General features: G+C 44.3%; 1 long non-coding RNA gene across 2 annotated transcripts; it reads right to left on the reverse strand.

The window, feature by feature from the left end:
- Positions 1 to 33,358: 33,358 nt before the first annotated feature.
- LOC135550104 (uncharacterized) lies at positions 33,359 to 40,017 on the reverse strand. 2 transcript variants are annotated; one of them, XR_010457072.1, is made up of 3 exons: positions 39,943 to 40,017; positions 36,894 to 37,081; positions 33,359 to 33,795 (listed from the first exon to the last, which is right to left on the reverse strand). It is a non-coding gene; the product is annotated as an uncharacterized LOC135550104 (long non-coding RNA). The 2 variants fall into 2 exon arrangements; XR_010457071.1 differs by lacking the exon at positions 39,943 to 40,017 and adding an exon at positions 39,805 to 39,917.
- Between the last annotated feature and the right edge of the window lie 32,072 nt (positions 40,018 to 72,089).

A 72,089-nucleotide genomic window follows, 5' to 3' on the forward strand; every position in this document is an offset into this window, starting at 1 on the left:
TTGTTATGTCTGTTCCTGTCCTTTCTCTTCACTCTCTCTCTCTGCTGGTCTTTTTAGGTTACCTTCTCTGTCTCTCATTTCCTCAGCTGTTCTACATCTGCCCTAACTAGCTCTTTCACTCTTCCCCACCTGTTCTCTCTTCCCCCTCTGATTAGGTCTCTATTTCTCTCTCTGTTCCTGCTACTTTCAGGGTCTGATTCTCGTTTGTGTTTTTTGATGCCAGAAGCAAGCTGTCGTCTCGTTTGCTTCCACCTTGTCCTGTCCTGTCGGAGTCTGCCTGGCAGGTGTATCCTGCACTATACTAACGTTCTTTTTGTTCCGCTGACAACGTTGGAAGAGGATTCATGCCATTCCTGTTTTTTCATTAAAGAACTCTGTTTTCTGTTAAAACCGCTTTTGGGTCTTCACTCAAGTTCATAACAGAAGAATCAGACCAAGAATGGACCCAGCGGCTCCGGACCCTTTTCACTCCGCCGTCGAGATCCAGGGAGCGATGCTAGGCAGACACGAGGAGGAATTGTCTGCTGCTCGACATGCCGTTGAGACCCTGGCCGTCCAAGTCTCCGACCTCACAAGACAGGTTCACCAACTCCACCTCGATCCACCGCCCACTTCCAGGGTTTCCGAGTTTCCGGAGCCCAGGATCAACAACCCGCCGTGTTACTCTGGGGAGCCCACTGAGTGCCGCTCATTCCTCACTCAGTGTGATGTGGTGTTCTCTCTCCAGCCCAACACTTACTCCAGGAGCGCAGCCCGCATCGCCTACGTCATTTCTCTCCTTACCGGACGGGCGCGTGAGTGGGGCACGGCAGTCTGGGAGGCGAGGGCTGAGTGTATTAACCAGTATCAAGACTTTAAGGAGGAGATGATACGGGTTTTTGACCGTTCTGTTTTTGGCGAGGAGGCTTCCAGGGCCCTGTCTTCCCTATGTCAGGGGAATCGATCCATAACGGATTATTCTATTGAGTTTCGCACTCTCGCTGCCTCTAGTGACTGGAACGAGCCGGCTTTGCTCGCTCGTTTTCTGGAGGGTCTCCTCGTCGAGGTTAAGGATGAGATCCTCTCCCGGGAGGTTCCTTCCAGTCTGGACTCCTTAATAGCTCTCGCTATTCGCATAGAGCGACGGTTTGATCTTCGTCGCCGAGCTCGTGGAAAGGAGCTCGCGTTCTCCGTTGCTCCCCTCTCCACATCATTGCCACCTGCCGCATCACTGCCACCCACCTCCGCCGGCTCGGATGCTGAGCCTATGCAGCTGGGGGTATCCGCATCTCGGCCAGGGAGAGGGAACGGAGAATCACCAATCGCCTTTGTCTCTACTGCGGCTCCGCTGGTCATTTTGTCACCTCATGTCCAGTAAAAGCCAGAGCTCATCAGTAAGAGGAGGGCTACTGGTGAGCGCAACTACTCAGGCCTCTCCTTCTGGATCACGCACTACCTTTCCGGTCCATCTCCGCTGGCCCGGTTCATCTGCTTCCTGCAGTGCCTTGATAGACTCTGGGGCGGAGGGCTGTTTTATGGACGAGACCTGGGCTCGGGAACATGACATTCCTCTCAGACAGTTAGGGGAGCCCACGGCCTTGTTCGCTTTAGATGGTAGTTCTCTCCCCAAGATTCAGCGTGAGACGCTGCCTTTAACCCTCACTGTCTCTGGTAATCATAGCGAAACCATTTCTTTTTTAATTTTTCGTTCACCTTTTACACCTGTTGTTTTGGGTCATCCCTGGCTAGTGCGCCATAACCCTTCTATTAATTGGTCTAGTAATACTATCCTATCCTGGAATGTTTCTTGTCATGTAACCTGTTTAATGTCTGCTATCCCTCCTGTTTCCTCTGTCTCTTCTTCACAGGAGGAGCCTGGCGATTTGACAGGGGTGCCGGAGGAGTATCACGATCTGCGCACGGTGTTCAGTCGTTCCAAGGCCACTTCTCTCCCTCCACACCGGTCGTATGACTGTAGTATTGATCTCCTTCCGGGAACTACTCCCCCGGGGTAGATTATACTCTCTGTCGGCTCCCGAACGTAAGGCTCTCGAGGATTATTTGTCGGTTTCGCTCGACGCCGGTACCATAGTCTCCTCCTCCTCTCCCGCCGGAGCGGGGTTTTTTTTTGTTCAGAAGAAGGACGGGTCCCTGCGCCCATGCGTGGATTATCGAGGGCTGAATGACATAACAGTTAAGAATCGTTATCCGCTTCCTCTTATGTCTTCAGCCTTCGAGATCCTGCAGGGAGCCAGGTTTTTCACCAAATTGGACCTTCGTAACGCCTACCATCTCGTGCGCATCAGGGAGGGGGACGAGTGGAAGACGGCGTTTAACACTCCGTTAGGGCACTTTGAATACCGGGTTCTTCCTTTCGGCCTCGTTAACGCTCCAGCTGTCTTTCAGGCACTAGTTAACGACGTCCTGAGAGACATGCTGAACATTTTGTTTTCGTTTACATGGACGATATCCTGATTTTTTTCTCCGTCTCTCTCGATTCATGTTCAGCACGTGCGACGCGTCCTCCAGCGCCTTTTGGAGAACTGTCTTTATGTGAAGGCTGAGAAGTGCATTTTTCATGCCGCCTCTGTCCCTTTTCTCGGTTCTGTTATTTCCGCTGAGGGCATTAAGATGGATCCCGCTAAGGTCCAGGCTGTCATTGATTGGCCCGTTCCTAAGTCACGCGTCGAGCTGCAGCGCTTTCTGGGCTTCGCTAATTTCTATCGTCGTTTCATCCATAATTTCGGTCAGGTGGCAGCTCCCCTCACAGCCCTTACTTCTGTTAAGACGTGCTTTAAGTGGTCCGTTTCCGCCCAGGGAGCTTTTGATCTTCTTAAGAATCGTTTTACATCCGCTCCTATTCTTGTTACACCTGACATCTCTAGACAGTTTGTTGTTGAGGTTGACGCGTCAGAGGTGGGCGTGGGAGCCATTCTCTCTCAGCGCTCTCTCTCTGACGGCAAGGTCCACCCTTGCGCGTTTTTCTCTCATCGCTTATCGCCGTCAGAACGTAACTATGATGTTGGTAATCGCGAACTGCTCGCCATCCTCTTAGCCCTAGGCGAATGGCGACAGTGGTTGGAGGGGGCACCGTTCCTTTTGTCGTTTGGACTGACCATAGGAACCTTGAGTACATCCGTTCAGCCAAACGACTTAATGCGCGTCAGGCTCGTTGGGCTCTGTTTTTCGCTCGTTTCGAGTTTGTTATTTCTTATCGTCCGGGCTCAAAAAACACCAAGCCTGATGCTTTATCTCGTCTCTTCAGTTCTTCTGAGGTCTCCACCGACCCCGAGGGGATTCTCCCTGACGGGCGTGTTGTCGGGTTGACTGTCTGGGGAATTGAGAGGCAGGTAAAGCAAGCACTCGCTCACACTCCGTCGCCGCGAGCTTGTCCTAGGAACCTTCTGTTCGTTCCCGTTCCTACTCGTCCGGCCGTTCTTCAGTGGGCCCACTCTGCCAAGTTAGCCGGCCACCCCGGCGTTCGGGGTACGCTCGCTTCCATTCGCCAGCGTTTCTGGTGGCCCACTCGGGAACGTGACGCGTCGATTTGTCGCCGCTTGCTCGGTCTGCGCGCAGACTAAATCTGGGAACTCTCCTCCTGCCGGCCGTCTCAGACCGCTTCCCATTCCCTCTCGACCGTGGTCTCACATCGCTTTAGATTTTATCACCGGACTGCCTTCATCAGCGGGGAAGACAGTTATTCTTACGGTTGTCGATAGATTCTCTAAGGCGGCTCATTTCATTCCTCTCGCTAAGCTCCCTTCTGCTAAGGAGACGGCTCAGATCATTATCGAGAATGTTTTCCGAATTCATGGCCTTCCGTCTGACGTCGTTTCCGACAGAGGCCCGCAGTTCACGTCTCAATTTTGGAGGGAGTTTTGCCGTTTGATTGGGGCTTCCGTCAGTCTCTCGTCCGGCTTTCATCCCCAGTCTAACGGTCAAGCCGAACGGGCCAATCAGACTGTTGGTCGCATTTTACGCAGTCTTTCTTTTCGTAACCCTGCGTCTTGGTCTGAACAGCTCCCCTGGGCAGAGTCGCCCACAACTCGCTTCCCTCGTCTGCTACCGGTCTATCCCCTTTTCAGTGTAGCCTCGGGTACCAGCCTCCGCTGTTCTCATCTCAGCTCGCCGAGTCCTGCGTCCCCTCCGCTCAGGCTTTTGTCCAGCGTTGCGAGCGCACCTGGAAGGGGGTCAGGTCGGCACTTTGCCGTAATAGGGCGCAGACTGTGAGGGCCGCTAATAAGCGTAGGACCAAGAGTCCTAGATATTGTTGCGGTCAGAGAGTATGGCTCTCCACTCAGAACCTTCCCCTTAAGACAGCTTCTCGCAAGTTGGCCCCGCGGTTCATTGGTCCGTTCCGTATTTCCCAGGTCATTAATCCTGTCGCAGTGCGACTTCTTCCCGCGCTATCTTCGTCGCGTTCACCCGGTCTTCCATGTCTCCTGTGTTAAGCCCGTTCTTCGCGCCCCCGCTCGTCCCCCCCCATCCTTGTCGAGGGCGCACCCATCTACAGGGTTCGTAAGATTTTGGACATGCGCCCTCGGGGCCGTGGTCATCAGTACCTAGTGGATTGGGAGGGGTACGGTCCTGAGGAGAGGAGTTGGGTTCCCTCTCGGGACGTGCTGGACCGTTCGCTGATCGATGATTTCCTCCGTTGCCGCCAGGTTTCCTCCTCGAGTGCGCCAGGAGGCGCTCGGTGAGTGGGGGGGGGTACTGTCATGTCTTGTTATGTCTGTTCCTGTCCTTTCTCTTCACTCTCTCTCTCTGCTGGTCTTTTTAGGTTACCTTCTCTGTCTCTCATTTCCTCAGCTGTTCTACATCTGCCCTAACTAGCTCTTTCACTCTTCCCCACCTGTTCTCTCTTCCCCCTCTGATTAGGTCTCTATTTCTCTCTCTGTTCCTGCTACTTTCAGGGTCTGATTCTCGTTTGTGTTTTTTGATGCCAGAAGCAAGCTGTCGTCTCGTTTGCTTCCACCTTGTCCTGTCCTGTCGGAGTCTGCCTGGCAGGTGTATCCTGCACTATACTAACGTTCTTTTTGTTCCGCTGACAACGTTGGAAGAGGATTCATGCCATTCCTGTTTTTTCATTAAAGAACTCTGTTTTCTGTTAAAACCGCTTTTGGGTCTTCACTCAAGTTCATAACATATATACACATATATACACATATATACACTACCGGACCAAAGTTTTATAACACCTACTCATTCAAGGTTCACATTTTTTTCTTTTTACTATTTTCTACATTGTAGAATAATAGTAGACATAACAACTATGAATTAATACAAATGAAGTAACCAAAAAAGGGTTACACAAATCAAAATATATCTTATATTTCAGATTCTTCAAATAGCCACCCTTTGCCTTGTCAGCTTTGCACACTCTTGGCATTCTCTTAACCAGCTTCACCTGGAATGCTTTTCCAACAGTCTTGAAGGAGTTTCCACATATGCTGAGGACTTGGCTGTTTTTCCTTCACTCTGCGGTCCGACTCATTACAAACAATCTCAATTTGGTTGAGGTCGGGGGATTGTTTAGGCCAGTTCATCTCCACTACTCTCCTATTTGGTCAAATAGCCCTTTCACAGCCTGGAGCTGTGTTGGGTCATTGTCCTGTTGAAAAACAAATGATAGTCCCACTAAACTCATGCCAGATGGGATGGCGTATCGCTGCAAAATGCTGGTAGCCATGCTGGTTAAGTGAGCCTTGAAATCTAAATAAATCACAGACAGTGTCACCAGCAAAGCACCCCTATCACCATAACACCTCCTCCATGCTTTATGGTGGGAAATAAACATGCGGAGATAATCCGTTCACCCACACCGCGTCTCACAAGAACACGGAGATGGAACCAAAAAAATCTCAATTTTGGACTCTAAGTATAAATTTCCACCGGTCTAATGTCCATTGCTCATGTTTCTTGACCCAAGCAAGTCTCTTCTTCTTATTGGTGTCATTTAGTAGTGGTTTCTTTGCAGCAATTTGACCACGAAGGCCTGAATCACACAGTATCCTCTGAACAGTTGATGTTAAGATGTGTCTGTAACTTGAACTCTGTGATGCATTTATTTGGGCTGGTAACTCGAATGAACTCATAGAGCTTGATGGGTTTTGCGACTGCACTTGAAGAAACGTTCAAATCTCTTGAAATTGTCCATATTGACTGACCTTGATGTCTTAAAGTAATGGACAATCATTCTCTTTGCTTATTTGAGCTGTTCTTGCCATCATATGGATTTGGTCTTTAACCAATTAGGGCTATCTTCTGTATACCCCCTACCTTGTCATAACACAACTGAGTGGCTCAAATGCATTAAGGAAAGAAATTCTGCTAATTAACTTTTAACAAAATGCATTCCAGGTGACTACCTCATGAAGCTGGTTGAGCAAATGCCAAGAGTGTGCAAAGCTGTCAAGGCAAAAGGTGGCTACTTTGAAGAATCGAAAAAATAACACATTTTTGGTTACTACATTATTCCATGTGTGTTATTTCATAGTTTTGATGTCTTCATTGTTATTCTACAATGTAGAAAATAGTAAAAATTAAGAAAAACCCCTTGAATGAGTAGGTGTTCTAAAACATTTGACCGGTAGTGTATCTATTAGCACATTTATTAAATTTTTAAAATTGAAATATCACAGGTCATTGTCCTGTTGGAAGGTCAACCCTGGCCCCAGTCTGAGGTCCTGAGTGCGCTGGAGCATGTTTTCATCAAAGATCTCTATGTACTTTGCTCTGTTCATCTTTCCCTCGATCCCAACTAGTCTCTCAGTCCCTGCAGCTGAAAGACATCCCCACAGCATGATGCTGCCACCACCATGCTTCACTGTAGGGATGGTGCCAGGTTTCCTCCAGATGTCACACTTGGCATTCAGGCCAAATAATTCAATCTTGGTTTCATCAGACCAGAGAATCTTGTTTCTCATGACAGTCTTTCAGGTGCCTTCCACTCTACTATAAAGACCTGATTGGTGGAGTGCTGAAGAGATGGTTGTCCTTCAGGAAAGTTTTCCAATCTCCACAGAGGAACTTTGAAGATATGTCAGAGTGACCATTGGGTTCTTGGTCCCTTTTCTGACCAAGGCCCTTCTCCCCTGATTGCCCAGTTTGGCTGGGCAGCCAGCTCTAGGAAGAGTCTTTGGTGGTTCCAAACATTTTCCATTTAAGAATGATGAGGCCACTGTGTTCTTGGGGACTTTCAATGCTGCATACATTTTTTGGTATCCTTCCCCAGATCTGTGTCTTGACACAATCCTGTCTCGGACTACGGACTAATCCTTCGAACTCATGGTTTAGTTTTTGCTCTGACATGCACCGACCTTATTTAGACAGGTATGTGCCCTTTGCATTTCTAGATCGCAAATCATTTCCAATCAATTGAATTGACCACAGGTGGACTCCAATAAAGTTGTAGAACATCTGAAGGATGATCGATGGAAACAGGATGCACCTGAGCTCAATTCTGAGTCTCATAGCAAAGGGTCTGAATACTTATTTAAATGTGATATTTCTGCAGTGTTGGAAAAAGTACCCAATTGTCATACTTGAGTAAAAGCAAAGATACATGAATAGAAAATGACTCAAGTAAAAGAGTCACCCAGTAAAATACTACTTCAGTAAAAGTCTAAAAGTATTTGGTTTTAAATGTATAAGTATCAAAAGTAAATGTAATTACAAAAATGTACGTAAGTATCAGAAGTAAAAGTATAAACCATAACTAATTACTTATGTTAAACAAACGGATAGCCAGGGGCACACTCCAACACTCATTTTCGAACTAATCATTTTTGTTTAGTGAGTCCGCCAGAACAGAGGCAGTGGAGATCACCAGGGATGTCCTCTTGATAAGTATGTAAATTGGACCATGTTCTGTCCTACTAAGCATTCAAAATGTAACAAGTACTTTTGGGTGTTAGGGAAAATGAGTAAAAAGTACCAAAAAATATTAAGTAAAATATTTGTAGTAAAGTACAGATACCCCCAAAAATGAATTAAGTAGTACTTTAAAGTATTTTACTTAAGTACTTTACACCACTGTATTTCTGTTTTTTACTGGTAATACATTTTGTGGGGTATTGTGTGTAGATTGATGAAGGGGGAAAAAATGGTTTAATCTATTTTAGAACAAGGCTGTATCATAACAAAACGTGGAAAAAGTCAAGGGGTCTGAATACTTCCAGAAGGCACTGTACATACACATATATATACTGTATATATACACTGAACAAAAATATAAATGCAACATGCAACAATTTCAATGATTTTACTGAGGTACAGTTCATATAAGGAAATCAGTTAATTGAAATAAATCCATTGGGTCCTAATCCATGGATTCACATGACAGGGCAGGAGCGTAGACACGGGAGCCAGGCCCAACCAATCAGAATTTGTTTTTCACCACAAAATGGTTGCATTACACCTGTCAAGTGGATGGATTATTTTGGCAAAGAAGAAATGCTCTCTAACCGGGATGTAAACATATGTATTAGAGCGAAATAAGCTTTTAGTGCACATGTCAAATTTCAGGGATCTTATATTTCAGCTCATGAAACATGGGACCAAGACTTTACATGTTGCGTTTATATTTTTTTTCAGTATATTTTGCTGTTTGGTATAAAAATATATATATATATCATCTTTTTCTTATCAAACATAAATTTGCCAGGGGAAGGGAAATTATCCTAATATCTAATGATATTGACCCCAGTTGAGACCACAGAAGTAAAACCTGTCATTGAATAAGCCTCAAGTTCTGGGGAAAGACGGCGGTTGATGTGTTTGTGGCATTTAGGGCCACCCGAGTCCCCACAGCATGGCCCATCACTCCTGGGTTGCATCCCAAATGGCACGCTACTCCTTATATAGTGCGTCATTTTTGACCAGAGCCCTATGGCCCCTAGTCAAAAGTAGTGCTCTACACAGGAATAAGGTACCATTTGAGACACAGCGCTGATGCAGTGAGATTACTCCGTTGGTCTGGCCTCCTCGTCCTGCCAAGGCCACGAGTCGGACACTAATCCCCCTTTGATGAGTCCAGCTTCAGAGGCAAAGCGCTGACATTTCCCACTAAGGCTGCCTCCCTTTCCTCCTGCCACGCACGGCCGCGCGGGGCGCCTGTGGGGGCTTCTTTCATTCCGACCTTGGCGAGACGAGGGACTGGACGCGGATGACTGGCGGATTAGTGAGCAGCTCACAGGGGACCATCATCCATCTGAGAACTCCTCATGGCCAAATGTTTTCCCACCGTCAGCCCTTTTCCAATTCCTCATCCAGTGACACAAGCAAAGCACTGTGTTGCTACAAAAGGTCCAAATCCTAATAATCTAGTTTATAGATTTACCTTGGTGGCTAGCATCAGCTCTAGCTGGTCCAGCTCATTCCATTTCCATTTGCATGTAATTCAATGCATTTTCCTTTTAGGTGGAAAACATGTTACTTTTACAAACTAAGTAGTCTAAATGTTGCCTTTTGCTTCTCTCCCCAGTATCTCGCAGCAGCAGAGACTTATGATCTGATTTCAGAAGTAATAAAAATCCAACAGCTGGCCTACTGGACGGCTATCGATTTCCCCCAGCAGAAACGGATCATGGATTCAGAGGAACATTTATGAACGCGCAGGGTGCAAGAAATTATACGATAGCCCCAGTAATTCCCTAAATCCACTATTGATCGGTGGGTACAGTGAGAACTGTTAAGCAGCTCAGGCCCGGTCGGCTTGGGTCAATGTTAGCTGCTCACACCAGGAGATTGGAGTCCACTGCAGGTATTTTCCTCCCAGCACGCAGTAGCTGCCTGTCGCTGAGAGGACAGTAGAGGAGAGGATTGACTGTGGAAGGTGCAATCAGCAGGTTTCATCATCCACCTGCAAGCATCTCAATCTGAGCATTATAGAGAGAGAGCCTGTCCATCCATCAACACCAAACTGGAGAAAGCTTTATCGAAAGGCCTCTATGAAGCAGATTCATTTATTTTCACACACTACCAGTCCCGTAGTGTGACTGTGTGAGTGGAGGGGGAAAACGGTGTATGTATCAGATTTACCATCGATGTTAAATCGGGCTCCGCGACTGAGTGCATCCGCAAAATGCCGACTTCCTGTAGTACCCCTAGGGATGTGTTAAAACACTGCAGCGCTGCATCGGCCTCGAAAGTAGCGCAAACACATGAGCAATGCTTTCAGACAGGCAGGCAGAGAGAAAGACAGAGAGACAAAGAAAGAGAGAGAGAGAATGAGAGTAGTAATGGGGGGAGGGGGGTCGATAGTTACATATCACGGTAACTCCAAGTATTGATTTTTTTTTTTTTTTAAGATTGTTTTACAGAGACTAAAACAAAGGGAGAATATACTATGGAATGGTTATGAGCTCTGTCTGTCATCACAAATCCTCCATAACCTTGTCAGGCAGTGTGCTTGCAACACTATCGAGCTCTGTAGAAAAACAACATCTAGCGCTCTGTTCCTGTGTCATACACCAAATACTCCCAAGAAAAGGACAGCTTCTGCTCTGCATGACTGATACTCTGCAATAGATCAACACTAACCAGACAAATACCAATGATTTAAAGCCTAATACATAGCAGCCATCTAATAACCTGAGCTAATGAACGGGTGAATAAGTGATTGATGATTGAATATTCAAATCAACAGTAGAGATTTTATTTGACACTTCAGGCCATACTAAGGTGTGGCACTGCCTCCATCTGGCACTTTAAGGAAGTACACACCTTTGAGTGGATTATACCTGTGATCTTACATTGACCTTTACTGAGCATACTTACTGTATTCATATGATACATAGTGGGTCTCGGGGGGTTGGGTTGTGAGCGTGAATAGACATTTCCGTTCTCTGCAAGTTAATGGTCAATAAAGTGTTCTTCTATTGATCTCAAAACATCACATTTACATGAGCAGCAATAGGGCATCAAGAACACAAAAACTAAACTAGAGGACAGAGGGTATGATTACAAGAGGGAGGTGGGAGGAGACAACAAAAAATATCACACATTTCTGGACACAGCGGAACAAATTGTCCATGCTGATCGATGCGCCATTTGCGTCATTGTGGGAAACTAAAACCTCTCGACTGTTTATTAGCTGAAATCAATTGGAGAAACTGCTCCTTCACGGGACATTCATTTACCAGCTTCTATTTATGAACCTGTAAGTCCTTTAAGTTAAGGGAGAACAACAAATATTACTAAAACTGGTGTTACAGATACACCAGTTGAACACAATTAAATTATTCTAAAGAGTTGATGCTGTATGTCTTCAGCGTGGGCTTTCCCTATCCGCTGCCTGCATTAGATAACAGTAGCTATGGTGCCCCGACAAGAAGCCACTATCTCCCACCTAAGAAAGTATAGGAGGCTCTTGCTTGCTACAGACACTATGCTGACCATTGATCTCCATAAGGAGCCACGGTCCTGAAGCTAACTGCAGGGGAGGGAGGTGGTTGTCACGGTTACCTGATGAAGCAGAGTGCCCGGCCATCTGCCACGTAAAGCCGAACACAGTGCCTCGCAGACGCCCGTTTGCTGTAATTACAGAAATTTCCATGCAGTCAGCAAGCCTACAGAGGTGTGTGTGTCTGTGTGTGTGGCATACACTTGTCCTGCTCCCTCAAGCCACCACTACACTGGGTCAGAGGTAGCCTCTCTGTGTTTTTGCTGACCAACCAACACGTCAGCGACAGGTGAACCAGCACATGCACACATCTGCATACACACGGTCAGCACACAGGGAAGAAAATACAGTGGCTTGCAAAAGTATTGACCCCCTTGGCATTTTTCCTATTTTGTTGCCTTACAACCTGGAATTAAAATGGATTTTTGAGGGGTTTGCATCATTTGATTTACACAACCTGCCTACCACTTTGAAGATGCAAAATATTTATTATTGTGAAACAAACAAGAAATAATACAACAAAAATGAAAACAATTACAGCTGCAAGTCTCTTGGGGTATGTCTATAACTTTGGCCAGTGGGATTTTTGCCCATTCTTCAAGGCAAAACTGCTCCAGCAAGTTGAATGTGTTCTGCTGGTGTACATTAATCCTTAGGTCATACCACAGATTCTCACAGATTCTTGGATTGAGGTCTGGGCTTTGACTAGGCCATTCCAAGACATTTAAATATTTCCCCTTAAACCACTCAAGTGTTGCTTTAGCAGTATATTTAGGGTAATTTTCCTGCTGGAAGGAGACCCTCCGCCCGAGTCTCAAATCTCTGAAAGACAAACAGGTTTCCCTGCATTTAGTGCTATCCATCATTCCTTCAATTCTGACCAGTTTCCCAATCCCAGCCGATGAAAACCACCCCCACAGCATGATGCTGCCACCACCATGCTTCACTGTGGGGATGGTGTTCTCAGGGTGATGAGAGGTGTTGGGTTTTCCTTGATGGCCAAAAATCTCAATTTTAGTCTCATCTAACCAGAGAACCTTCTTCCATATGTTTGTGGAGTCTCCCACATGCCTTTTGGCATTTTTCTTCTTTAAGCAATGGCAATCCACCCGTGTGGAATCTAACTAATTATGTGACTTCTGAAGGTAATTGGTTGCACCAGATTTTATTTAGGGGCTTCATAGCAAAGGGTGTGAATACATATGCATGCACCACTTTTCCGGTTTTACATTTTTTTGAAACAAGTAATTTTTTTCATTTCACTTCACCAATTTGGACTATGTTGTGTATGTCCATTACATGAAATCCAAATAAAAATCTATTTAAAATTGTAGGTTGTAATGCAACAAGACGCCAAGGGGGATGAATACTTTGCAAGGTACTGTACTTCTGTTGACCAAACTCTTCTTTGTTCATCATCCAAACCTCTCACATTTTGACTTGGTATTACTCTCAAGCACTAGTACACGTGGACACAAAACACCTGCAAACATGGTCCAAAATGTGGTTCAAACATGCCTGGTTCTCAGTCCATGCAGAAAGTCAACTTCCCAATGGAAAGGAGCTACTTAGTTTCTCTCTTTTCCTAAAGCATCAGCACATAGTGAGGCTGAGTGGACTGGACACTTAGAGACAAGGATCAGACTGGGCACATGCTCCGTCCCCATGGGAACCGTTACCAAGGGCAACACAGCAACAGCTTAGGCATGTCTGGGCATCACCAAAGGGCCTGACTGTGCAGAGCTTGGTTTGGGATATGTCTCAAGACGCTGTCATACTTTCCTTAAAAGAATGCAATTCAAAAATGCAATTCAAATATCTCAGCAATCCAATTAAAATTGAGGCCCTGCAGATATCTGCTGGTTTCTAACGAGCTCAAATTAAGATAGTTAGATGGTGCCACAGCCCTGCATATATCCCTGGATCGTCCCAAATGGCACCCTATTCCCTATATAGAGCACCCGATGGACCCTGGTCAATAGTGCCTTGGTCAATAGCGCACTATATAGGGAATAGGTGAGTGTGCCATTTGGGAAGCATTCCCTGACTGAGTGACTGACTACCAGTGAAAACATCCGCCTCTTTATTTTCCGCCTTGGGGCAGTGAGTATAGCTTCGGTTGGCCAATATTAATATTATTATCACTCTCTAATTTACTGTAATGAAACCACGAGCCGGCGTGGGCGGGATAAGCCTTTTTCAATTTGCACGTCAGACGCAGGCCTGCATATTAAGCACCTCATTTGCATAAATCATGTCACTCCACTTGTGGATTCCAATTAAATCCTTGATTAATTCCTTGGCTGACCCGTTAAATAGAATCCTTTAAGTGGTTCAACAGGGGGGCCTAACAGCATAAGTGTTGACAAATAAACACGCACACACACTTTCGTAAACTGACCATCTGCAATGTGATTCCTCATTGGGACTTGCAGCCACTCATTTTGAAATGTGAATGTCCCCTCATGACAGGACACTGCTGTCTGGAGTGCCAGTGAACAGGGTGGGGCTTGGGCATAGGCCCACCCACTTGGCAGCCAGGCCCACCCACGGGGAGATGCTAGGCTCAACCGATCAGAATGAGTTTTTCCACCACAAAAAGGCTTTATTACAGACAGTAATAAATTCATATTCCCCCCCAGACGATCCCGCAGGTGTGGAGGTCATGGGCTGGCGGGGTTACACGTGGTCTGCGGTTATAAGGCTGGTTGGATATACTGCCAAATTCTCTGAAATGACATTGGAGACAGCTTATGTTATAGAAATTAACATTCAATTATCTGGCAACAGCTCTGGTGGGTATTCCTGCAGTCAGCATGCCAATTGAACGCTCCCTCAAAAATTCAGACATCTGTGACACTGTGTTGTGTGACAAAACTGCACAAAGTGCACCTGTGTAATGATCATGCTGTTTAAATCAGCTTCTTGATATGCCACATCTGTCAGGTGGATGGATTATCTTGGCAAATGAGAAATGCTCACTGACAGGCATGTAAACAAATTTGTGCACAACACTTGAGAGAAATACGCTTTTTGTGAGTATGGAACATTTCTGGTATTTTTTATTCCAGCTCATGAAACCAACACTTTACATGTTGCATTTATATTTTTGTTCAGTGTAGTTATGAGGCCCATCAGTTCAGATACACATCAAAAGTGAAGAACTTTTTAAATGAGTATCCATAAAAAAATATATTTTCTAAATTAATTTCCTGTTTGTTATGTGTGTTATGGTTGGCATTTGGGACATGATTAGCATTCTTGGGGAGGAAACGCAGCAATACTAAAGAAGTAATTAAAATTGTATGAAAATGACACAGCGAGGCTTATATTACAGCTACACATTGAAAGAATTAGGCTAGTCAAAAATCAGACCATCAGAATCCCATCATGGCTCTGCTCCAGCCAAAGCATACCCTGCAGCCTGTGGTAAAGATGTTAACGCCACTAAGCAGACTGCCTCAATCATATAAGGCTTTCTAATGCTGGGGTAGCTAAGGACATAACCTCAGATGCACAGTGTTAACCAGCAGCCATTGATCTGACCCTCGGCCCTCACTACCTTCACACACACACACACACACACACACACGTTTCTCTGCTCCATTTGGCCAGGCAGCATCGGAGGGACTAGAAAGAGGAGACGCTTGGCCTTGTTGCAGGCGACTGCCCCGTTATTTACCATGGTTTTACAGGCGGCTGTTAAAGGAGAGTGAGAGGTCAGAGAGCCGCTGTTGTTATTTCTGCCCGGCAGGCGCTCAAGCTGTGCATGAAAACCTTTCCTCACTGCACAGCTGGTTACCCAGGTTGGAACCATAAGGCTCTGGTCAAAGGTAGTGCACTATATGGGAGACGGGGTGCCATTTGGTACGCAACCATAGTGGCTAGCAGGGTGTACTGTAAATACGACCCGGCCAAACACAGTAACTAAGGGAAAGGCCCTAACTCTCCTGCTCCGTGAACGTCAGCTCAGCTGTCCCCTGGACCAACTGACTGATGCAGGTCAGCCAAACTCTGGGAGTGACACTTGATTTATGTTACACAATGCACATGAATATAAAATGGGAGATGCATGCAAACTTGTCAAATCAGGAGATACGCACTGCGTCTGCGCTGACACATTCATGCGGTTTCCAGTCACCCTTCCCCATACTCGCTCAACGCAAACATTGGCCGACAATATAAACAAAATGCCCTGAAACACGTTACCATGTAATTCAACCCTGTTTCTTTCTCTCAGACTTACATCCCAATCTATTGGTCTCTTACATCAGAGAAAGATGCAATGAATGAGGTAGACAGACATGTCTGTGCTCCGTGCCGAAGACTGTAAGCTCAGCGTCCCACTGTACGCCACTCAACCTCCGGCCATGGCCGACTGACTAGCTGGCTTACTGACAGGGGGGCGTGTTACCGAGGGTGTCCCAAATGGCAATCTATCCCCTTTATAGTGCACTACTTTTGACCAAGGCCCGTAGGGAATAGGGAGCCATTTTTGGAACGCAGGACTGTCTTTGGCCCAACTGCTGAGCCGAGTCTTTCCTACAGTTACCCTCTCTCACTGACTGACCGACAGACAGAACGACGCGAGATTAATATATGCTGTTCTGGCCTGTGACAGGAGTGTCCCTTACATCACAGACTCACAGCCAGCCTCCCAAATGTTAACCTATTCCCAATCCCTATATAGTCCACTGCTTTTGACCAGAGACCAACCTACAAGGGCGAGGACTTTTACATGACACGCACCCAGGACGTCAAGGTCTTCTTCAAGGAGAACAATGGGCGCACGTTGCCCCTGGTCAAAAGTAGTGCATTAGATAGGGAATAGGTTGCCATTTGGAACACAGGAAACAGACTCACCAACCTGCTGCAGCATTACAGTGAAGCAGAGACAGGGGTGAGCTGGGCTGGGCAGGGCAGACACACGCAGGGGACAAGAAGGTCACAGGGAGACAGATGGCCAGTGCCACTGTTACATATTTGGATTTCAACCATTTGCATTATGATGCAACGGTGGCAATATGGAGAGAGGGACTTTGATGGCAGATGGAACCGTGGCTGTGCATTCTAGTACAGTGCAATGCCTATCCGCAGTCTAATTCCAGACATTTTTGAGAGATAAGTTGCGGACCATTACCATTTATTACCTCATTATTACTATATTGCCTCTGAGCAAGTCTACCTTAAAAACACGTTTTTTATTCAAATAAAAACGTATTCTTTACCACAATCCCCACCTGCAGCAATACTAAAATACTAAAATGTACTCACAGTTGAGGTGTCCTCTATCAGAGTTTTAGGCTGCCCGGTCTCATGGCCATTCTACAGTCCAGAGGCCATGAGACTCCTCTGTTCGTCTTTCGTCTTTGTCTGTATTGCACTGTGAGTTCAGTTACACTGACATTGTATCAGTGCTGCAGAGGGCACTTTCCCTCATGTTTCTCTCAGATATTGTCTAATTCCTTTTGGCTCTTAGTGGGTCATTGTGAATACTGTTGGATTCAGGCTTCTCTGAATCCCTAGACTCACTTCTGGTTGGGATTTCTACTTTCATTTGTATTATTGTTTTTTGGGGCATTTAACAGACACTTTTATCCAGAGAGACTTACAGGAGCAATTAGAGTTAAGTGCCTTGCTCAAGGTCACAGACAGATTTTCAACCTTCGTTGGCTCGCTCTTGACAGCTAGGCTACCTGCCGCCCATGATCTCTCTAGATGGCCTTCCCTGACATCTCCATACTTACATGTTAGGCCTGTGTTTGTTAGAAAGGACTAACATTTTCAGCAGGTCAAAAAGACCGCATTGAGAAGCTTAAAGGGTTCTCTGGCTGTCCCCATAGGAGAACTCTTTGAAGAACCATTTTTGGTTGCAGATAGAACCAATCTACAGATGGATTCTACCTGGAACCAAAAAGGGTTCTCCTTTTGGGAACAACCAAAGAACCCTTTTGGAACCCTTTCATTTCTAAGAGTGTAATTAATAAACATCCCTAAAACTCACAACAATCCAATCAAGCCTAGGAAAAAATGGAGTAAACTGTCTTGCACGAGGATCGAGTAACTCAAGACTAAGTGAGGAAGGATCACCTTGCGATGACATAAGTGAGGGATTAGCGATGCAGGGTTAGACTGAGATGTACTGAGCTATATGGAGGTACTGGTACTGGAATGGTAGTGTGCTGGGCAATGCTCTCCACGTGGGTATCTTTGAATGATATGTCCTCGGCCCAGTAGCTCTGTTGAATGAGAACGCTTATTTCGGCTGCTAACTGAGGAGAAGAAATACAGAGAAAGAAAATAGAGAGGGCGGGATGAGAGGAGGGTTAGAGAAATTGAGAGGGTGAGAGAGGGAGGGTGGGAGGAGAGGAGGGATAGTGAAATAGAGAGGGGAGAGAGGGCGGGATGAGAGAGAGAAATAGAAGGAGGGCAGAGAGGAGGAGGAGAGAGAGAGAGGGAGGAATATTTCCAGGCCTGCAAATTGTAAATGGGATTTATTAACCTTAGGCACCACATCCATTTCGGGCCCTGCATTCTCAACCAAACTCTGTATTTCTGTCCTTGTAGCCTATAGAGTGCACTACAACCTATTCCTGAAAATGCACACACTTTCACATACTGTAACTGTCCCTTGCTCATTGCCAGTCAATCAACCATGTGTCTCCTAACTATATACAAAAGTATGTGGATACCCCTTCAAATTAGTGGATTTGGCTATTTCAACCACACCTGTTTCTTTAAGGTGTATAAAATCGAGCGCACAGCCATGTAATCTCCTAAGACAAACATTGGCAGAAGAGTTTCCTTAATGAAGAGCTCAGTGACTTTCAACATGGCACCGTCATAGGATGCCATCTTTCCAACAAGTCAGGTTGTCAAATTTCTGTCCTGCTAAAGCTGACCCCGGTCAACTGTAAGTACTGTTATTGTAAAGTGCAAACATCTAGGAGCAACAACTGCTCCTAGAAGTGGTAGGAGACACAAGCTTACCGAACGGGACCGCTGAGTCCTGAAGCGCGTAGCACATAAAAATAGGCTGTCATCGGTTTCAACACTCACTACAGAGATCCAAACTGCCTCTGGAAGCAACGTCATCACAATAGCGGTTTGTCTGGAGCTTCATGAAATGGTTTTCCATGGCCGAGCAGCCACACACAAGCCTAAGATCACCATGCACAATGCCAAGCGTTGGCTGGAGTGGTGAAAAGCTCGCTGCCATTGGAGTCTGGATCAGTGGAATCACATTGTCTGGAGTGATGAATCACGCTTCACCATCTGGCAGTCAGATGGACGAATCAGGGTTTGGTGGATGACAGGAGAACGCTACAGTATCTGCCCCAATGCATAGTGCCAACTGTAAAGTTTGGTGGAAGAGGAATAATGATCTGGGGCTGTTTTTCATGGTTCAGGCTAGACCCCTTAGTTTCTAGTGAAGGGAAATCTTAACGCTACAGCATACAATGACATTCTAGATGATTCTGTGCTTCCAACTTTGTGGCAACAGTTTGTGGAAGGCCCTTTTCTGTTTCAGCATGACAATGCCCCTGTGCACAAAGCAAGGTCCATGCAGAAATGGTTTGTCAAGATCTGTGTGGAAGAACTTGACTGGCCTGCACAGAGCCCTGACCTCACTTTTGGCTGAATAGGAGCAAGTCCACCAAATCCCATATCAGATATTCTATGCACAGAACTTGTTAGTATAAGAGCCATTCTAAAGGGAGTGCTAAAAGTATCAGCCGATGCCTAAAGACGAAGAGTGTTTCCCACTTCCCATGCAGAGCATAAGTCCTTCCTTGCCCGCAATCCACTCCCACAGTTGTAATGGAATTGACCTGTCCGTTCCAATGTGTCACTAACTCAATCACTCACTCCCTGCTCTCTCTTCTTTAAAGCCTTGTTACGGCCTTCTAAGTCCAGTGATTACCATCATCACAGGTGTTACTCAACGCACACCTAATCCCTCTACCCTGGGGGCAAGGACTGTGTGTGTGTGTGTGTGTGTGGGGGGGGGGGGTGGCAGAAACGGTGACGGTGGCAGAAACGGGCCTCTATAGGCTAATCTTGATGAGGGGCGTGGGCTTTGGGACAGAGGCCGTGAGTGCAGATGTGGAATATTCCCGTTTGGTTGGAGGAGGACTCCCAAGAATACCCCAGTGTCAAGTTGTGCCAAAACAGTGGAGTGAATGAGAGGATTAAGTCAGCAGGGATGGCCTGGAATAGAGAGCAATCTGGATTAGTCAGGGATCTTTTCTCTCCCTCTCTCTCTCTACTGCTGGACACCTCTGACGGCAAACGTTACAGGTCCGATAGGAAAGTCAGAGACACTGACCTGTTCTTATTGCACTGTGATCAGTGGTCCGTTTTAGCTCAGTCGCTAGAGAACGGCGATTGCAACGCCAGGATAGTGGGTTCGATTACCGGGACCACCCGCAGTTAAAATGTATACACGCATGACCTTATGTCGTTTTGCAGATTCAGTCTTCCCAGCCTGGTGCAGGTCTACAATTTTGTTTCTGGTGTCCTTTGACAGCTATTTGGTCTTGGCCATAGTGGAGTTTGGAGTGTGACTGTTTGAGGTTGTGGACAGGTGTCCTTTATACTGATAACAAGTTCAAACAAGTGCCATTAATACAGGTAACGAGTGGAGGCCAGAGGAGCCTATTAAAAGAAGAAGTTACAGGTCTGTGAGAGCCAGAAATCTTGCATGTTTGTAGGTGACCAAATACTTATTTTCCACCATAATTTGCAAATAAATTCATAAAAAATCCTACAATGTGATTTTCTGGATTTTTTTTCTCATTGTCTGTCATAGTTGAAGTGTACCTATGATGAAAATTACAGGCCTCATCTTTTTAAGTGGGAGAACTTGCACAATTGATGGCTGACAAAATACTTTTTTGCCCCACTGTATAAGTATATATCAAGATGTGAACTACCTTGTGCAGAACAATCAGAGGAATCACTGACACTTTGGGATAGGGCTATGTTGAATAGCAATAGCTTTCCCTGCACTACAGCATCATATCTGTGATGTCAACAGTGCCAACACAGGCTGAGAGTCATTGTGCTTCCCTTTCATGAGACGGAACGTCTAGCATACCTTCACATACAACTCCTTCCTTTAAATAAGCACATCTATTCTTGCTTCAGAAGTAATAACTTAACTACCATTCTCTCTTTAGTAGTCTAATTGGTGCATTACATCGGAGCGCCATAGTATACAGTTAATTATAACCTGGGTGGTTTGAGCCCTGAATGCTGATTAGCTGAAAGCCTATACAACAGGTATGACAAAAAAATGACTTGTTTACTGCTCTAATTACGTTGGTAACCAGTTTATAATTACGCAATAAGGCACCTCTGGGGTTTGTGATATATGGCCCGTATACCACACCTCCTCTGGCCTTATTGCTTAATTATAAACTGGGTTGATTGAGCCCTGAATGATGATTGGCTGACAGCCATGGTATATCAGACTGTATACCACGGGCATGACTAAATATTTATCTGTACTGTTCTAATTACGTTGGTAGCCAGTTTATAATAGCAATAATTCACCTCAGGGGTTTGTGGTATATGGCCAATATACCACGGCTAAGAGCTGTGTACAGGCACTCCACATTGCATCGTCTGTAAGAACAGCCATTAGCCATGGTATATTGGCCATATACCACACCCCCTCTGGCCTTATTGCTTAAGTGGAATGGCAGTTTACCTAATTAATACCATCACTAAAACTGTAGAAGGAACAACAGAGCAGTCATTTAGCAATTGATAATGACATATTCAAAAAAATATATTTTTTTTTTGACAAACCTTTTTGCAGGACACAATCTACATAGACGAGGCAAGGTAGGCAGTCCTTTGTTCACGGCTTTGAAAATGAAAAGCATATCATCCTCTCTTTGAGTACATGAACAGAGCACCAAACACACTTCTTTTTCCCCCTTTGAATCTTTTGATGGTGGTACAGTAGGCTTATATTGACATTATCTACTGAGATAGTGTGTGTGTGTGTGTGTGTGTGTGTGTGTGTGTGTGTGTGTGTGTGTGTGTGTGTGTGTGTGTGTGTGTGTGTGTGTGTGTGTACATATGCATGTGTGTGTATGCGTGTGTACACGTCTCCCTCTCTCAATCTCTCTCTCGTGGTAATGAGTCAGCATACGCAGAAACTGCTGCACCTCGGAGGTGCCTAATGGGGCATGAATATATATTACAGACTCCTGGGGAATGGGAGGGAGGCGTTTGCACTTATTATGACAGAGCCTGTGGGTTACCATAACGATGTCGTGGCACGTGGTGAGGTAGTGTTCATCCCACTGGTAAAAAGTAGTGCAATATAAAAAATGCCATTTTGGATCTACCCTGGGTAGGCTCTACATTGCACACATGCAGGGCTTAAAAGTGTGTTAAGAAACCTGGGCTCCCTACTGTGCCAATGGTACAACGGTGTGTTTAATGATCATTAGTAGGTACTTTATATGCGGTGTGAAGGAAAGACGTCAAACAGCACATATCATGTATCCTATAGATGGGTTCAGGTTGTTGGAAGTTCAGAAACACATTTTTTCACGCAGTGCAAAAACAATGCATTCAACAATGCAGTTTGAGTGATTTTTTTCTTCACAATGCAATTACTTTGTTATGAACACAAATCTAAAAGACACGCATGTTGGGAGTACAATAAGAATTGTGTTTTTCATGAATTGTTGTAGGATTTGATTTAATATATTCCGCGTTCGACAGTTTTGGGTTACGTCTTTCAATTTCCTGTTTGTTTGGAAATCAGTGGTGCAGAGTCTGGCTCTTTTTCGCTTCCTCAAGATGTTATTGAGATCGAGTGCCAAATATCATCTAAACACCGGAAAATATTGATTCAAATAGTGCTTGATTATAATTATTTATGTGGCCCTTCCAAATGGAAACAGATTTTCCAGAGTGAAATACTTGAGTGGAGATGTCACCACTAAACACTGTCTGGAGCATCTGTTGCTGCAATCTGAACTGAGGTCATCTTTCCATATGTGTGGTTTGCTCTCCTTATGAGTTGAATGACCAGCATAGGCAATACGTTGATATTTTTAATAGGGTTTAAGTGTTGTGCGTAAGGTGCAATTACCACACAACGTTGGGTTTAAAGAGCAATCATGTGTACGCGCGCACACAGACATACACAATACACAGGCATACGCAATACACACACGGGGAATTCATTTTGGGGATAAGAGTAGAAAGGGAAGACTATTATTACTGTCCTGCCTTAGCGCGTTGTGTTGACAGCCTGTGGCTGAGACAATGTGTAACTAATGGGGTTTAATACAAGCAGGCTGGCCAGGACGAGGACACATTAAACTCCTATTCAAAAATGAGAGCGAGGAAAGGGGAATCAAAAAAGGAATGTAACGGTGCAAGTTTGAATGATGACCGTAGCCGTCACGGGCTGCATGAACAGGCCCCTTTACGAAGCCAAATAAGCAGCCAACGAGCCAAATGTGGGGTTAGTTAAACATGCGGGCCATTCATGTTCCCCTCAAAGGCAATTTGTCATGCTGAATATCACCAGTTTAATATGCAAAGAAAGCGCTCCTCCTTTCCATCCTCCCTTTCCTCCCTTCCATCCTCCCTTTCAATAAAGCGCTCCTCCCTTCCATCCTCCCTTTCAATAAAGCGCTCCTCCCTTCCATCCTCCCTTTCAATAAAGCGCTCCTCCCTTCCATCCTCCCTTTCAATAAAGCGCTTCTCCCTTCCATCCTCCCTTTCAATAAAGCGCTCCTCCCTTCCATCCTCCCTTTCAATAAAGCGCTCCTCCCTTCCATCCTCCCTTTCAATAAAGAGCTCCTCCCTTCCATCCTCCCTTTCAATAAAGCGCTCCTCCCTTCCATCCTCCCTTTCAATAAAGCTCTCCTCCCTTCCATCCCTCTATCATTGCACATTTTTTGACTAAAAAGCCACAACGCGATAATGGGTCTGTATCCCCAACTTGACTTTGTGAACATAATGTTCTACATATTTTCAAAGAAGAGGACTGGGCAGTACGGCTGGGCGATGGGCAGTACAAGAATTGCACCGCGAGGCCAAAACAAAGTAACTTGTGTCACCAAGATTCGGTACGTTAAGTCTCACTTAAACCGTACATGTGCTAGCTGAGCTCATCACAATTCATGAGAGCTCAGAGAACAAGCCCAACATTAAACAGAACCATACATAGCCACCCAAAGTATAAAAATACCATTCAGTGGAAACTTTACCCCCCCCCCGTACCATTTGAGAAACGACTATAGGTAAAATGTAGTGAGGGGAAGTGGGGAACAGGTGGCACCCCTGGATCTCCTGGATCTAGCCGCTCAGGTTAGACGGACAGAGGGGGATTAGGAGCGAGCCATGATCCCATCAAAGGAGGAACGTGTCACCAACGCCATGTCTTACCACTGAGCCACACACTCCAGTGAGCACTGATCCCGTTAACTGGCTCTCAGAGGCCAGGGCTCCTAAGGCGAGCTGACAGCAGGGCTATTTTAGGGTAAAAAAAAATCACTGATTTGGACAAGAGTCTGAGATGGCTTGGCCCTTGCTATCGTGCTCCATTCGAGCGAACGAAAAAACTAAAAGGAGCCCACTTTGCCACAGAGAGCAACCCCTTGCTCCACGATGCTTTGAGAAACAGATGAGGGATAAATGTGTTGTGACAGAAGCTAATAGAGTTTTACGGAGCTGTGTGTGTGTGTGTGTGTGTGTGTGTGTGTGTGTGTGTGTGTGTGTGTGTGTGTGTGTGTGTGTGTGTGTGTGTGTTGAGGGGAGGATGCAGAACATTGAACACACACACACACACACACAACTTGACTGTGCATATCTACAATGGATGAATTCCTCACATCTTTGAGCTAAACACATGTATCTCAATAGGATTGGGCCTACAGTCCCAACAATTCAACTGCATCCACTGGATGAGCAAATAGAGCAAAGGCGCTGCAGGTCCTTGAATTGATTTTGACGTTGAATCAACATGGAAAACTGATTGGATTTGCAAAAAGTCATCAATGTCAGGGCATTTTGGTTTTTTTCCCTCCACCCAACTTTTGACCTAAAATTTCCTTGTTGATTTCACATTGAATTCACATTAGTTGACAGCTCAACCAAAAGCAAACCTAAAATAGACGTTGAATTGACTGTCTGTGCACAGTGGGTTGTGTCCTTCCTGATAGAGTTCGATAGATAGAAGCCCTTCGACGTTATGTGATATGAGTTACAGCCTTTCATTTCATTACTGTAGTTAAGTGGTGTACATACTTAAACTGTGCTTCCTCTTCAAGAGAGGCTCATTAACTTATGGTCAATTATCACGAGGCAATTAAGAGTCTGAAACACAGAGTAGAAAGAGTATGAAGCTCAATTCTAAACATAAGACACTTCGTCATAGTGCCATCCAAGTAAAAACAATCAGTTCGATTTTGTAAGGGGTTTTGATTGATTAACCCGTGCTTCTGGATCCTGGCGGAGGATCGAGGCCGGCCCCAGCAATACCCGGAGAAAGGCTGGTGGGATCGGTGGCATGCGGGGATACTCTTAGAGCTTCAAAAGCATGTGTGGGAGGAGATATAACAAGGTAATTACCAGGGCATAGCCAATCAAAAATCAGATCAAATTGTATTTGTGAAACGCTTTTTTTTACAAGCCTTCAACCAACAACGCAGTTTTAAGAAAATAACAACAACAAAAGTAAGAGATAAAAGTAACAAATCATTAAAGAGCAGCAGTAAAATAACAATAGCCAGGCTTTATACAGGAAGTACCGGTACAGAGTCAATGTGCGGGGGCACCAGTGCCGAGGTAATTGAGGCAGAGAGTTAATCTGCGCTGTTGTGGGGACGGGTGCTAGGCAGGAGGGTTTGTTCAGTGTGTCAGTCTGCATTTCGCTCAAACGTCCACATTCTAACATAAACCAGAACGACGTGGGACAGAGGGAGGAAATATTTGACTTCAGTATTTGGGGAATGGGTAATGTATAAACAAATAATGAAGTCGAGGCGGGCAAAAAAAAAGTACATTTCATGGAAATTATTTATAGGGAAAGTGTGAGGAAAGCCACCATATCTACTTTTCATGAATATTAGGCTGTGTTTAGACAGGCAGTCTGATTCTGATACTTTTCCTCACAAATTGCTCAGTTCAGCTCCGAACTGATGTGAAAAGATCTGATGTGATTGGTTAAAATACCAATTAGTGGAAAAATGATCATAGTTGGGCTGCCTTTCCAAACGCAGCCTTAGCTATCGTTTCCGAACCATGATCACAATTCCCCAAAGCGGTAATAACGACTGCGTCCCAATTGACACCCAATTCTCTATTTAGTGCACTACTTTTGACCAGGGCCAAACGTCGAAACGAGCAGCGCAGTAATAGTGTCAAATGCAGTCAATGTAGCCACAAAAAAAAGGGGGAGCACGTGCATCCGAGAGTTGAAGGTACAGATCAGACACCTTCTGTCGTGAGGAGCACAGTTCAGCAGTCTCTCTCCATTCCAGGGAGACAGGCTCAAAAACACTCCCAGACTTCAGAGTGAATAGTGATAAAGAAATTGGTGTGCTATTATCATAGGATACTTAGCCAGGAGCTTTAACGACAGCAACCTGTGTTAAACACTATCACTGGTTTAGCTGGGGATTTATCCAGCTTAACCATACAGCAAGGTGACAGACCATCTGTTCTGGAGCTTTAGGTCGGCTGAATGGAAAAATCAGGGAATCCATAGACCCAAGGCATAGATTGAAGATTGAAAGCATCTGGCCAACAAATGACAAAATAAATTACCAACCAATTCACCCTCATCTGTAATAGTTTTATATTAAAGCAATGAGATTAAAGCAAAGAGTCCCATTTAATCAAAACCTACTCTAGCTGGCTAAAATCAAATAAATCTCATCTGCTAAACATTCATTTTGCTTACGCTACGGATTTTGTTCATTTTCAAACACACCCAGTTTACGTGGTGAGCAGTTTAATATAATTTGTAACCTCGCTTTCTGAATTAGCATGTATGTCATCTTCGTAATCAAATACACCAGACATAATTGCCGGTATAACAATTCCACTCCGTGTTTAAAAGCTTTCTCCCAAATGAGTCATCCTTAATGAAAACAGACCGCAAATTACCAATGTTCTGAATTATCACTCTCCATTATATGCTTATGAGAACAAACAAAAAACTTTTCTGAGAGAACAGATATATACACACACCAAAATGGAGCAAAATTATTTTTATTAAATTGCAGAATCAGCTCAACTCCTACGTGTGGTTTAAGATTTGTGCTTACTAGGGGACATTCTGCCTTCCAGCGCCGTTAATGAGTTTAAAAGGTCACTAGACTGTTATGACACCAATTATAGTAAAATTCCAAATAACCAAATACTCTAGCTTAGCAGAGCGTGGTGGCCAGCTAGCTTAGTATTCTGTGCGAGTTCAACAAAGAATGTGTGCTGTAATGACACAAAACATAAAGTCCAGAAGAACACAGTGAAGGACTCATAGTGCTGTTATTTTCCAGTTTTTAAACAAGTAATTGACTGACATCGGTTCAATTTCATTTTTTTTTCATTTCTGTGAGTGCAATGTTGTTATCTAGATATAAATCAGATCAAGCCGGAACTGAGCGATGTGGTAGGGAGTTGTAGTTTCCAACAGGCCAATATTACACATAATTACCATGTTTTCTGCGCTAAATTAACTACAATGACCATTATCCACTGAGTGCCTACTTGTACGGTCTGAGACAGAGAGAAACAGACAGAAGAATGCGTGATCAAATCAAATCACATGTGCCGAATACAACAGGTGTAGAGTGAAATTATTACTTAAAAGCCCTTAACCAACAATGAAGTTAATAAAAGTAACTGTTAATTAAAAAATAGATAAGAAAAAAAATGTAATTAACAAACAGTTATAATAGCAGCAGGAAAATAAAAGTAGCGAGGCTACATACACTACCGGTCAAAAGTTTTAGAACACCTACTCATTCAAGGGTTTTTCTTTATTTTTAGTATTTTCTACATTATAGAATAATATTGAAGACATCAAAACTATGAAATAACACATATGGAATCATTTAGTAAAAAAAAAAAAAAAAAAAAGGTGTTAAACAAATCAAAATATATTTGTATATTTGAGATTCTTCAAATAGTCACCCTTTGCCTTGATGACAGCTTTGCACACTCTTGGCATTTTCTCAACCAGTTTCATGAGGTAGACACCTGGAATGCACAGGTGTGCCTTGATTTGTGGAATATCTTTCGTTCTTAATGCGTTTGAGACAATCAGTTGTGTTGTGTTAAGGTAGGAGTGTCCATCATTACTTAAAAACATGAAAGTCGCAAAAGCCATCAAGTGCTATGATGAAACTAGCTCTCATGACGACCACCACAGGAATGGAAGACCCAGAGTTAGCTCTGCTGCAGAGGATAAGTTCATTAGAGTTACCAGCCTCAGAAATTGCAGTCCAAATAAATGCTTCAAGTAACAGACATCTCAACATCAACTGTTCAGAGGAGACTGTGTGAATCAGGCCTTCATGCTGCAAAGTAACCACTACTAAAGGACGCCAATAAGAAGAAGAGACTTGCTTTGGCCAAGAAACATGAGCAATGGATATTAGACCGGTGGAAATGTGTCCTTTGGTCTGTAGTCCAAACTGGAGATTTTCGGTTCCAACCGCCGTGTCTGTCAGACGCGGTGTGTGGGTGAACGGATGATCTCCCCATGCATATTTCCCACCTTAAAGCATGGAGGAGGAGGTGTTATTGTGTGGGGGTGCTTTGCTGGTGACACTGTCTTTGATTTATTTAGAATTCAAGGCACACTTAACCAGCATGGCTACCACAGCATTCTGCAGCGATACGCCATCCCATCTGGTTTGTGCTTAGAGGGCCTATCATTTGTTTTTCAAAAGGACAATGAACCAACACACCTTCAGGCTGTGTAAGGGCTATTTTACAAAGAAGCAGAGTGATGGAGTGCTGCATCAGATGAACTTTTTGAGGATCTGAGGACACATGCCAAATCTTTTCAGTCTCCTGAGGGAGAATATGCTTTGTTGTGCCCTCTTCACGACTATCTTGGTGTGTTTGGACCATGATAGTTTGTTGGTGATGTGGACACCAAGGAACTTGTCAGGAAGTCCAGGATCCAGTTGCAGAGGGAGGTGTTTAGTCCCAGGGTCCTTAGCTTCGTGATGAGCTTTGAGGGAATTATGGGGTTGAACACTGAGCTGTAGTCAATGAATCGCATTCTCACATAGGTATTCCTTTTGTCCAGGTGGGAATAGACAGCTGAGTGCAATAGAGATTGCATCATCTGTGGATCTGTTGGGCGGTATGCAAGTTGGAGTGGGTCTATGGTTTCTGGAATAATGGTTTTGATGTGAGCCATGACGAGCCTTTCAAAGCACTTCATGGCTACAGACGTGAGTGCTATGGGTCGGTAGTCAATTAGGAAGGTTACATTAGTGTTCATGGGCACAGGGACTATGGTGGTCTGCTTGAAACATGTTGGTATTACAGACTGTCAGGGACAGATTGAAAATGTCAGTGAAGACACTTGCCAGTTGGTCGGTGCATACAAGTCAAGGTAATCCATCTGGCCCCGCGGCCTTGTGAATGTTGACCTGTTTAAAGGTTTAACTCACATCGTCTAAGGAGAGCATGATCACACAGTCGCTAAGCTCTCATGCATGCTTTGTGTAGCTTGCCTCGAAGCGAGCATAGAAGTAATTTAGCTTGTCACTGGGCAGCTCGTGGCTGTACTTCCCCTTGCAGTCTGTAATAGTTTGCATCCGACGAGCGTCGGAGCTGGTGCAGTACGATTCAATTTTAGTCCTGTATTGACGCTTTGCCTGTTTGATGGTTCGTCTGAGGGCATAACGGGATTTCTTATAACCATCCGTCCGGGTTAGAGTCCTGCTCCTTGAAAGTAGCAGCTCTACCCTTTAGCTCAGTGCGGATGTTGCCTGTAATCCAAGGCTACTGGTTGGGGTGTGTACGTACGGTCACTGTGGGGATGATGTCATCGATGCACTTATTGATGAAGCCAATGACTGATGTGGTGTACTCCTCAATGCCATCGGAAGAAACCTAGCAAAACAGTGCTGTAGCTTAGCATCTGTGTCATCTGACCACTTCTTTATTGACCGAGTCACTGGTGCTTCCTGCTTTAGTTTTTGTTTGTAATCAGGAATCAAGAGGATAGAATTATGGTCAGATTTGCCAAATGGAAGGCGAGGGAGAGCTTTGTACGCGTCTCTGTGTGTGGAGTAAAGGTGGTCTAGAGTTTTTTTCTCTCCTGTGGTTGCATATTTAACATGCTGGTAGGTAAAACGGATTTAAGTTTCCATGTATTAAAGTCCCTGGCCACTAGGAGTGCCGTCTCTGGATGAGAGTTTTTCTGTTTGCTTATGGCCTTATACAGATCATTGACTGCAGACAGGTTTGTGGTGGTAAATAGACAGCTACGAAAAATATAGATGAAAACTCTCTTTGTAAATAGTGTGTCAACAGCGTATCATGAGATACTCTACCTCAGGCGAGCAAAACTTCCTTAATATTAGATTTAGTGCACCAGCTGTTGTTCACAAATATACACAGACTGCCACCCCTTGTCTTACCGGAGGCAGCTGTTCTATCTTGCTGATGCAGCGTAAAGCCTGCCAGCTGTATTTTATCCATGTTGTTGTTCAGCCACGACTCTGTGAAACATAAGATACAGTTTTTAATGTCCCGTTGGCAGGATATTTGTGATCATAGCTCATCTATTTTGTTATCCAATGATTGTACGTTGGCTAATAGGACTGATGGTAGAGGCAGATTACCCACTCGCCGTCGGATCCTTACGCCCAATTTTTCAGTTTTTGATTTGTTAAAAAAGTTTGAAATATCCAATAAATGTCGTTCCACTTCATGATTGTGTCCCACTTGTTCTTGATTCTTCACAAAAAAATACAGTTTTATATCTTTTTGTTTGAAGCCTGAAATGTGGCAAAAGGTCGCAAAGTTCAAGGGGGCCGAATACTTTCGCAAGGCACTGTAAATAAAGACATCAAATAGGCCTAAAACGAATGTAATATACACAACTGAAATATTTTATTAAAGTGATCAGCAGTAATGGGCAGTTACTACCATCATGGGACTTTTATTCAAAACATGTTGGTATTACAGACTGTCAGGGACAGGTTGAAAATGTCAGTGAAGACACTTGCCAGTGTTACAGCATTCAACCCACATAACGCAGTCACTTAATGTCTTAAATAAATAATCGAAACCGAAATCCGGGATTCTTTTTTTACAAATCAAAACTGAACCGATTTTATTTCTACACCTTGTATTTCCCTGTCACAGCTGTACATCTATCTAAAGCAGTGGTCACCAATACTTCCTGAGTCAAGATCACTATCGCAGTCAAAACCAAACCGAGATCTACACTCTTAGGGGGGGAGGGGAGGTGCCATCTAGAACCTTTAAGGGTTCTTTGGATGTCCCCAAAGGAGAACCCTTTGAATAATCCTTTTTGGTTCCTTTCTACAGAGGGTTCTACCTGAAACCAAAAATGGTTCTACCTAAAACCAAAAAGGGTTCTCTTATGGGGACAGCTGAAGAAGCCTTTTAGGACCCTTTTTTCTAAGAGTGTACCGCTCAGATTTTTTCATATTTTTTGTCATGTTTAAAAAACAAACTAATAAAACAGTTCTGTTGGAATGAGGCATAATAGTTTTATCACAGCTTATTGGCTATATGCCTGGCCTGCCAATATTGTTCTTCTCAGACCATATTATATTTCAAAACTTTGATAACAAAATAGATCAGTTGGTGTAGCAGTTCGTAGTTGTCTTGAACGCACTGAAATCTAAGATTTTGTTGTTTTGAACACAGCGTTAATCTCAGCGGAGGGAGGGAGGGAGAGAGCAGCAGGCGGTCTGCCTCGTTCCTTTCCTCCGGTGAGACTGACCGGAGAGAGGGGACACCGTCTTCCACCTGATGGTGAAACTCGACTGGCACCGCATCGGACTCAGACAGGGTCACCACTGTCTGCAATTTAGGCACCAATTCTGGCACAAATTCATGTTGTTCCTATGACCAGAGAAAGTGAAATACTCCCTCGATATTGAAATACACACGGAGAGTTACTAATAATAATAAAATCACAAGGCTATCGATACACTTGGCTACTCATACATCTCAGTGGCAGCGTGAGTGGAAGTAGAGAGAACCACATTTTATGTTTTGTAAGTGTTGAATAAGACTTGAACTCACTCATAAAAACAGCAGCTCTTGACTGTATTATTTGACTGTCTCTCTCTGGATATGGTTTTAAAAGATTAAATCTCACATAGGCTAGTATCAAACTTTGCTGTAGCCAGGGTCATGGAAGCTGTAGGTGGGCACGTGATTTGAGCTATCCGATTGGCCAGCGCAGTAGGCCCACTGGGAGGCAAGTTTGACTTTTCCGACAAATTAAATGGTTGAAAATGGGAACACTTTGCTTACCTAGTGCGCGGGTCTTCTGAATCAAGTGCACCTACCGCCAACAGCGCAACACAGAGAATTAAAAAAAGAGCACAAGCCTTTATGCCATTATCGTTGGCTTTTCTATAGAAATGTTTGATGATCGACTCGGAATGCCTTGAAGATCGACCCGTTGGGGACAACTGATCTCGAACTAAGACGTAGGATCTACATTCCACATCCATGTCCAGTAAGACTCACGACAGTCGAGCAAAGACCGTATTAAACTTGTACTAAACACGGTCGTAAACATAAACGGAGAGCAGAGGTATGCCATACAGCAGAGAGGCTGTTCAGAATCAGTACCCGATGTCCACACTCTATGATGAATCACTAATACACAGGAGTATAGTCTAGATGCAAGCCCAGTTTAACGGGGAACATAACATTAGTCCACTTCCACTGATGACATCTTGATGAATAAACTCTCCAAATAAAATTGATGATACCGCTGCAGCCGGTGTGAGAGGCACAGACCCCGGGGCGGCCCCAACTAAATTGCAGACAGTGGTGTCTCCACTTTATTTGACAGAAAAACGCACACACACTTTCTTCCTTTGTCTCCCTCACACACACACACAAATGTAAGAGAGCCAGGGTAATGACACAGATACAGTACCCTTAGGGCCACCCACCGAGAGGCAAGTGGCAAGTGTTGATGCTGCTATAGTATCTTGGCTCTCTCAAAGCACACTAGACGCCTCATTACTCCAAACACAGCAGCAACACAAACAACAATGGAGAGAGAGAAGAGCCTACAATATTACAAACCATAAAATACTGAATCTATATGGAGAAGTAATCAGAGAACTGCATCTTCATCTAGTGTTTCATTTCTTCACCATGACACCAGTCCTCACATGTCGTTGAATTTCAAATCAATGACTTGCCATAGCGAGACTTACTTCAGAATGTGCGTTTTTCTCTGTGTGCCGTGTTGTGTTTACTCTGGTGGTCTCCATAGGCCTGCTCTCCTGTCATCCAAGGCCAACTGTCTCTCTGTGATGATTGACGGAGGAGGTTTGAGGTTCCTGTCATGCCCTGATGCCTGACATCGTATATATGGAGGGAGGGGGAGTGGAGGCTGCTGTCATTCTGCATGATGATGAAGACCGTTGAGATTGGAGAGTGAATATGCTAAGCGGACTCATTCACAGAGTTGTCGTGTCTTGACTATCATTAATGTGTTTGACCGTTATTTTATAAAATAATTACATACCACGTTCAATTATTACACGATTCAATTTATCATATAACAATTAGTTATGTAGTAATCTGGGGCACCACAGGAAAAGTTATTTAACGACTTACTATCTCCCGACTAAACTCACAGTCAATTCATTAATTCTCATTACCTCATATCAGTCTCATTCTGAACGTTGTTGACTTTAAATCTGCCCAAACCCTAGCATAAATGACGAATCAGCGATATACAAATTGGCTTATTTATTTACTAACTAAATAATCACAGAATTACATAAACACACAAACAGGATAGTTTACACATTGATTACTACACAATGCAATGAAAAGTCCCTAGTGGACTAAAATGATATGACGGCTTGTTACACAAAATGGCAGATTCAAAAGAGCGGTAAAGGGAGAGAAAGAAATTACACTATCGTACAGACAGCTGATAACTATGCTAATAAAACGCAAATACTTTGCACATAAACGACCGCTCATTCAAAAGAATTGCAATGTACATATTTACGTGTGTATGTCTTTGCTGTCTCTCTGTTGAAAACACTCAATCCATCTACAGGGAGTAAAGTCTCTAGATGTGTAAGTCTCTGGTTGTCCACCAGAGATCACAATGTATTTTGTAGTAGTAGCTTCTTGGTTTCGGAGTGTCTGTGAAAACAGATCTTCCAGAGGAAATGTTCGTTAGAATGAGATCCCAAAACAACACATAGGCCCTAGATGCACAGGCTCAGTAGCTCAGTTGGTAGAGCATGACATTATTTTACTCGTGTTAGGCTGTCAACTAAAGAGCTGCGGGTCCCGACAGAGATCATTGTGGCACGGCGCGGTCTGCATTTTTCATGCTGCAGGTGGGAGCGGGAGGTCTGGCAGACGACTTTGGGATGAAAATATTTTTGTTGTCCCGCAGATTATTTGTAAACGGTAGTCTTACTGCTTTGTATGCTTTAGCCTAGGCCTACCTATCTATTGTATTAAAAGTTCCTCTTTGTCGCATTATTCACACTGCTTCAGCAACCTACCTCTCCTCTTCTAGATGGGCAGGTGAGATCAAATGTGCCTAGCATGTCTGTTCTCATTGAAATAGAGTAGTCTGCCAATGCGTGGGCTGGCAATCACTGGCAGTTATTTTTACAAGAAAATGTACTTCATAAATATTATTATGCAATAGTTTACTACATGCCTAGAAATAAATACTGATCACCCAAATTTGTCTCCATCTGAAAATCTTCCCACTCCTAACAGGGACGCTATAAAATAGCTCAAGAGAAAATGCAAGTCTTTCCAACTCTGCTCTCTCCAAACTACGTCTGGCATATTGGCTGAGATAGCCTGGTAATACCGCTAGCTTCATATAATGGTCCACATGAGAATCTATGGTAATTTAACCTAGGCTATTTCTTAGATTATCATCATTTTGATATTGCCTATAAGGTGCAAAATTGTTGGGACCAGGGCTGGCAAGTAACGGCCAGACAGTGCACGATCGAGACGGAACTAGCTAGCTAGCCAACCGGATTCTCCAACATTCTCCTAACAGTTTTTCATACCACAAGGTAAGATTAAAAACAGTAGAATTTAAAAAGCAACCGCTATTATGTGGCTATCAAACGTTGCTGCTTAGCTTAGCTGCCTGGCAAGCTAGCTAGCATGTTAACAGCACAGTAAAGATACAGTAGCTCTAGTATTTGTATTCATAGGCAAGAGAACTGTCAAAGTTGGTGAAATCAAAAAATATTATGCAATCTGCTAATGTTACCACGGTCATGTTATTGCCCATTTTAGTAAATGCTATTGAGCCATTTTAGCTAGCTAAATTCATTAGCTTTCTAGCTAACGTTTGCTATCTATGTAAATAGCAAATTATATATGAGACAATACTGTAAGCTAACGTTACAGTAGCAATGCCAATTCAATGGAGGAAGCAGTCTGGGTTAGTGTCACCTGATTTCCTTTAGACATTTTTAGCTAGGTAGCTACAGTGGCTTCAGAAAGTATCCAAACCTCTTGACTTATTCAATTCAAAATCAAAATTGATTAAACATTTTTTTATTCCTGACCAATCTACACACAATTTTTGTAAATGTATTGAAAATGAAATACAGAAATATCTCATTTACATAAATATTCACAACCCAAAGTCAATACACGTTAGAATCCCTTTGGCAGTGATTACATCTGTGAGTCTTTCTGGGTAAGTCTCTAAGAGCTTAGCACACCTGGATTGTACAATTTTGGTACATTATTATTTTTAAAACTCTTCAAGCTCTGTCAAGTTGGTTGTTGATAGACAGCCATTTTCAAGTCTTACCATACATTTTTAAGCTGATTTAAGTCAAAACTGTAACTAGGCCACTCAGGAACATTCAATGTCATCTTGGTAAACAACTCCAGTGTATATTTGGCCTTGTGTTTTAGGTTATTGTCCAGCTGAAAAGTGAAAGCAGACTGAACCAGGTTTACCTCTAGGATTTTGCCTTTGCTTAGCTCTATTCCGTTTCTTTTTATCCTAAAAAAAAACTCCTTAGTCTTTGCCGATGACAAGCATACCCATAACATGATGCAGCCACCACCATACTTGAAAATATGAAAGTTGGTACTCAGTGATGTGTTGGATTTGCCCCCAAACATAACACTTTGTATTCAGTAAATAAAATGTATTTCTTTACCACATTCTTTGCAGTTTTACTTTAGTGCAGGATGCAGGATGCATGTTATGAAATATTTTCTGTACAGGCTTCCTTCTTTTCACTCTGTCATTTTGGATAGTATTGTTGAGTAACTACAATGTGGTTGATCCATCCTATTATAGCCATTAAACTCTTAACTGTTTTAAAGTCACCATTGGCCTCATTGTAAAATCCCTGTGCGATTTCCTTCCTCTCCAGTAACTGAGACAGGAAGGACGCCTGTATCTACGTAGTGTAATTAATAACTTCACCTTGCTCAAAGGGATATTCAATGTCTGCATTTTTTTTACTCTACCAATAGGCACCCTTCATTGCGAGGCATTGAAAAACCTCCCTGGTCTTTAAGAATCGGTGTCTGAAATTAACTTCTCAACTGAGGGACCTTACATATAATTGCATTTGTGGGTTACAGAGATGAGGTAGTCATTAAAAAAAGTATGTTAAACTCTATAATTGCACAAAGAGTGAGTCCATGCAACTTATCATGTGACTTAATCAAATGTTTTACTCCTGAACTTATTTAGCCATAACAAAGGGGTTGAAAACTTATTGACTAACTCTTTTTTAATTTTTCATTAATTTGTAAACATTTCTAAAAACATAATTCCACTTTGACATTATGGGGTATTGTGTGAAGGCCAGCGACAAATTCTCAATCTAATATTTTTTTTTTATTCCGTTGTAACACAACAAAATGTGGAAAAAGTCAAAGGGTGTGAATACTTTCTGAAGGCACAGTACACACACAGATAAACACACAGGTGAGCGGCACTAAACAGCCAAGCGCCCGGGTCTGTCTCTTTCTATACTCTTAGAAAAATACATTTCTGGAATCCAAAAGGGTTTCACCTGCAACCAAAAAGGATTCTACCAAAAACCAGAAAATGGTTATCCTATAGGGATAGCCAAATCTCTCTTTTGGAACCCTTTTTTTAAATGTAGCATTAGAAGAAGCCTTCCCTGCAAACAGAAACAGTGCATTGGAGGCAGGATCATTATTGATCCCCCCACCCCAACATAAATACACAGGCACACACACAGGCGATGTGGAAGGAAGAAGGATAGAGACTTACTTTGTCATCTTGGTGGCCAGCAGCTGGCTCGGTGTCCTTGCTGTGATTGTCAGCGGTAGGCCTGGCACTCCCCTCTGTCTGGCCGTCCTCTGGCTCGCTCTGCTGATGGGTACCCGACTGTTGGGGGGAGGAGGGGAGAGTCTCCATTGCCATCTGTATGCCACTCTGGATGTCCATCTTCCCCTGCACTGCCATTCCATGGAGCGAGAAGAGAGGAGGGGGAAAGAGAGAACCAAAGAGCGAGTAAGGGAAGAGAAACACACATTCACACACATGCAAGCGGATGTGCAAATACAGTACCAGTCAAAGCTTTGGACATACCTACTCATTCAAGGGTTTTTCTTTATTTTGACCATTTCTCTACATTGCAGTATAATAGTGAAGACATCAAAACGTTGAAATAACACATATGGAATCATGTAGTAACCAAAAAAGTGTTAAACAAATCAAAATATATTTTATAGTTGAGATTTTATTCTACAATGTAGAAAATAGTAAAAATAAAGAAAAATCCTGGAATGAGTAGGTGTGTCCAAACTTGACTTGTACTGTAATATACAATTTATTAGGTACATCACCCAGTTCACAAAAATGGTTTGCTTCTACAGACAGTGAGTCACGTGCCGTGGCTTGCTATATAAAGCAGGTAGACATATGTCGAGGCATTGTTACTGTTCGATGGAATCTTAGAATTTTCAAAACGAGTGACCTAAGTGTCTTTGAGCGTCGTATGATTGTCGGTGCCAGGCACAACAGGTCCAGTATTGCAGAAACAGCCAGCCTACTGGGCTTTCATGCACGACAATGGCTAGGGTTTAACAAGAACAGTGTGACAGACAAAAAACTTCCAGCCAGTGGTAGTCCTGTAAGCAAAAGCAGCTTGTTGATGAGAGGTCCAAGGAGAATGGCAAGAATCATGCAAGCTAAAAGGGGGGCCACAAACAGGCAAATAATGGCGCAGTACAACAGTGGTGTGCAGAACGGCATCTCGGAACGCACAACTCGTCCGTCCTTGTTACAGATGGACTATTGCAGCAGACCACCACAACGGATTCCACTCCTATCAGCTAAAAACAAGAAGAAGCGGCTCCAGTGGGCACGCCATCACCAACACTGGATAATTGAGGAGTGGAAAACCGCCACCTGTTCCAATGAATGCCGGTTCCTGTTGCGTCATTCTGATGGCAGTCAGGATTTGGCGTCAGCAGCATGACGTCGAGCACGCAGATGAGCTTCCCGGAGGTTTCTGACAGTTTGTGCAGAAATTCTTTGGTTGTGGTCTCAGACGGATCCCGCAGGTGAAGAAGCCGGATGTGGAGGTCCTGAGCTAGTGTGGTTACATGTGGTCTGCGGTTGTGAGGCCGGTTGGCCATAATGCCAAAATCTCTAAAACTAGGTTGAGGCGGCTTATGGTAGATAAATGAACATTCAATTCTCTGGCAACAGCTATGGTTGACATTCCTGCTGTCAGCATGCCAATTGTATGCTCCCTCAACTTGAGACATCTTTGGCATTGTGTTGTGTGACAAAACTGCACATTTTAGAGTGGCCTTCTATTGTCCCAAGCACCTGTCCCCAGCAAAAGGTGCATCTGTGTAATCAATCAATCAAATGTATTTATAAAGCCGATGCCACAAAGTGCTATACAGAAACCCAGCCTAAAACCCCAAACAGCAAGCAATGCAGATGTAGAAGCACGGTAATGATCATACTGTTTAATCAGCTTCTTAATGTCACACCTGTCAGGTGGATAGATTATCTTGACAAAGGAGAAATGCTCACACTACAGGGATGTAAACCAATTTGTGTACAAAATTTGAGAGAAATAAGCTATTTGTGCGTAAGTAAAATGTTTGTGATTTTTTATTTCAGCTCATGACACATGGGACCAACACTTTACATGTTGCCTTCATATTTCTGTTCAGTATAAATCAGCTCAGTTTTGATGAGTGACCAAATTGTTGGGAAAGACACCTCACGACGGCGCTGTGAATCTTTGGCCTCTCCAAAAAGTACCATAGCATTAGCTCTGTGCACAGAAATGCATTCATACATTTCCATAAGGCCATAGAGGGTATATATACAAAAAACATATAGAATCTCAATATCATGGAGGGCAATATATACTGGACATATTGGATTTAACTGTCGTCCTATTAATAAATTATTTTGTAAATTCATCCAACTCAATAAAGTCAATTATTTGTATTTTCATTCTTCAGCACTGTAGGCCTACAGATAAGTATGTATTACAATGCAGCCCAGCGGTTCCCAAACTAGGGAAAGCGACCCCATGCAGAGTAGCCTGATATGAAAACGGGGTCACCAGAGAATTTCCAAAATGCTGAAGGTAAAAAATATATACCAAAAAATATTATACATATTATTACATCGTCTTTGTATCTCACAATCATTGTAAAAATTCAAAATGAAAATGTTTCCAATCTAAAGGATGCAATTCAACCAGAGAACCCTAAACTACAACATTTGTGAAAATGAAAGGAGAAAAAAAACAGTTTACGAGTTTAGATAATTGGCGTTAAAGCTTAAAAAAAGCAGTTTGCTTAGATTATTCCCTATGGGAAAGTAGGTGAATTGCATTAAACAGCATCAATTAGACGACAAGGTACCCTATCGTGTTTCTTCCCGGGTTTATTCTCTATTCGAGGAAGGTTATTCGAGGATCTACTTGACAGCTTTAGGTCAGTCTGAGTAGACTAAAGGATAATAACGAAAATGCACATTTAGCCTAACTCTCTTCCTACGCGTTGACACAATATCAGTATGTTGTGCCTGTACCCAGACTGTACCCAGACTAGTAGCCTAGTGAGGATACAATGTTTCAACAGCTAAATGTGTTGAACGTAGCTAGCTAACGTAATAGACACAAGTCGCTAGAACACCGAAATACCTGTCACCAGCGCTCCTGGTTATGTCAGTAGCTGCATATCAATGACGAGGAAGATGCGGTAGTGTAACTTGCTTTTACATCTCTGTTGCTTTTTTTGTCGTAGAACACCACAACCGTCGGGGACAAAATAATACGTACAAGGTTAATTAAGTAGAGGGGAGTATAACAACTAACGTAGAAGAGGCAGCGGTGCGGTTCGTTTCGCTACTGACGACACGGCAGTGACGACAAGGTGGAGCCGCACAAACTGCTGGTTTAATGAGAAGGCGTGTCCTTGCGCGCTGTCACAAATCCTCCTCCGCCTTGCGGTTCGATCGAGCTCTTCCTAAAAAAAAAGGTCCCGGTTCCCGTGGAGCCGGGGTCATCAAGAGTAACTGTCAAGGGAAGAGGATGGAAGAATGGGATTCATGGCGTTGTGGTGCTACTTTTTGGTGCGTCAAATGTTGTCACTAAAGTCACAGTCAAGGAATTCATAGTTCAGTCTTACAGCTACACGTACAGTATGATCTAGGCCTACTTCAGCATTGTGCTCCGATTATTATAACAGTATTGTAAACTCACCAAGACCACATTGTTGACAGCAATGGGTCTTCAAACACAAAGTTTCAGCTTCTTCAAAATATTGGGTTCAGAAATTATATTTAGCTTTTTATCAATATAAATGCATGCAATCACCTTGAATAGAATGTGTGATAATTGAAAATACATGAGAGTATAACCTGTTACCATTCTAATATGTTATTACTTTTTTTCTGTTCTGTAATAACAGCTACCAAAATGATTTATATTTGTGTAAGGTGCAAACTATAACCACAAGGTGGCAACACACACTTTTATAATGGACTCCAAAAGTAAAGTAATTTCCCCAATTGTAATTTGTTTTCTGCTTACAGTAAGCATTGCTAATTGCCCAGAGCTGGTCTTTTGAGAGCTGGCATGATTTAAAATAATTTAGCAATATCCGCACATGCTGTTGCAACAACATACTTTTATTATTGGTATTAAATCCATTTAATTAGCTGGGAAAAGTACTTGCTTTGCACAGAGACAATCGAGAGAGGAGAAAGATCTCCAAGGAGGGTAGTAAATGTCTGAAAACATTTTAATTATGTGCTCTCACCATGGGATGAGCTGTTGGGGGGGGGGGGGGACTCAGACCAAGACTCTCTCGTCTGTTCACACAGGCTGCGGCTGAGGAGTCACATGGGAGTTGTCCATGGATGCATCCCAAATGACAGCCTACTCCCTTTATAGTGCACTGCTTTTGATGAAAGCCCATAGACATGGCACCCTGTACCCAATATCGTGCACTACTTTCGACAAAGACTTGGGAGCCATTTAGGACACAGCCCATGCCTACATCAACTCAGGGGCCATTCATACTGATGCATCATCCAAACAGAATGGCACCCACCCAAACGAACAACTGCTCCGGGGGCCTTCGTCTGTGTTATAACGGCAGCCATCGCCAAGGAGACAGGCGCTGTGTGGAATTGGAGCTCTGTGGCTGTCTGCTGTAAGTAACTGTACACAGGCCCTTCGGGCTGGGCTTGGTTTAAACTAGCAGGGACATGGACATGTCACCCCCCTATCCATCCGGTGCAGACAGATGTTTTCTGGGCATTGTTGTTCCGCCCCATTGGTAATTGTTTTCTTTTAGGAGCGGCCAAGGGCTGAGGTGCCAGGGAGTGCCTAAGGATGCAGGCGGTTGGCAGATCCACGCGGCTGAGCGTCCAGCATTCCCCCTTCCATCCAGCATCTCCATGTGGTTTGAATAAATGACAGACAATGGGAAAACAATGATTTTGTCAGCAGAGGGTAGGCCTAAGAAGCTGAGTGTCGAGTTTTCTGACTCACAACATATCCTCTATTTTTAAGATAATGATCTAGTTATGCTAGCAAATGCAACACCGACATAATGCACTCTCCATTTACGACTGGGTTAGTCTTCTCAAAGGGTATTTTTCATCATGACATATGTGCAGTAAGTTGAACATGTTTGTACTTGTTTGCATGGTTATAGTAACAACTTCACTGTATGCCCAAAGACATGCTATGCAGTACTCTACTGCTTTAGCCCATAGAGCTCTGATCTGGTCTTAGCAGACACGTATCAGACAGTTGACCTCCAACTGGGCCTATCAGAGTCATCAGGAGCCGCTGAGGGACTCCATGTTGAAAATGGATCCAATTAACAATTGAGTGACCAAGGCCCTACAATCAGGCCATTATCCAGTCTTTGGTAAGAGGACACTGTTTGACAGACAGTAAGGCCTTGAATGTAAGCCACTAGAGGGCACTTGCACACTTCTAATTGCAAGCTCGGCCCCTTATAGAACACAGGCGTTTGGCCCTGAAGTTCTTGAAAGTAATCGCTGATTATAAATGACTGGATAGGTGAAAGTAATGTGAAAGAGCCCTCGCTTTCACCTTTCCAATCATGTAAGATCAGTAATTACTTCAAGGACGGGACCGAAAGAACAATGCCTTTCAAATGTATTCAAACAGGGCCTATACTTCAGAAACATAGACCCCTCACTGTGGGTTTCCAGTAGGCCTGCGTTTTATGCGGAACATGCATAAATAATGTTCACATCATACATGTCAATCTACTGAAGGCTTATAGAGTATACAACGAATCAGTTTCAATAATAATTGTAGTGGCTCACCAAGTCACAAGATCCCGATAGCCACTTAGTCTTTCTAGACATCGGGGGTTGCTGCCCCCAATTTCAAATGCTCCGTCTTGGGCTAGGGGTCCCCAATTACATTCAGCCGTGGGCCGATTTTTCCTTGCACGGATGGTCAGGGGACAGGAACAGCTATAAATCATGTGTACACTGCAAATTGACCACAAGAATCCCAAACAGATATAGTATTTAAGAAAAACGGGAATAATTTCAAACCTTGATTACATTGGGATACAATCACATTAACTCTTGAAAACTCGAGGCAGCATACTGCCTTCTCCCTACAGTTTTCAGCCATTAGCTTCGCCCACCTCTGTCTCAAGTGAACTCCAGTCCCAAAGCTGTGTTTTAACGTTTAGAAACGTCTCTTAATCATTGCTTGCGATAACGGCTTTCGAAACATACGGCCGTCATCTTTCATCAGCGAGAAATAATCCTTCAAATACAAAAGATACCGACTTTAGCAGTTTTGCATAGATCTGGGTGCCTCCATTCGATTAAACTACATTTCCGCTACACTTCCCGGGTTACGCTTATACAAATGTGTTCGGCGCATGTTAGATAGCTAATTAGCACAGGTGGTCGCCTCTTGTCTTCCGTCTGTTTTCCATAAACAAGTACTGTAACATGGAGATAAGGCCTTGTGGGAACACTAACCCTAACAAGATGTATCAATTGAACCTTTTGTCTTTTGAAAATAATTTCTCACTGATATGAAAGATAAGATCCTTATGCTTCCAATGGCGTCCCGCAAGTGACGCCTGTTCATGTTCAGATTGAGCATCAAGGATCTTAACAAAACCCCGTACAGAAGACGCCTTTGTCCAATGACTCTTGTGCAATGGAATGGAATTGAGAGTCATGGTCAAAGGCTACGATCACATACAGTATGCCTTTATTTATGTGTTGGAACAGATTTCCTCAATTAAAATCACTTTGAACTCATTTCCTGGTAATTTTACAGTCCAAGAACAACAAAAAATAAAAAAATATCTATATTTATTTTTTGTTAGGAAAACTGTGGGACAAATAAAATCACAACAACCACATAAATAGGCCAAAATGGCTCCTACAACAATGCTTTGTTGTCTTGTATAATACTATTACAATGTCTTTGTTTGTAAGGATTTCCTTTATACAGTATACTAATGGACATAATTTAAAGTATTGCTTATTTATTTTTAACCAGGAAAAGACACTTGAGGTTAGAAAGCTCTTTTAAGAAGGGGACCTGGCAAAGATAGTTAAGACAGGACACAGTGGAGCCAAGGTTGATGCACAAGCCATGTGGTTGTTCTCATCCCTCCACTAGAGAGAGTGCCAACTCAACACACAGAGCTTTGGCTGTAGCCAGGCTGTCCTCATCTCAATGTCTGCCACACTTCTGTCAAGTTTGCCTTAAAAGCCATGAAGAATGACAGATGCAAGGTGTGGGACTTTTGCCAAAGAGTGTTGTGAGTATCGTGACCATAGAAGAAGCACACAAAAGGCCTGGAACATGCAATCAGTCATCAGAAGGCTATTAAAATGTAGGGCAATGGGTTTCAATAATCTGTACCTAAGTGCTTTAGTATTAAAACAATATTCTGTAAAGATGTAAAAATGTTGAGTGAACAGGCATGTGAAAAAAATCCAGATAACCCTCTGTGTCTCATTCCCTGGCATCCATTTTATATTAGCGCATACACAGAATCTGTGGAAATGTTCTTCAGAGACAAAGGTTGTAGCAGCGTTGGGTGTCTGACTGTCAGTCCCTAGCTCTACTGTACCACTACCACCCCACTGACACCTGACAGAGTGCAAGGTGGTGAGGCCCCAGCCGTGAGACCGTGGAGCCCGGGTGGAGGGCAGACCTCTTAAGCTGCTGTGGTTAACAGCAGCACGTCTCACGTGTACGCTAACACTACGCTGCCTGGCAGGCTGCCTGATAAACAATGGCCAAGCCTGATTATGGAGTAGTACCTTCGGGCCCACATTTCTCGCAGGTTGATGTTTATTGTCATGAATCTTGCCCTGGAGGCAGAGCTGAGCGATTTCCACTAGATGTATCGTAAAATTACATGAAATCGAAAATGTGCTATTTGGTCTTCATTTAAGGTTGGGCGTTGCTGTTAGCAGTGTGGCACAGGTTAGGGTTAAAGTTACGGTTAGGGTTAGGGTTAGTTTTAAAATCCGATTGGATGACTTTGTGGCTGTGCGCCCTCATGAGATTATATATTTTTACAATTTTAGTAATTTAGCATACACTCTTATCCAGAGCAACTTACAGTTAGTGCATTCATCTTAAGATAGCTAGGTGGGACAAACACATATCAAAGGGGGCGAGGGGGCAGAAGGTAGGGAGAGGCAGTTTCTCTTGCTGCTCTGTAGGCAAGCACCATTGTATTGTAGTGGATGTGAGCTTCAACTGGAAGCCAGTGGAGTGTGCAGAGGAGCGGGATGACATGGCAGAACTTGGAAAGGTTGAAAACCAGGCGGGCAGAGAGTTGCAGTGGTCCAGACAGAAGATGACAAGTTCCTGGATTAGAACCTGTGCTGCTTCCTGTGTGCGGTAGGGTCATACTCCTCGAATGTTGAATGTTGAGCATGAACCTGCAGGAGCGAGTCACTGCTTTGATGTTTGCAGAGAATGACAGGGTGTTGTCCAGGGTCACACCAAGGTTCTTTGTGCTCTGGGAGGGTGACACTAAAGTTGTCAACCGTGATGGAGAAGTTGAGCTTGAGGCGGTGGGCCGACATCCAAGCTGATATCTGCCAGGCACACAGAGATGTGTGTCGCCACCTGGGTGTCAGAAGGGGGGAAGGAGAAAAGTAGTTCATTATCATCCTCATAGCAATGATAGGAGAGATTATGTGAGGATGTGACAGGCCCGAGTGACTTGGTGTATAGAGAGAAGAGTAGAGGCCCTAGAACCAAGCCCTGGGGGACAACAGTATTGAGAGTACGTGGTGCAGATACAGACCCTCTCCACGTCACCTGGTAGGTGCGGCATGCCCGGTAGGAGGCAATCCAAGAATGTGCAGAGCCTGAGACACCCAGCCCTGAGAGGGTGGGGAGAAGGATCGGATGGGTTACGGTGTCGAAAGCAGGGGATAGATCTAGGAGGATGAGAACAGAAGAGTAAGAGTCACCTTTGAGAGCCTCTGTGACAAAGAGAAGAGCAGTCTCAGTAGAGTGACCCGTCATGAAGCCTGACTGGTTAGGGTCAAAAAGATCATTCTGAGAGAGATAATGAGAGTTGATCAGAGACAGCACGCTAAAGTGTTTTGGAAAGAAAACTCGACTCATGTCAGATGAGACGAGTTTTGGTTTCTTGAGGAGGGGAGCATCTCGGGCCATTTTGAAGGGTTGTGGGTTCGTTTCCCATGAAGGACCAGTGCAATAATAAAAGGTATGCACTCACTATTGTAAGTCGCTCTGGATAGGAGTGTCTGCTAAATTACTAAAATGGTCTAATGTTAATGTTTCTTAGGGTTAGAGGCAGAAGTTTGACATTTAGAGCATTTAGATAGAAAGAAGCTTTAGCAGCAGATACAGAGGAGGAGAAGGTAGGGAGGAGGGAGCTAAAGGATGATAGGTCCTCCAGATGTTTAGTTTTCCTCCGTTTTGCTTAGCTGCCCGCAGCCTTGTTTTGTAAGCTCTCAACGAGTCACGGAGCAGGAGGGGAGGGACGAGCCGGCCAGGAGGAATGGGGACAGTGCGAGTCACAGGATGAGGGAAGGGAGGAGAGCAGGGTTGAAGAGGAGACAGGAGGGAGAAGGATTTAGCAGAAGGGAGAGATGATAGGATAGAAGAGGACAGAGTAATGAGAGAGAGAGAGAAGATTGCGATGGTGCATGACCATCTGGGGACAGGCTGAGTGGCTCGGGTTGGAAGAAAGGGAGACAGAAAACTAAACAAAGTAGTGATCAGAGACCTGGAGGGGGTTGCAGTGATATTAGTAGGCGAACAGCCTCTAGTAAAGCTGAGGTCTGTCTTGGAGGGGATTGGGAAAAGGGGAGGTCAAAAGACGCAAGGAGGGGAAAGAGAGTCAGAAATAAATTAATCAGAGGCAGACGTCGCGAGGTTGAAGTCACCAAGTACGAAGAGTGGTGGACAATCGTCAGGAAATTATATTATCAAGGTGTCATGCTCATTGAGGAACTTTCCAAGGGCACCTGGTGGGCGATAGATGACAACAATGTTAAACTTGAGTGGACAAGTGACAGTGGACTTCAAATGAGGAGGAGAAGGACAGGTGAGAGGGAGAAAAGAGAAAATCTCCAGTTAGGAGAAATTAGTAGTCCTGTGCCACCACTGCGATGACCGGGTGCTCTTGGATTATGACACTAAACATAATCAGATGAAGAGAGCAGCTAGAATAGCATTGTTTTCTGGGTTGATCCAGTTCTCCGTCAGGGCCAAAAAGTCAAGGGACTGAAGGGCAGCTGAGGCTGAGATGAACTTGACAATCTTGATAGCAGATCGGCAGTTCCAAACAGTGCCGGAGACCCAAATTCCACATGGGTTGTGTGCACAGGGAACACTATATGCTTTTGAGCCAATCAATTGTGTTGTGACAAGGTAGGGGTGGCATACAGAAGATAAACAGCCCTATTTGGTAAAAGACCAAGTCCATATTATGGCAAGAACATAATAAACATAATAAACAAAGAGAAACAACAGTCCATCATCACTTTAAGACATGAAGGTCAGTCAATCCGGAACATTTCATGAAAGTTTCTTCAAGTGCAGTTGCAAAAACCACCAAGCACTATGATAAAACTGGCTCACATGAGGACCGCCAAAGGAAAGGAAGACACAGAGTTACCTCTGTTGCAGAGAATAAGTTCATTAGAGTTAACTGCACCTCAGATTGCAGCCCAAATAAATGCTTCACAGAGTTCAAGTAACAGACATCTCAACATCAACGGTTCAGAGGAGACTGTGTGAATCAGGCCTTCGTGTTCAAATTGCTGCAAAGACACCACTACTAAAGGACACCAATAATAAGAAGAGACTTGCTTGGGCCAAGAAACACGAGCAATGGAAATTAGACAGGTGGAAATTTGTCCTTTGGTCTGGAGTCCAAATTGGAGATTTTTGGTTCCAACTGCCGTGTCTTTGTGAGACGCGATGTAGTTGAATGGATGATCTACGCATGTGTTTTTCCCTTCGTAAAGCATGGAGGAGGAGGTGTTATAGTGTGTGGGTGGTTTGCTGGTGACATCGTTTGTGATTTATTTCGAATTCAAGGCACACTTAACCAGCATGGCTACCACAGTATTCTGCAGCGATACGGCATCCCATCTGGTTTGGGCTTGGTGGGACTATCATTTGTTTTTCAACGGGACAATGACCCAACACACCTCCCGGCGGTGTAAGTGCTATTTTACCATGAAGGATAGTGATGGAGTCCTGCATCAGATGACCTGGCCTCCACAATTTTAGATGGTTTGGGATAAGTCAGACTGCAGAGTGAAGGAAAAGCAGCCAACAAGTGCTCAGCATATGTGGGAACTCCTTCAAGACTGCTGAAAAAGCATTGCAGGGGAAGTGGGTTGAGAGAATGCCAAGAGTGTGCAAAGCTGTCATCAAGGCAAAGGGTGGCCACTTTGAAGAATCTCAACTACAAAATATATTTAGATTTGTTTAACACTTTTTTAGTTACTACACGATTCTATGTGTTATTTCATCATTTTGACATCTTCACTATTATTCTACAATGTATAAAATAGTACAAATAAAGAAAAGCCCTTGAATGAGTAGGTTTGTCCAAACTTGTACTGTATGTCTCATCACAATTCTATCTTGGAGATCTACGGACTATTGGACTTCATCACATAGTTTCTGCTTTGACATGCACTGTCAACTGTAGGACCTTATATAGACAGGTGTGTTTATTTCTAAATCATGTCCAAACACTTGAATTGACCACCGTTGTACTCCAATCAAGTTGTGACTTGTCAAGGATGATCAAAGAAAATTGGATGCACCTGAGCTCAATTTGGAGTGTCATAGCAAAAGGGGAGTGAATACTTACAGTATTCAGTATAGCTCCAAAAGTATTGGGACAGTAACAATTATGTTGGTGCATTGGCTCTGTACAGCACTTCGGATTGGAAATGACACTATGAGGTTAAAGTGCAGATTCTGAGCTTTAATTTGAGGGTCATTTTCATCCATATCGGGTGAACCGTTTAGGAATTAAAGCACTTATTTTATATGGTCCCCTCATTTTAGGGGACCCCTTTGTATTGGGACAAATTCACGTATGTGTATTAAAGTAGTCAAACGTTTTGTACTTGGTCACATATTCCTAGCATGCAATGATTTCATCAAGCTTATGACTCTGCAAAATTGCTGGATGCATTTGCTGTTTGTTTTGGTTGCATTTTAGATAATTTTGTGCCCAATAGAAATGAATGGTAAATAATGTATTGTGTCATTTTGGAGTCACTTTTATTGTAACTAAGAATACAATATGTTTCTAAACACTTCTACATTAATGTGGATGCCTCCACGATTACCGATAGTCCTGAATAAATCGTCAATAATGATGAGTGAGAAAGTTACAGACTCACAAATATCATACCCCCACGACATGCTAACCTCTCACCATTACAATAACAGGGGGGTATAATATTTGTGCGTCTAACTTTGCTTTCTTGCCCCACCGCATCACTTTACACACAGAAGATCTCCGCTGTCTTTCTGTGACCAAGGACAACTTCAGAAGGAATTTAAGAGTGACGATAAATACAAAGTTGCCCATTTCTTTGCATAACAAGCGAAGGACATAAAGACAATTCAAATGAACCCTGATATCTCTTTATTAAAAGATAAATACAGTATAGGCTAGGCCGTAAAGACCTATACAGTGCCTTGTGCAAAGGTGTTTATTCAAGTGATTCCCCCTTGAACTTTGCGACCTTTTGCCACATTTCAGGCTTCAAACATAAAGATATAAAACTGTATTTCTTTGTGAAGAATCAACAACAAGTGGGACACTTTCGACCTTTTGCCACATTTCAGGCTTCAAACATAAAGATATAAAACTGTATTTCTTTGTGAAGAATCAACAACAATCATGAAGTGGAAAGACATTTATTGGATATTTCAAACTTTTTTAACAAATCAAAAACTGAAAAATTGGGCGTGCAAAATTATTCAGCCCCCTTAAGTTAATACTTTGTAGCGCCACCTTTTGCTGCGATTACAGCTGTAAGTCGCTTGGGGTATGTCTCTATCAGTTTTGCACATCGAGAGACTGAAACTTTTTCCCATTCCTCCTTGCAAAACAGCTCGAGCTCAGTGAGGTTGGATGGAGAGCATTTGTGAACAGCAGATTCTCGATTGGATTCAGGTCTGGACTTTGACTTGGCCATTCTAACACCTGGATATGTTTATTTTTGAACCATTCCATTGTAGAGACAAAGGTTGAAAGTCATGCATCCTCCGATACACAACCCAACCAGCCGCACTGCTTCTTAACACAGCGCACATCCAACCCGGAAGCCAGCCGCACCAATGTGCTGGAGGAAACACCGTGTACCTGGCAACCTTGGTTAGTGAGCACTGCACCCATCCCACCACAGGAGTCACTGGTGCACAATGAGACAAGGACATCCCTACCAACCAAGCCCTCCCTAACCCAGACAACACTAGGCCAATTGTGCGTCGCCCCACAGACCTCCCAGTCGCGGCCAGTTATGACAGAGCCTGGGCGCAAACCCAGAGTCTCTGATGGCACAGCTGGCGCTGCAGTACAGCGCCCTTAACCACTGCGCCACCCGGGAGGCTACAAAATCAATCTTAGCCAATAGATGATCAGGTTCATGGGAAATGGAAGTATTGGATCTCTTTTGAAATGTCCATTGACATGTTGATGAAATCAATGTAACAGCAGCAGCAGTCGTTAGCTAATAGGGTGCGTTGCAGTAATTTAAAGTACATTGTAGTCATTTGCATTTCATTTCAACTCGATGTGGTACAGAGGCACAATATGTTCCCTGAGATGTGGCACTGCTCAAAATAATGAGCCGACACAACGTGTGTCAATCTGGATGTGTGTGTGTGTGTGTGTGTGTGTGTGTGTGTGTGTGTGTGTGTGTGTGTGTGTGTGTGTGTGTGTGTGTGTGTGTGTGTGTGTGTGTGTGTGTGTGTGTGTGTGTGTGTGTGTGTGTCAGCTTTAGGGGATGCATAGTACGAATGAGGCAAATCGTTTTTTGAAAGGCTTCGTGGGGGGTGAATTCTAGAAGAATAACAACGTAATTAGCTTTACTGTGAACGTCTCATTTTCTCAAAAAAAATACAACCTCCCATCATTGCTGTTAATAATCGTGTTTATTTGATTTTAAAATAAAACATTTTCATTCCTGTTATTTTCTATACATCTAGTTATTCAGGTTTCAACATTGTATTTAAAAAAAAAGATCAATCAACACATTTCTCTTTAAAAAAGTCCTCACCAAAAAATTTGATATTAAAATGACGTATAGATACATTAAAATCATTTGGTAAACAGTTCACTTCGTTGCAATAAAGTAGTTCAAAGGAAAGGAAATCCAATATGCAGTCTGCATCAATTATAACATGATTGTGACAATGTTTGCAGCTTCATCCATGAGCTGGTCAGACTTGGTCAGAACTGACATTGGGTTTATAAACAACTAATGATTGAGCCATAGTTCAATGATTCTGTATTACAAAGCATGTAAAATTCAGTAATACAATTGACTGTGGGTGTGTGCGTGTGTGTGTGTGTGTGTGTGTATACGCGTGTACGTGCGTGTGTTGTCTCCAAACCAGGTTGAATCATTAGGAGGTGATTCTCACTAACAAGGTCTTAGGAGCTGTCAGGAAAGATTCACAAGCAGGTTTCGCCACGATGAGGAGAAGTGTGACAAGTCTTATCAGGGTCTTTACTGTTGCCGGGTGTGTTTTTAAAACAGCCCTCTTTATTTGGAGTGAATGTGTTCTAGCGAGGTCTCTGCTGTTGTTGTGCATTGATTAAAAGTGTTTTCACGATTACCCGTAGCGAGTCTATTCCAGTTTAACAGGGTTAGTTGCAGTTTTAATGAAGGGTATGTAATCATTACAAGTGAAAAGGGTTTCACACAAGCTCATTGCCGGTGTCTTGTGTTGTTGTGAGGAGAACTTTGGCACTCCACAGGGGTAGGTCTTGTTTCCACTTGTTTTCTGTGATGAAGGGTACTTGGTCAGGAAGAGCAGGAGGGTGTTAAACGCATTAATTGCATTATCCGTCATATGGAAACTTGTTTTTTTGCTGCACCACTGGTACAAGCAGCAGGCTCTGATACCATTTGTATGGGAAGAGGGGAGGAAATCTGTTTGTACTGCTGTTGATATCTCGCCTTAAATATTCCCCTCAACATATCAAATCAATATTTTCTTAAATAATGTAAAAATGTATCCGAGGACTATGGATTAAGTGTTCCGTGTAAGCTCAGTTGGTAGAGCATGGTGTTTGCAACATCAGTGTCGTGGGTTCAATTCCCATGGGAGGCCTAATATGAAAATGTTTGTACTCACTCCTATAAGTTGCTCTGGATAAGAGCATGTGCTAAATGTTTTTCAGACAGATTGCAGTTCTGCTTTTCACTTGCCCTCAAATGATAATCTCACTTCTCTTTTTGCACCCATTACTACGAGTGCAAGATGTTCCTAAGAGATTGAACATTGAGTGAACATCCCAGCAATAGCACAGCAACGCTTCCATGTGTCTACTCGTATCTGACGAACGTGTTTTGTGTATTCCTGTACACTCGTCTGTCAGTTCAACCACTATATCTGAACACAATACTTTCAACAAACACAAGATGCAACTCACTAGATACGTATTTGAATGATGTATTGCGGCCTCTGACCCTTTTCCTAGCATTCTCTGATGGGGCCAATAGATTTAAAATGGCTGACTTGTGAAGCTATAATGAAGTGACTGTCATGTTATTGACAGGGGAGCCCAGTGCTTTGGAGGGAAGCAGAGCTTCCAACCGAGGGCCTCTGAAAGACAGATTATTACCGTGGCCTTTATAATGAGCTAACGTTCCTCTTCTGCCACTGTTCACTCTGAAGGGAGAGGCACTGTATTCCCCTATCACAGCTGCAAAACAGAGGTGTAAATTAAAGCAGGGTAAAAAATAAAAAATAAAAACTATGTAGATGTAAGTAGGCTACAGTATTCCAGTGATTTAAGTGTGAAATGTATTTTCTGCTGTGGAACAGACTATAGGGGAGAGCAAGCGGGATATTTGTTATTGTGGTATTCACAATATGGTGTGTGTTTGGTGTCGAGTGCGTGTGTGTGTGTGTGTGTGTGTGTGTGTGTGTGTGTGTGTGTGTGTGTGTGTGTGTGTGTGTGTGTGTGTGTGTGTGTGTGTGTGTGTGTGTGTGTGTGTGTGTGTGTGTGTGTGTGTGTGTGTGTGTGTGTGTGTGTGTGTGTGTGTGTGTGTGTGTGTGTGTGTGTTTCTGTTGTGTAAGTGCATGGGGATGCCCATGAAGGTGTAATTAACAGTCAGACACAGTGTTGAAATTCACTGCTGCTGTTTTACCAGTCCTGAGGATGCTGTCACTGCCCTCAAGTAACTGTTAACCTTGATGGCTGACGGCTGATTTGAGAACAGTGTGACAGGTGTAAATTTAACATACAATTCAGCAGCCCCCCCACACTAATCCAATTATTTCTGAACCTGTGGGAATTTTTTCATACATCTGATTAAAATCCCAGTACGGTGGTTGGAAATAACATGCATCTGTTAAATACTGTAGCTACATTTTCAGTGCGTATTATGGAGCGGTGCATTGAGATGTCAAAAACAGTTTTTTATAAATCAATGTTCTGCATTTTGTATCAATGATTTAGCAGTCATCAAAATGATTGTAACTATACACGTATTTCTATTGTTAAAAATATAACGCTTGTGTTTTACCTATTTAAAATACCAATGCTTTGAATATAATATTTAATTATAGATCAAAACAAAATAAGCTAAGAGAGAAAGACAACAGAATGCTTTTGGGGGGGTGGGGGGGGGTGAACACAATACACAGTACATAACGAGGCATCTTCTTGGGGATAGAAAAAAACATACCACTTTCAGAATGTGCAAGATCTCATGCAGTTGTCTCTCTCTCACTCTCTAGCCCTCCTCTCTGTCGGCGCTAAATCACACATTAGTACAGCCAGTGGAAGTGTTGACAGTTTTACAAACAGAAATGTAAAACGCCATACTCAAGGGGTCTGAGAGATAAGGGGTGAGTCGAGCAGGGCAGGAAACAATGCAAAATGTGGTCTAGAGAGGCATCTAATGCCATACAAACACCTCAATGACTGAGGTTATTTTAATTATATACAGAACGAATGCCAAACCAAAAACAACTTTAGCCTCCGCTCAGTGTGTAGAGGAAGAGGGGGTACCCTGTAGAGTGGAAGAACACTGTTGGTCGCTACTATCCATGGCATTTCCTGTAACCTTTTGCTTCCTGGCACCTTACTCGAAAGCAAGTGTGGTAAATATGGCAAATCAAGAACAGCAACAAAAAAAAGCCAGTGTCAAGCAAACAAAACCTTGATAATTCAAAATAAAAAATACTGACCAAATTACTGTGTACAGGACCTCATCAAGTTGATAAATATCTGCACACCAATACAGTCGTGAAGAGGGCACAACAAAACCTATGGGTCCTCAGATCCTCAAAAGGTTCTACAGCTGCACCACCGAGAGCATTCTGACGGGTTGCATCATTGCCTGGTATGGCAACTGCTCGGCCTCTGACCGCTTGGCCCTACAGAGGGTAATGCGAATGGCCCAGTACATCACTGGTGCCAAGCTTCCTGCCATCCAGGACCTCTATACCAGGTGTCAGAGGAAGGCCCTAAAAATTGTCAAAGACTCCAGCCACCCTAGTCATAGACTGTTCTCTCTGCTACCACACGGCAAGCGGAACCAGAGCGCCAAGTCTAGGTCCAAGAGGCTTCAAAACAGCTTCTACTCCCAAGCCATAAGACTCCTGAACATCTAGTCAAATGGCTACCTAGACTATTTGCAGTGCCCCAACCCCCTTTTTACACCGCTGCTACTCTCTGTTGTCATCTATACATAGTCACTTTAATAACTCTACCTACATGTACATACTACCTCAACTGACCGGTGCCCCTGCACATTGACTCTGTATCGGTACCCCCCTGTATATAGTCTCGCTATTGTTATTTTACTACTGCTCTTTAATTACTTGTTACTTTTATCTCTTGATCGGCTATGAAAAGCCAACTGACATTTACTCCTGAGGTGCTGACCTGTTGCACCCTCGACAACTACTGTGATTATTATTATCTGACCCTGTTGGTCATTTATGAACAGCCAGAAGAGGACTGGCCACCTCTCATAGCCTGGTTCCTCTCTAGGTTTCTTCCTAGGTTCTGGTCTTTCTAGGGAGTTTTTCCTAGCCACCGTGCTTCTACACCTACGTTGCTTGCTGTTTGGGGTTAAGGCTGAGTTTCTGTACAGCACTTTGAGATATCAGCTGATGTATGAAGGGCTATATAAATACATTTGATCTGATCTCTTATTCTTATCCGTATTTTTTTAAACCGCATTGGTTAGGGGCTTGTAAGTAAACATTTCACTGTAAGGTCTACACCTGCTGTATTCGGCGCATGTGACTAATGCAATTTGATTTGATTTGATTTGAATGACATGAAGCCTATGGAAACATCATTATTTTCAACACCAATAAACACCAACACCAACACCAATAAAGTTGCCTGAACATGTTTTCGTAGCAAAATATTACAGTATGGTTGGTGTGTGCAGTTCACTTGATTTTAGCACATACAGTTTAGAAGCACAACTACTAAAGCAAGTTGTTTTTTTTCCTTGGTATTTAGTTCTAATTGACAGGTATCCGATGTGAAGCCTTAAAATGTAACAAAATAAGATCCCGTGTTGACTTTTACACAGTCCATTTAGAAGGGCTCATCATGCAAAGAACTTCAGAACAATCCTGAGTGATATCTAGTCTTTTTATTACACCTAGTCTTTTTATTAGGGAAGGATAGAGGCAGCTGCAGGGATGTGATGAGAATGGGAAGATTTGTGTGTGTTGGGGGGGGGTGGGGGGGGGTGAAGGTGCGGGGGGGAGGCAGTTGGGGGAAGAAAAAAAGGGGCAAAGAAAACAAGTGACAGAATTGCTGGGTCCCAGTCTATTTGGAGGTGACGGTTGTGTCTGTGTCTGTGCAATTGCACAAATAAGTGTGTCTGCGTTTGTGCGTGCAAGTGTGTGTGTGTGTGTGTGTGTGTGTGTGTGTGTGTGTGGTTACACGTGAGGCTGATTGGGAAATGGGTTTGTGTGTGAGTGAGAGACACTGATTGGCCCCAACTTGGCCCAGTACTGGTAGGGGCACAGGCCTTGCCTCTCTGAAAGCCTTCATTAGAATGTGACAAAACTGCTGGGGGCAAAACTGGCTCCGGCACAATGATCAATTCGGCGGAGGGGATTGAAAAGGGAGAAGGAGGGTGGCGTTTTGGAGGAGGGGGTGCATCAGGGGTGCGTACAAGCCCCCCTGCTGGTTTAATTACTGCTATGTGCGCCTCTCCATTAACGGCACACCCATGGTCCAATGGCCACCGCGGACCTGCACAAAGATAGCGGAGAGAAAAGGGGACCGCGGGGGGAAAGAGAAGGAGAAACAGACAGAGACAAACGCAGGGCGCTCATTAGCGAATGGTAATCGCCGGCCGAGAGGTTGTGCACTCACCTCACAAAACGCCACATGTCAATTTGTCCCCCCTTTATTCATGGCCCTCACTCGTTTCTATGCTCGTCTCCCATTTTCTCTTGTTGAGGAGAATTGGATGGAGCTCCATGGGGGGAAACACTTGAGGAATAATGTAAACACAGACGCAGCGCAGTGGAGGTTCTCCTGCTCGCAAGCTGGACCAGGGGAGGACACCTACTCAACTTGGCTCTGTCCTTAAGCCATCAAGTCCTACAGCCTATTGGACCACTGACCCACTGAAGGATCGAGTTTGAAATATGTGTCTGCACCACATGAGAGTCAAAGTTCAGCTCTCTATAAAAAAAAACATTTCTATTGAGCATCTGTGAAGCTCCTGCAAAAGGAAGGGAAGAGGTCAAGGCCTTGGTGGCATGCATGTACTTGTCCACATCAGTGGAGGATCGCAGTGCACAATCCTATATTGTCCAGCATGTACGATGTGACGAAACACCACACCCCTTATGGTCATGGACCGAGAATATCTAATGCATTGGGGGGGGGGGGGGGTGAAATCAGATTTCCCAGTTGAGTGGAAATCAATATTCCTCCTCCATCTTACTTTGAAATGAGTCACAGTCATCCTAGTGGATTAAAGCTGACTCATCATCGAAGAGGAGTGGAGGAGGAATCTCTGGAGACTATCTACTTCAGCCTCTTCACTATCTCTCTGTCTCTGTCCCTCCTTCCCTATTTGGATGAGCCACAGGGTAGGAAAGATAAGATTATCCGTATTTCAATCAACGATATCATGTCAAAGGAATCACTCAATAATCCCGAAAACCCTGTTCTACTAACATGTGACGACAAGCTCATATCCAGCCGTTTCCTCTGTTAATTAAACACCTGAGGATACGCTGGACAGTCCTATTCAGTCCTGTACGGGTTTTGTAGTATTTGGATGTTTGCTAGAAGGCACAGTAACAACAATGACATAAGGACTACAAAACATTTAAAGATTTGTCATGAACACATTTTCTACAAACTTTTTTTTCTGTGAGTTTTCCACTTCTTTGAGTTGTATGTTGTGGTTCGCTACACAGGAAGTCACGTTCTCACCCCCCCACACACTCTTAGACAGCAATGTGTCTTCAGGCTGAGAAGCAGCACAGTGGTTGCCAGCAAGGCCTTTTGCTCAGCCATTTTTTCACACAAAAAAATACATGGCAATCAACATTTTTACAAACAGCAGCTCTTCATAGGCAAGTAGAACTGACCATGCCTCCATTTTGGGATTTGTGTCAATAACTACTGTGTTTGACCGATAACAATAATGTTGTAGATAAAACAGAAATGGACAGAGATTGAGGATAGATCTTCCTACACATCTTGTTCCAAACAGCCAATCAAGGGAAGGCCAAAGTAAAGAAATTTTAAAAAAAAAACTCTCCATAAAGACATATTGTAATTTATTGTACAATATTTTGGCTCTAGTAAAAAGGTAACCTACAGTTAGACTACCATAAGATTGCTTCACGCCAAATGTTCCTTATCACAAGGCTTAACTGGCATGACGATGGACGTAAGAAAACATAAAAGGAAGTAAAAATAGTTGGTATTTATCCTAATTATTTAGCCTGACATGTTCAACCTCTCCCTGACCCAGTCTGTATTGCCTACATTTTTCCTGCAGACCACCGTAGTCCCTGTGCCCAAGCACACCAAGGTAACCTGTCTAAATGACTATTGCCCGGTAGCACTCACATCTATACCCATGAAATGCTTTTAAAGGATGGTTTTGCCTCACATCAACACCGTCATCCCAGACACCCTGAACCCACTCTAATTTGTACAACATCTCAACAGATCCACTGATGACGCAATTTCTATTCCACTCCACACTGCCCTTTCCCACCTGGACAAAAGGAACACCTACTGTATGTGAGAATGCTGTTCATTGACTACATCTCAGCGTTCAACACCATAGTGCCCTCCAAGCTCATCACTAAGCTAAGGACCCTGGGACTGAACACCTCCCTCTGCAACTGGATCCTGGTCTTCCTGACGGGCCCCTTCCCCGGTGGTATGGGTAGACAACAACACTTCCGTTGAGTTGACCTTCAGCACGGGGGCCCCCGAGGTCTGTGCTTAGTGACCTCCTGTACTCGCTGTTCCCTCACGACTGCGTGGCCATGTCTCCGCTTGGTAAGGAAAGTACTTGACAACCCACCGTAAGGTGATATAGAGGGTAGTGCATACGGCCCAGTACATCACTGGGGCCGAGCTCCCTGCCATCCAGGACCTCTATACCAGGCGTGTGTCAGAGAAGGCCCTAAAAACAGCCAAAGACTCCAGCCACCCAAGCCATGGACTTCTTCTCTCTGCTACCAAACGGCAAGCGGTACAGGAGCACAAAGTCTAGGACCAAAAGGCTCTTGGATTGCTTCTACCCTCAAGCCACAAGACTGCTGAACAGTTGAAATGAAATGTCTACCCTGACTATTTTCATTGACCCACTTTTTATTTGCACGGACTCTCTTGCACTGGGTCTATGCACACTCACTGGACTCTACCCACCAGTCACGCAGACCGACTATCACACTCTTTCAAGCTCTTCACACTCACTGCGGCTACTCTGTTTACTATCTATCTTGACTGCCTCGTCACTTTGACCTAATGTACATGTACATATTACCTCAATTACCTCAACTACCTCGCACCCCTGTGCATTGACTCGGTACCGGTACTCCTTGTATATAATCATACTGTTATTTTCTTGTGTTACTATTTCCTTTAAAAAAGTTCATACTTTTTAACTCAGCATTGATGGGAAAGGGCTCGTTAGTATGTATTTCACAGTAAAGTCTTGTATTCGGCACATGACAACAACAACAAAAAACATTTTATTTGATTGAGATTAGATGAATTGTACATTCTCATATGCTCAATTACGATCAATTAAAGGCCTTAACGGAGGTCCATTGTCCACCAACCCCACTCAGTGTTGTTTGTAAGGTCACTTGCCAACTAGTCTACAGTAAGACCTTTTCTCAGCAATCCTTTTGAAACACGTGAGAAGTGAGAGTAAGAAGATGTGGAGGGTGCTACTCAACTGGAGCCCCCCCCCCACCCCCTGCTATACCACAATACACACTCGCACAAGCTCGTACACGCTCACACAGTTTTCCTCACACAGCAGTATGAGGGGGGTCTGCTAGGGCTTTTCCATACTGTGAAGGAATGGTGTGATCACCCATGTACATTAACAGGCATCACAGGAATATTCCTTTTCGTCGTTTGAAATGTCTGGCCGGTGTTACATTCAGGATTGTAACATCATGGCCTTGTATTGTTCGTCTCTGCTTGGTGTCGATGCTTGTTACTGTGTTGCCTTGTTTGCACATAGCCAGGAAATTGCACCTTGCGAGAAAGTTCACAGCTCAAGCTGTGTGTTTGCCACAGAACCCAGAATGACTGGACTTGTTGAGAACGCAAATAAATAGTTATGCATCCTTAAAAGACGAAGAAAGTGTTTATTCATTGCATCCATGAAAAAAAAAGAAAAATCATCAGGACCGACGAGTAAACAAGAAAAAAAGAAAAGAGATGTGCAAAAAGATACAAAAGGTCTTTATTGGAATGAGGTTTAATGGAGACGACTGGAGGGTTGGTAAAAGATCCCTATGTCGGAATTGAATCCCAAATCGCAATGGTACTGGTCAGAGCTGGGTGCTAGGGTCTCAGTGGGATGCACCCCTTTCTGGGAGGCTGCTAACCCAGCCCCCTCCTGGTCCCCCTGCGTGGTGCAATGATGCCTGGTCAGCGCAAAACAGGTCCATCTGCCCCGCACGGCACCTCGTCTCGGCCTGCTGCAACCTCTACTGCTACAGCTAGCCCCTCCACCACCCCTGCTCCACTACCCCTGCTCCACCCTCCCTACTCCACCACCCCTGCTCCACCCTCCCTACTCCACCACCCCTTCTCCACCCTCCCTACTCCACCACCCCTGCTCCACTACCCCTGCTCCACCCTCCCTACTCCACCACCCCTGCTCCACTACCCCTGCACCACCCTCCCTACTCCACCACCCCTGCTCCACCCTCCCTGTTCCACAACCCCTGCTCCACTACCCCTGCTCCACCCTCCCTACTCCACCACCAAACAGTTGGAAATCACCTACTGCTGTCTTGACCTCAAGCAAATGGCTCACCTTCACCAGGGATGGGATGGACTGGGAGGGTAGCAGGTTTTATAATGTGTTGTGTTCTTTTCTGCTTCCTTGTAAAGCAAGGGAATATGCACTGTAAAGCTTAAGATCTTTGACTTTGACTAATGTCTTTATTTTATTTCAATGTCAAGACTCTTGGGACTAACTAAAGGAAGGTAACGAGTGCTCTGCTGGTAAATAAGACATTTTCTCAAACAATTTTAGGGTGCATGTCAGAAATAGGAAAAGGTTCAAAATCTGAATCTCTGGGGCTGCTTCTATTTTTTGAAGTGGCCAAGAGCGCACACTGAAGTGTGCAGAGAGCGAGAGAATGGGTAAGCGCTCAACACAAAGGGTGTCTCTAGTGTGGGTGGGTGTCAAAGAGGAGGGTGTTTCCTACTTTCTCTGGTTCTCTTTGAAATTGTTCTTCGCCGATGTGCAGAGGCATGGGTGGTGGCCACCATCGTACAACAAATCAAAGGATAAAATATATATTTCCTCTTGAACATCTTTCACCATTGCCTTTGAGATCTTGTAAAAAAAAGACCAACAAAATATTTGCAGCATGAAAATCAAACCGGAAAAAATAAAGACACTTTCCGGTAATGCTTTGTATCTGTCAGTATTAACCCAACGTTGACGATGACTAATTTGGAAGCAAGATTGTCTGCATGATCTATCAAAAATAAACATCTATGAACATTTCCCTTTTCCACACAGCACAGTGACCAAACAATGTTTTTTAACATTGTATAATAATCTGCTCCCTCTCGTCTACTTAGAGGTGTCAAACAAAGCGTTGATGAAAAGAGGACCTTGCGGGTTTAAAAAGGAGAACTAATTTTTCACATAGACTGTTTAATAAAGAGCTCTGCGAGATTTTATATTTGGTGCTCTTTTTTTTCATTCGACGGTCTGCTCTTGTGGTTTGGTAACCAGTTGGTGAGCCTGAAACCACCATATTCCGAGAAGATAAGTAACTCATACTCATTCATTAGCCCAAACTAGCACACAAGTGATCCCATAGGCATCGCTGGCAACATTGGCAACTGACATAAACATTCACATACTCATAAACTAACATTGTGTAAAAGGTTAACATGCTACTGAAGGGAACACAGCATTTACGCTTTCTCACTCCTCGTGTTCATCATGCTCGTCAAAGATATGACAATCGTCTCAAAGCACACCACATAAAGATCTCAAATCCACTGCCCAAAACAACTCCGAACTCCACAGGCTACTACAACCCCCCCAGGTCTGGCGGAAAGGGGAGAATGTCCAATTATGACAGGGGGTAGAAAGGGAGTTGCTCCTGCAAATGGGACAGGCAGGCGCTATTGTGCGGTCCTGGCTAGCGCTCTGAATGTAGTGAATGAGGACCAGTCGTGCCCTCTGTGCTCTCCCAGCTGTCATTGGGGGGGGGGGGGGATAGCCCTGTTTATCGTCCCCAACTGGTGGCTCCTGTCCTGTGTTAACACCAAGTGTCGGCAGAATCGTAGCGAAGCTAATTAATGCCAGCAAATGAGATCAACTAACAGAGGCCCGGGCCAGCTCCATACGGCTAAATGGCTGCCTTCAATGGAGGCTAGCGTAGAGTAATTACCACAGGGCCACTCCACAATGGCGGCTTTATGGACGCTGAAAGTGATTTCATGTATGTTGTTCAAGGAGACGAGAGAAGTCCATCAACGGAGATGTGTTTGTGTGTGTGGACGCCGATTGCTCCAGCGACAGTGGCTGCTGAAGTGATCTATCGAAGCGGGCAAATGGGAATTCTGTTTTTGGAATCAATGGGAAGTCTTGATACGACGCGTATTCAAGTAATGCACATGATGGTTATCGATGTTAACACAGTCAAATCTTAAGCAAACACGGGATGGATATTAGATGTACACAGGCCTACTTGTTATAGTGAGGCGGGTGTTGTTTTCAATGCTACATGGTTCAGGTATTTGCACAAAATAAATAAACAACACAGAAAACATACAGAGATCCCAAATTTGACCAAATCTAACGACCGATACAATCACGTTAGAGTTGAACCCAGACGTTAATGAAACCAAAATTCTACTAACATTTCAGACACACACACTTGAACCTGCTTTACATATATTTCTGTTTATTTCTATTTCTATCATCTTTTCTATTTCTATCCAGGTTGACACGCATGCACAATCCCCCTCGGATGATTGAAAAAGTTTGGCATGGGCCCTCAAATCCTCAAAAAGCTCTACAGCTGCACCATTGAGAGCATCTTGACTGGCTGCATCAGAGGGCGGTGCTACAGAGGGCGGTGTCTGGGGCCGAGCTCCCTGCCATCTAGAACTAACAGGCGGTGTGGAAGGAAGGCCCGGAAAAACGTTAAGAAGACTCCAGCCACCCAAACCATGGACTGTAATCTCTGCTTCCGCACACCGGCAAGCAGTACCGGTGCAAGTCTGACTCCAACAAACTCCTGAACAGCTTCTATCCCCAATCCAAAAAAACAGTTAAATAAATAGCTAACAAAATGGCTACATGGACTGAGTAGACCCTTATATTTATTTTTGCACTGTCTCTTTGCATACTCACAGGACTCTACACACTCATGCACACTGACACTCCAACACACACATAACATGCACACACATTTATACGGACTATACACTCGCATACACACTCACATAAAATCTTAATTTACGCTGACGCCTAGGTCACCTTACCCCTACACACATCTACCTCTAACACGCCAGTATCCCTGCACATTGTAAACATTGTATTGGAACAGACCCTGTATATAGCTTCCAACTTTCTCATATTCTTATTTTTATTTCTTGCGTATTTTTGTTGCTACCTCATGTAATTTTTAGTACTTCATTGATTACTGCATTGTTGGGCTTAAAACTTGCAAGAAAGACATTTCACTGTACTTGTGCATGTGACATTAAAACTTGAAACTGATGTGCAATGTTCCCTCTTGACTGTGTGCAGTAGCCCTGAGACTGCAGGGCAGCTCCTGGACTGCAGTGCAGAAATATCAACCCACAGAGAGAGGCATGAGATTGAACTTCACTCCACTTTCTAGAGCAGTGGTCACCAAATGGTCGAGGCAATCAACTGGTTGATATCCAAGGCATTCCTAGTCGGTAGCCAAACATTTATGTAAGAAACCCAACTATAAAGCCTTTTGTTCCTTTTTGGGGGGGGATTCGTCTCAGGCTGTTGGTGGTAGGTGCACTCAACTCAGCTGCCCTACGCACCGGGTAGGCGAACCGTTGCCATTTTGAACCATTTCATGTGTCTGAAGGTACAACATCTGCCTTCCCGGTGGGCCCAGAGAGCAAATCAACTGCGCGATAGGTTTTCACTATAGGATTGCCGTGTCTGCGGTAATGTAGCAGGCATAAAAGACAGCTACAGCAAAGTTGACACTGAGAGATTTCAAAATGTTTAAAGCCATGACTAGAGAGAAACTGTCAACGAATACATACAGCGCTGCTGTTTTTATGAGTGAGCTCGTGTTTAAGTTCTTACTCGGCACTGTCAACACTTTGTATCCAACACTTCTATAAGCCATCAAATGCGCGTTCGTCCTATTTCCACTCTGCGCTACAGCAAGCAGTAATAACGGAGTAGGAAATTGTATATATAGGCTTGAGTTGTTGTTATTATTAGCGGCTTGGGTCTCTTTTTAATATGAAGGAATATTTCACGTTCTCTGTTCATGAGAGTAACAACATGAATTTGTGCATGACGCAGAATTATTGCGGTGCGACACGACTTTCACCATCAGCTGGAACACTGTGTCCCTTTTTGGTCGTGTCAGTGGAGGAAAGGGAGAGTGGAGTGATGTTGACAGGTCTGCTGCTCTCTCCCTCCGCTGACACTGACCATCAGCCCAGTAAAATAAAAGTACAATTATTTAAATGTATGCTGACCCAGCTGCAAGTCACAAGTAATACAACAACAGATGTATCACTGGTGGGATCATATAGCCTACCTCAAATTTGTAAATATATGGCCGAACAACAATGCATTGGCAGGGCAATTCAAGCAAAGTCAATATTCAGTGATAATGTATTGGGCCTATAGCTAACTGCACAAACCTAATTTCTACAGTACTGTTTTTAATTGGTTAATGTTGCAAAGGCTAACGTTTTTTAAGTATTGCAACATACTGAAACAAAATGAACTATGCAAGAGATGTTGTTGTAGGCAGAACACATCGGAGTAGGATTCTAATGCATTGACAGGCACTACTCAACTCATACTCTACACAGACAAGTGTGGCATAACCAATCAGAGCTGCAGTAGGTCTATTTAATAAGCAATAAGGCATAAGGGTTTGTGGTATATGGCCTATATACAATGCAACGCGGAGTGCCTGGATACAGCCCTTAGCCGTGATATTTTGTCCATATACCACAAACCCCTGAGGTGAATTATTGCTATTATAAACTGGCTACCAATGTAATTAGTGCAGTAAAAATAAATGTTTTGTCATACCTGTGGTATACGGTCTGACATACCACGGCTGTCAGCCAATCAGCATTCAAGGCTCGAACCACCCAGTTTATAAAAGCAAATAGACCATTGACATATATGGATCTGTGCCATTTACTTTGAACTGGACTGTGTCTACAGCATGAGCGGTCATGAGTAGATGTGCTTCTTTTGAGATCAGAGCGAGAGCTGCATGCAGCCACATGTGCACATTTGTTTATATCCTTAACTAGTTAGTGAGTTATTAGCACAGCTAAAAATAATTTGCAGTCAGCAATATGGGAGTGATTGCTTTCTACAAGTGCACAAAATGTGTACATTTCTAGACACCTTTGAAAAATGAGTCAGGTAAAGCTATTTCTTTTGCCTTAAAGGGGTAGTGTTGTATTTTGAGACAGGTTTGAATAAGCGAAGTAGCCACGAGGCAGAGGGTAGCATAATTTGACTGATTTTCTGTAAGAATGGTATGAGAATAATAATGCATTTTGTTTTGTAAAGTGGTTTCTTGCATCAAACAACACAACACCATTTCCAGTCACCTTCTTGTCTGAAGGACAAGTGGATAAACAGGTTAATGTTAAGCCCTGCATGTTGTTTACAAAAGTCTCATGGATTGTAGGCCTACATTGAACACCTCACATTGGCTGCTTCTGTAGACTGAATGATAGAACAGCTAATTCCATGTTAAAATGTTATGGGATGCATTTTCTCCATTGTTTTTGATGGTAGGCTACTCTGGTAGGCCTACATTACAATCAAATAGTCACAGTAGCCTACGTGGACACTGTTAAAACTGTAACTTAAAGAGGGTACAGCCTCAGTGTTCACAGTAAATGAGCCTGGAATTTGCACAGAATTTTCACAATGTTCAAGTTTGGGCTCAGCAGACCTGAAATATTCTCAGCGCCAGTAAAAATGTGCAGGAACATTGCTGATAAGTAAAGGTCAGTGTTTTTAACTGGCCTGCCATGTACAGTAGTGTGATTAAGTGAACCATACCTACAGCTGAAATAGAGTGAGTGCTTATCCTAGTGAGATCAGCTACTGATCCTAAGGTGTGAAAACTGTGGTGAAACAGCATTTCTCAGAACTAAAGATAGACGTAAGACAAGTTAAACGTTCATATATTCCGTTACATGTGTGAACCCCAAAGCATCTGCGCTCTCACTTGGCCTCTCGAGTTCGCCTGAGGAAACAATGCAATATGTTGAATGTACTTGCTCTGCACTCCTAGAAAAAAGGGTTCCAAAAGCATTCTTCAACTGTCTCATGGGATAACTATTTTTGGTTCCAGGGAGAACCCTTTTTGGTTCCACATAGGGGTTTGCATGGAACCAAAGAAGGATCTATGTGGAAAGGGTCCTACATGGAACCAAAACGTTTTTTTTTTAAGGGTTATCCTATGGGGACAGCCGAATGACCATTTTAGGTTCTAGATAGCACCCTTTTTTCTAAGAGTGTATTGTATAGACTAATCCATAACATTGTCTCACTGTCAAATACAATATGTCATGCACACTTTTTCCCTAACATCACAGAACGTTGTAACGGCTGTTGTTGGTGGAAGAAGGTGAGGACCAAGGTGCAGCGTGGTATGTGTCCATATTTACTAGACTGAACACGAAAATAACAAAAATAACAAAGAGAAACAACAGAAACACAATAGAAAACAGGCTCCCGAAATATGGTTCTCAATCAGGGACAACGATTGACAGCTGCCTCTGATTGAGAACCATACCAGGCCAAACACAGAAATAGCAAATCTTAGAAAAACTAACATCGACAACCCACCCAACTCACGCCCTTGACCATACTTGTCAGGACCCGGTTTCGAACCTGGGTCTCCGGAGTGAGAAACAGTCACTTAACCAACTGAGCCACGAATAGACAGCAGAACCCAGAAGATGAGGCAGACACAGCAGTACTTAAGACGGTGTATTTAATAAAGAAAAAATCCTAAAATACAAAAAATGGCAAATCCAAAAGGTGGTAGGTAAAACACAAAAAGACCTCAAAAGAAACTCACCAAAAATAAACAAACAAAAAACAGAATACCACAAGAACTTCACCCGGAATCGACAAGAGCACACAGAACACTAGGGCAGGGTGCTAACATACAAACACAGAGCACAGAACTGAGGGAAACAAAGGGTTTAAATACAATCAGGGGAAACGAGACACAGGTGCAAACAATAATGGGGATCAAGGGAAAAAATAGGGACAAAAAGCACAATGGGGGCATCTACTGACCAAAACCCGGAACAACCCTGGCCAAATCCTGACAGAATCCCCCCTAGGAACGGCTCCTGACGTTCCTACCAGCTCTCTCAGGGTGGAGGACCCTGAACTGACGAATGAGGTCAGGGTCCAGGATGTCTTTGGCAGGAACCCAGGAGCGCTCCTCAGGACCGTAGCCTTCCCAGTCCACCAGATACTGCCAGGACCGCTGCACCCGGCGGGAATCCAGTATCCGGTGGACGGTATAAGCCGGCTGGCCTCCAATGACATGAGGCGGAGGGGGAGGTCTGTCTGCCGGGACAAGGGGAGAAAAAACAACAGGTTTTAACAATGACACATGAAATGTGGGATTAATCTTAAGGGATCTGGGTAAGTGTAGGCGATAAGAAACTGGGTTAACTCTCCTGGCAACCTTGAAGGGACCGATGTATTTTTGGGACAGCTTGCGAGACTCCACCCGTAGAGGTAAGTCTCTTGTGGAGAGCCAGACTCTCTGGCCGGGGCGCAGGGTAGGCCCAGGACGGCGACGTCTGTTGGCTTGTTGTTGATACCTCTGTGAGGAACGCATCAGATTAAGACGGGTCTTCCTCCACATAAGCCGACAGCGTCTGACGAACCTCAAGGCTGAAGGCACTCTGACTTCTGCCTCCTGGTCCGGGAACAATGGAGGAGCATAGCCAAACTGACACTCGTGCGGGGACATACCAGTGGAGGAGGAGCGCAAGGTGTTGTGCGCGTATTCGGCCCAAACAATAAAGGATGACCATGTGGACGGGTTGTCACGAGTCATACATCGGAGGGTGGTTTCCAGCTCTTGATTCATCCTCTCTGTTTGGCCGTTGGACTCCGGATGGTACCCTGAAGATAGACTGGCAGAAGCCCCCATGAGTTGGCAGAAGGCCTTCCAAAACCTTGAGGCGAACTGGGGACCTCTGTCAGAAACCACATCTTGAGGAATGCCGAAGACTCGGAACACATGATTAATTACCAACTCAGCCGTTTCCTTGGCAGAAGGTAACTTAGTCAGAGGGACGAACCTGGCCGCCTTTGAAAACCTGTCGATTATGACTAGGATAGTAGTATTGCCATGGGATGGAGGAAGTCCAGTAATAAAGTCCAATGAGATATGGGACCAGGGTCTGTGGGGAACAGGTAAAGGGTGAAGGAGTCCTTGAGGGCGGAGGTGAGAAGATTTGCCCTGGCAGCACACGGGGCAGGCATTGACGAAAGTGGCAACGTCTTCTCTTATGGTAGGCCACCAGAACTTACGCTGGATGAACTCCAAGGTGCGACCTACGCCCGGATGACAGGTGAGGCGAGAGGAGTGCCCCCACAGAAGGACCTGAGTCCTCACTGCCTTGGGGACAAACAACCGATTGGCAGGGCCTCCTTTAGGGTCCGGTTCGCTAGCTTGAGCACGTCTCACGGTATCCTCAACTTGCCACGAGATCGGAGCCACAATCTTAGCAGCAGGAAGGACAGGCATGTCCGTGTCATCTCGAATGGCAGGAGCGTAGACTCGGGACAGGGCATCCGGTTTGAGATTCTTCGACCCGGGCCGATAGGTGAGGATAAACTGGAATCGATTGAAGAAAAGAGACCATCTAGCTTGTCTAGAGTTCAATCGCTTCGCCTGCTGGATATACTCCAGATTTTTGTGGTCCGTAAGCACTTGAAACGGGTGAGAAGCCCCCTCGAGCCAGTGTCTCCATTCCTTCAATGTCATCTTAACCGCTAGGAGTTCACGATCCCCCACATCATAGTTCCTCAGTCGGGGTAAGCCGGTGTGAGAAGAAAGCGCACGGATGAAGCTTCTTGTCTTCACCCCTCTGAGACAGGACAGCTCCAACACCAACCTCTGATGCGTCTACCTCCACCACAAATGGTTCATCCGTAGTCGGTAGTATCAGGATGGGAGCAGAGAGGATGCGCTGCTTGAGTCCTTGGAAGGCCGTCTCAGCTTCTCTTCCCCAAAAAACCTTGCATTGCCACCTTTGGTTAAAGCTGAGAGAGGAGCTGCCACCAAACTGAAGTTCTTGATGAACTTGCGGTAAAAGTTTGTGAAGCCCAGGAAACGCTGAACATCCTTAACGGATTTGGGGGTGGGCCAATCCGCTACCGCCCCTACCTTCCTAGGGTCCATTTGGATTCGACCGGGTTCCACTACAAATCCCAGGAATTGTACTCGGGATGAATGGAATTCACATTTTTCCGGCTTAACGTACAGATGGCTGTCCAGGAGGCGTTTGAGTACTTGTCTGACATGCTTAGTGTGTTCTTGAAGGGAGCTCGAAAAGATGAGGATGTCATCCAAGTAAACGAACACAAATATGTTAAGCATATCCCTAAGCACATCGTTTATGAGCGCTTGGAACACCGCTGGGGCGTTGGTCAGGCCGAAGGGCATCACCAAGTATTCATAGTGACCAGTAGGCGTGTTGAAAGCGGTCTTCCACTCGTCACCAGGTCTGATCCGCACAAGATGGTATGCGTTCCGCAGGTCAAGCTTAGTGAAAACAACTGCTTCCTGGAGCAGCTCGAAGGCTGTGGCCATAAGGGGTAGCGGGTAACGGTTACGGACGGTTATGTCATTGAGTCCCCGGTAGTCGATGCAAGGACGTAACCCACCGTCTTTCTTGGCCACAAAGAAAAACCCTGCTCCCGCCGGGGAGGTGGATGGACGCATGAGGCCTGCTTCCAGAGCGTCCTTGATGTAGGTATCCATAGCAGCTTGTTCGGGTGGAGATAGGGAAAAGATCCGACCCCTGGGGGGCAAGTGCCCGGAAACAGGTCGATGGGGCAATCGTAAGGTCTATGGGGTGGTAGCATGGTGGCCCTCCGTTTGCTAAACACCAGTTTGAGGTCATGGTAACACTCGGGAACTCGGGTCAGGTCGATGGATTCTAAAGACTCGGGAGTAGAACTCGGGGAATTCTGGAAAATACAAGTAGCTTGGCACGTAGGACCCCACTGCTTGATAGTGCCCACAGACCAGTCGATGTGAGGGTTATGGCTGTGAAGCCAGGGGTATCCAAGGACGAGAGGGAACTCGGAACAGGAGATCAAATGAAAGTTCATCAATTCCTGGTGTTGTGAAACTGAAAGTCTCAAGGAGGTAGTGACATGAGTGACAAGTCCAGATCCCAAAGGGCTTCCATCCAATGTAGTAACCCTCATGGGGTCACTTAGAGGTTCAGAGGGAACGCCATTCTCCTTCGCCCAGACACCATCCATGAAGTTACCTGCGGCTCCAGAGTCTACCAAGGCTTGAAGGTGAAGCTTGTGGTTGTCCCAGGAGAGGGTGACTGGAATGAGCAGACGGGAGTTGGACGGATGGGAGGAGGTTATGTTTCCCGTTACAGTTCCCCCGGTCTGTACGGGACAGAGCGTTTCCCTGGAGCCCGGGACACGTGGAACGGAAATGGCCCGGTTTGCCGCAATATAGACAGCGTCGCTCCTCATCCGGCGGTCTCTCTCAGCCTGGGAGATGCGTCCAATCTGCATGGGTTCCGGTGGAGCCAGCGATGATAAAGGTGGGGACTCGGAGCTGGGACTGATAGGGGCTAGAGGTCTACGGTTGAGTTCTCTCTCTCTCAGACGCTGGTCAATGCGTGAGGCCAACTTGATCAGGGACTCGAGATTGTCCGGTGGTTCCCGAGTGGCCAGTTCATCTTGGATAGTGTCGGAAAGGCCTTTCAGAAAGCACACCGTGAGCGCCTCGTTGTTCCAGCCACTCGCTGCTGCCACCGTGCGGAACTGGATGGCATAGTCCGTCACGCTGCGCCAACCTTGATGGAGAGTCAGGAGCTGTTTGGCTGAGTCAGAACCACTGCTTGGGCCTTGAAACACTCGTTTGAATTCCTCAGCAAAGGCAGAGTAGCTGGCACAGCAGGAACTATGGGCATCCCACACAGCAGTAGCCCAGGCCAGGGCTTTTTCCGACAGCAGGGTGATGATATATGCGATCTTAGACCGGTCGGTGGGAAACGACGAGGGTTGCAGCTCAAAGGAGAGAGAACATTGAGTGAGAAACCCTTTACAAGCACTTGGATCACCTGAGAACCGTTGGGGAGGTGGAAGACGAGGTTCAGCCAGGGGGTTAACTGCCATGGGTACGTGAACTTGAGGTACTGGGACGGGAACTGTTGCCGGGGTAAGTCGATCAGATATTTGCTTAATGGAAGTCAGCATCTCCGACAGAAGATGAGAATGTCTAGCCATTAAGGCCTCTTGCTGAACCAGGGCGGCTTCGTGGCGTTGGACAGTCTCCTGGTGGTGGGACAGCGTGGCAAAAAGGTCCTGGGAACTGGCTGCCTCTGGGTTCATTTTCGGCTCTGTGTTTCTGTCAGGACCCGTTTTGAACCTGGGTCTCCGGAGTGAGAAACAGTCACTTAACCAACTGAGCCACGAATAGACAGCAGAACCCAGAAGATGAGGCAGACACAGCAGTACTTAAGACGGTGTATTTAATAAAGAAAAAATCCTAAAATACAAAAAATGGCAAATCCAAAAGGTGGTAGGTAAAACACAAAAAGACCTCAAAAGAAACTCACCAAAAAATAAACAAAAACAAAAAACAGAATACCACAAGAACGTCACCCGGAATCGACAAGAGCACACAGAACACTAGGGCAGGGTGCTAACATACAAACACAGAGCACAGAACTGAGGGAAACAAAGGGTTTAAATACAATCAGGGGAAACGAGACACAGGTGCAAATAATAATGGGGATCAAGGGAAAAACATAGGGACAAAAAGCACAATGGGGGCATCTACTGACCAAAACCCGGAACAACCCTGGCCAAATCCTGACAATACTAAAACAAAGACATAACAAAAGAACTAAGGTCAGAACGTGACAAGCATGAACATTTCTACCTAAATTTGAAGTCCTTTGACAATGAATGTGAAATAAATTCTGAGAATGTCATGAGCATCTCATGGAA

This window comes from Oncorhynchus masou, chromosome 12 (assembly GCF_036934945.1).
Source record: "Oncorhynchus masou masou isolate Uvic2021 chromosome 12, UVic_Omas_1.1, whole genome shotgun sequence".
NCBI classification, from domain to species: Eukaryota; Metazoa; Chordata; class Actinopteri; order Salmoniformes; family Salmonidae; genus Oncorhynchus; species Oncorhynchus masou.